This window comes from Mobula birostris, chromosome 15 (assembly GCF_030028105.1).
Source record: "Mobula birostris isolate sMobBir1 chromosome 15, sMobBir1.hap1, whole genome shotgun sequence".
Taxonomy (NCBI): Eukaryota; Metazoa; Chordata; class Chondrichthyes; order Myliobatiformes; family Myliobatidae; genus Mobula; species Mobula birostris.
The window spans coordinates 74,035,106-74,107,194 of NC_092384.1; positions in this window are offsets into that span (position 1 = coordinate 74,035,106).

Sequence of the window (72,089 nt, forward strand, 5' to 3'; positions counted from 1 at the left end):
TGTAATAATAAATACAGCAATAAATGCAACAATGAGCACAAAGCAACAGAGTTTTGTAAAGAACATGGCAACATCACTGTGAAGGGGATTTGGAAAAGGGAGATAGGTTCAGAAATCTGATAGCAATGGTGAAAAAGCTGTTCTTGAGTCCGGTTGGCTAGGCATTCAAGTTCCTGTATCTTCCCCTAGATGGAAGAAGAGATAAAAGTGAATGGCTCATTTGGTAGGATCCTTGATGATATTGCAAGCCTTCCCTATACAAGCCACTGTGAAGATAGACTGGATGAAACAAAGTGATGAGCTTGTTTTAGCATACTCTGTAGTTTCAGTGGGTCTAAAGCAGACCTGCTGCCTTACCAGGCTGAGATGCAACACGTCAGGATACCTTCCATAGTGCATCTCTAGAAGCTTGAGAAAATCCGCATGGATAAGCCAAATGTTTTCAGGTGCCTAAAAGTACATGTGCTGGACTGCTTTGATGACTTGCAGTTTGATGTTTTATAATCTGTGTTTTTAGCTCATCGTTTGTTACTGTTTGTGCGATTTGTTCTTTGCATGTTGGGAGTTTGATGTTTTCCTTTGAACAGGTTCCATGGTTTTCTTTGTTTTGTGACTGTCCGTGGGAAGACAAATCTCAGGGTTGTATACTGCATGCATACTTTGGTAATAAATATACTTTGAATCTCCTGAAAGTTCAGCTATAACACAACTTTCTATAATGCTTGGTTTATTTTATTTATGATACAAATAGAATCAGGCCCTTCTGGCTCAATGAGCCCTCACTGCCTGATTACGCCCATATGCCCAATTAACCTATTAACCCATACATCTTTGGAATGTGGGAGGAAACTGGAACACCTAGGGAAAAGGTACAAAGTCCTTACCAACAGCGGCAGGAATTGAACCCTGGTCACTGATGCTGTAATAGCATTACCTTAGCTGCTAGGCTACCATGCTGTCCATGCTTTCTTAGGAATATCCGGTAACTATTGGGCTATAGCTGATGACATTTATCTAACATCTAAAGATTCAATAAAGATAACGATAAAAGTTAGCCTTATTTGTCACATGTGAAGTAAGATGTTTACCTCTAGGATGTGCTGGATGCAGCCCATGAACTTTACCGTGCTTCTGGTGCCAACCCCAACCCGCACATCTTTAGAATGTGCAAGGAAGCTGAAACACTGAATGGAATCCCATGTGGGTTCCCTTTGTCTATTCCACTATCACTGCGAGAGAAGGCTGGGAAAATGTTACATTTTCACAAGGTGTCTCAAACTGTTTTTTGATTGGCTGACCTGAATACAGCAGCGTTCATTTTCCCCGCCTTCCTACCACTTTATGAGCAATTAACTCAAAACTTAGTACATTATAATCCTCGGACTTAACTTCAGATTCAACAAGTTCAACCACTTCTAATGAGACAAGAGATTCTGCAGATGCTGGAAATCCAAAGCAAAACACACAAAATACTGGAGGATCTTGGAAATGAAACAATAACGTGGTTCTTTGCTTCATATTTAATGACCCGCTGAGTAATTCTATGGTGCAGGCTTTTTAATCCGTAATTTGTGTCAATTGACTAGAAGATCAAATCTTCTGTCCCATTTTTCTTTCACCCTTGGGAAAAAACGACCTCCATTTTACTTTCATCCATGAGAAAAATGTCTAAGAGTCTCTTAATTATCCCTGATGTATCTGCCTCCAACACCAACTCTGATAGGACATTCAGGGGAGAACTTACAAACTCCTTACAGACAGTGGCAGGAAATACAACCAGATCTTAAAGCCTGACACTAATTGTGCCGCATTTACAGATCTTTCAGTATCTCCCAAAAAACTTTACAGCCAAAAATGCCAAGTGATGGACCAAGTGCCTTGTTCAGCTTTTCATAATGCTATTTCTGTAAAGGATCACTATTTCAGTTAAGTAGAGGCTCAATATGTTGATGAAATAGTCTGATATATCATTTTCATTCAAATGATGGCCAAATGCGTATGACCTGAAAGAAAATGTGATAGGAAACCTCTGGCAGAAGATATTTAGTTCACTGACTTCTGAAAATTAAAAAGGCAAAAATGGGTTTTAGTGTGGGCTGTAATTGAAAAAGGCTCCCAAAGAAATAAGACCCTTTTTGATTACAAGTGGGTGTCCTAATTGCACCTAGAACTTCTATCTGAATTAAGGTAATGGTATTCCTGATTGGCCAGCATTTAGCTGTGCTGTGAATTCAGAAATTACAGTTGGTAATGCATGAAGGCTAAGAGGAATAATTCTTTTCAAATTTTTTACTCATTTTAAATAAATAGTATAATGCAAAGCAGAGGAAAGACATTTCATGCAAAAGCATTTAACTTCAGTAATGTTTTTTGCAATAATTTCTGGCATACTGTTATTTGCAAAATCTCTATTCCACTATCAGTGCCAGAGAATACTGGGAAAATATTCAATTTTCAAAAAGCGTCTCAAACTACTTTTTGATTGGCTGACCTGAGAACAGTAGCGTTAATTTTTCCCGCCTTCCTGCTGCTTTGTGAGTAATTAACTCAAAAATTAGTACATTATGAGAATAGGATGAGCGTTCTTGGCCTTTTCTCCACAAAGGGTGAGAGGTGACCTGATATAGGTGTATAAGATGATGAGGGGCATTGATCGTGTGGATAGCCAGAGGCTTTTTCCCAGGGCTGAAATGCCTAACATGGGGGGTGGGGGGGGGGGGGGAGTAATTTTAAGGTACTTGGAAATAGGCACTGAGGGGATGTCGGGGGTAAATTTTTCACACAGAGAGTGGTGGGTGCATGGAATGCACTGCCAGAGGCGGTGGTGGATACAATAGGGTCTTTTAAGAGCCTTTTAGATAGATAGAAGGAGCTTAGGAAAATAGAGGGCTATGCACTAAGGAAATTCTAGGCAGCTTCTAGAGTAGGTTACATGGTCGGCACAACATTGTGGGCTGAAGGGCCTGTCATGTGCTGTAGATTTCTATGTTCTATTACAATTCCCAGACTTAACCCCAGATTCAACAAATTTGACTACTTTTAATCAAACATTATCTCAGTCCTTTGCTTCATAGTTGATGACCTTCTGAGAGCAGGCTTTTTGGCCCATGAATTTGTCTCAACTTTTTAAGCTATTCCTGGTTCAAATGATTCGCTCCTATATTGACCTTCATTTTTTTTTTCCACCCATGTATGTGCTTGTCTAAGGGTTTTTTTTTAAACGTCCCTAATGCATCTGCCTCTAACACCACCTCTAATGCAGACAAGCGTGCGGTGTTGCACTTCAGCAGGACTCACCAGTGTAGGCCTTACACAGCGAACGGTCGGGCACTGAGGAGTGCTTAGAACAAAGGCATCTGGGAATACAGGTCCGTAGTTCATTGAAGTGGTGTCACAGATAGATACATTCATCAAGAAAACTTTCCTAAATTGAAAGGAAATCAAAGATGGGATGTTATGTTGAAGTTGTATAAGATATTGGTGAGACTTAATTTGGTGTATTGTGTGCAGATTTGGTCACCTATCTATAGGAAAGATGTAATTAAGGTTGAAAGAGAAGAGAACATTTACAAGTATGTTGCCAGGACAGAACAACGAGGAAAAATTGAATAGGTTAGGACTTTGCTCTTTGGAAGTAGAAGAGGGGTAAGGTTGGATAAATACAAGCAGTCTTTTTTCACTGAGATTGGATGAGACTACAACTAGAAGCCATGGATTAATGGTGAAAGTTGGAAAGTTTAAGAGGAAAATGAGAGGAATTTCCATCACTCAGAGGGTCGAGCTGTCAGCACAAATGGTGCATGTGAGCTTGATTTCAACATTTAACAGAAGTATGGTAGGGGTACAGGGGGCTATGGTCCCAGAGCAGGTCGATGGAAGTAGGCAGTTTCAATGGTTTGTCACAGACTAGATGGACAAAGCAGCCTCTTCCTGTGCTGTATTTTTCTATGACTCTGATTCTAACCTCTCCTCCTCCTTCACTCCAGAGAGAAAATTCCTGCCACTCAACCTATCCACATCAGATGAGCTCCTGGTAAATTTCCTCTGCATCTTCTCTAAAGCTTCCACTTCCTTCCATAGTGGGGTGGCCTGAACAAAAGACAATACAGTATTCAAAGTGTGATTTAACACAGGTTTTATAGAGTTACAACATTACATCAAGGTACTGGCAGTTCACTCTATCCCTGTCTTTTACCATCTTGTACACCCTATCAAGACACATCTCATCCTCCTTCACTCCAAAGAGAAAAGCCCTTGATTGCTCAACCTATTCTCATGTCACAATTTCAGACTGTTTTCTTCTATTTCTTTCCATCTCTCTGTTCTTATTTATTTCCTATATGTATAAGATATCAAAGCAAGGATCTAATGCTGAGGCACTAATGAAGCCTCACTTTCCCGTTCCAACATTGGTCCACGGCCAAGATGAGGCCATGCTCAGGGTTGTGGAGCAACACCTTGCAGTATGTTCTCCTTGGGCAACCTCCAACCTCATGAGATGAATATTGATTTCTCCTTCCAGTAAATCTCACCCCCCTCCCCAATATTTCCTCTATTCCCTAGTCTGAACTTTTACCTTTTCTCGCCTGCCTATTACTTCCCACCTGGGTCAGCTCCTCCTCTTTCTACAATGTCAACTTTCTGCTTCTATCAGATTTCTTCTTCTCCAGCCCTTGACCTTTTCCACCCACCTGGCTTCACCTATCACCTTCCAGCTAGCCTCTTTCCTCCCCCCCCCCCCTCCTTTTTATTCTGCCATCTTTCCCCTTTCTTCTCAGTTCTGATGAAGGGTCTCAGACCAAAATGTTCACTATCTATTCACTTCCGTAGTTGCTGCCTGGCCTGCTGAGATCCTCCATCATTTTGTGTGTGCTGCTTTGAATTTTCAGCATCTGCAGACTTTGTCATGTTTGTGATTTGTTACTGCTCAGATCCCTTTGAAAATTCTTTCCACCCAGCTTACACCTATGACCTCCTGTATTTGATACCCTTACCAAGGAAAATACATGAAGTAAAAAGCTTGAGAATAGGAAGTAGAGTCATTGAGTCATAAGTTAATAAAGTCATAGAAAGTTAAAGCATAAAAACAGGCCCATCAAGTTCATGCCAAAGCATTTAAACCGCCTACTCCCATCAACCTGCATCTGAACCATAGCCAACCATGCCTCTGCCGTCCATATAACTATACTAACTTTTCATATTGAGCTTGCATGCACAACTTGTGCTGGCAGCTGGTTCCACACTCCTATGACCTTCTGAATGAAGAAGTTTCCCCTTCTTGCTGTGGACGGACAGTTCAGGCCAACCCCACTATGGAAGGAAGTGGAAGCTTTAGAGTGGATGCAGAGGAAATTTACCAGGAGGTTGTCTTATGTGGATAGGTTGAGTGATGCACCCCTTAAACTTTTCATCTTTCAAACTTAACCTATGACCTCCAGTTCTAGTCCTTCCCAACCTCAGTGGAGAAAGCCTGCTTTCATTTACCCTATCTATACCTCTCATAATTTAGGGTACCTTTATTAAATCTCCTCTCAATCTTCTATTTTCCAAGGAATAAAGTCCTAACCAATTCTTTCTTTCCTTGTAACTCAGGTTCTCCAGTCCCAGCAAGATCCTTGTAAAATTTCTCTGTACTCTTTCAAACTTATTTGCATCTTTTCTGTAGGTAAGTGACCAAAACTGCACTTAATACTCCAAATTAGGTCTCACCAACATGTTATGCAACTTCAACATATCACCCTATGTCCTGAACTCAGAACTTTGATTTCTGAAAACTAATGTGCCAAAAGCTTTCTTTACGACCCAATCTACTTGTGACACCATGTTTAATGAAAATAATGAACCTGTATTCCCTGAACACTTTGTTCTACCATTCCATCATTCACTGTGTAAGACCAACTCTGACTGGTCCTACCAAAGTGCAATGCTTTGCACTTGGCTGCATTAAATTCCATCTGCCATTTTTCAGCCCATTTTTCCATTTGGTCCAGTCCTGCTGCAAGCTCTGATGGTCTTTCTCACTGTCCACAACTCCCCCAGTCTTGGCATCATCTGCAAATTTGCTGATCCAGTTAACCGCATTATCATCCAGATCATCGATATAGATGACAAATAACAACAGACACAACACCAGTCCCTGCAGCACTCCACTCGTCACAGGCCTCAAGTCAGAGAGGCAACCATCTACTACCACTCTTCGGCTTCTCCTACAAAGCCAATGTTTAATCCAATTCACCACTTCATCTTGAATGACAAGTGACTGAAACTTCTTGACTAACCTCTCATGTGGGGCTTTGTCAAATGCCTGGCTAAAGTCCATTTAGACAACATCCACTGCCTTGCCTTCATGAACATCCTGGTAACTTCCTTGAAAAACTCTATAAGAGTGGTTAGACATGACCTACCATAGATAAAGTCACACTGACCACCCCTAATCAGATCATGTCCATCCAAATGCACATACATATGACCCCTTCAAATATCTTTCAAGTATAGATAGATATTTGACAGTGTTATAGATGCAGTAGATGACAGGCTAATTTCTGTACTTCAGGAAGGAGGTACAGGGTCTCAGAATCTATACAACTAGATTTAGGAACAGTTCTTACCCCTCAGCCATTAGGTTCTTGACCAGGGAGAATAACTTCACTCAACTTCACTCACCCCAACACTAAACTTTTTCCACAAACTGTGGACTAATTTCAAGGACTCTTCATCTCATATTCTTTATATTTATTGCTTAGCTTTGTCTATTTACACAGTTTTTCATTTGTCCAACTTTTGTGTGGCTTTTCAATGATTCCATTGCATTTCTTTGTATTTACTGTGAATTTCCACAAGAAAATTAACCTCAGGGTTGTATATGGTGATATATACATACTTCGATATTAAATTTATTTTGAACTTTGAAACACCCTACAGCTGCTTTTGTCTCCTTTCCAATTCTGATGAAGAGTCTTTGACCTGAAACATTGACTCTCTTGCTCTTTCCACAGATGCAGACTGCCCTGGTGAGTATTTCCAGCATTTATTTATCTTACTTAGAGATACAGTGTGGAACAGACTTTTCTGATCCAGTGAGCTCTGTCATCTAGTAACCCACTTATTTAACTCTAGCCATCACAGGACAATTAACAGCGACCAACTAACCTATCAATCTGTACTTCTTTGGACTCTGTGGGGAAAATAGAGCACCCAGAGGAAACCCATGCAGTCACAGAGAGAATATACAAACGCCTTACATACGGCGTCAGATTTGAACTCTGGACTCCGACTCCTGAGCTGTTACTCTAACTACTATGCTACCATAGCTTTTTACTTTAGAACATAGAATAGTACAATGCAGGTGCGGGCCCTTTGGCTCACAATGCCATGCCAAGCTAATTAAATGCCTAGCTAAACTAATTCCTTCTGCCTACACAATGGCCACATCCCTCCATTCTCTGCACACTCATAAGCCTGTCTAAGAGCCTCTTCAACACTTCTATCATTTTTTTCCTCAGTTCCCATCCTGGCACTTCTAGATTTGCAGCATCTGCAGTTTCCTTTAATGTTCTAAGCATGGATTCCATTTGTTTCCAAAGCCAAATAACAGATGCAGGGCAGACTTCTTTATACATGATATTGGAAAAAAAAGGTGGACGTTGAAAAGAAGATATTGAATATGGCCACATTGCCCACCTGCCTATAAAATTGGTAACAGATAGGAAAAGGGAGGAGGTACTGAAAACAGACTACCATAGGAAAGAAGTCGAGAAGCAGGACCTCAAAAGTAGTAATATCAGGATTACTGCCTGTGCCACATGACAGTGAGTACAGGAATAGAATGAGGTGGAGGATAAATGCGTGGCTGAGGGATTGGAGCAGGGGGCAAGGATTCAGATTTCTGGATCATTAGGACCTCTTCTGAGGCAGGTGTGACCTGTAGAAAAAAGATGGGTTGCACTTGAATCCGAGGGGGACCAATATCCTGGCGGGAAGGTTTGCTAAGTCTGTTAGGGAGAGTTTAAACTAGAATTGTTGAGGGGTGGGAAACGAACTGAAGTCACGGAGGAAAGGGAGGTTGGCTCACAAATAGAGAAAGCTTTGAGACAGTGCAAAAGGAAGGGTAGAGAGGTGATAGAGAAGGGACGTGCTTGGTCCAATGATTTGAGATATGCCTATTTTAATGCGAGGAGTATCATGAGTAAAGCGGATGAGCTTAGAGAGTGGATCAGCACTTGGAGCTTTGACGTTGTGGCCATTACAAAGACTTGGATGGTGCAGGGGCAGGAATGGAGACTTCAAGTGCCAGGCTTTAGATGTTTCAGAAAGGATAAGGAGGGAGGAAAAAGAGGTGGGGGCGTGGCATTTTTGATCAGAGATAGTGTCATGGCTGCAGAAAAGGAGGAAGTCATGGAGGGGTTGTCTACGGAGTCTCTGTGGGTGGAGGTTAGGAATAGGAAGGGTTCAATAACTCTACTGGGTGTCTTTATAGACCACCCAATAATAACAGGGACGTCGAGGAGCAGATAGGGAGACAGATTCTGGAAAGGTGTAATAGGTTGTTGTGGTGGGAGAATTTAATTTCCCAAATATTGATTGGCATCTCCCCAGACTGAGGAGTTTAGATGGGGTAGAGATTGTTATGTGTGTTTAGGAAGGTTTCTTGACAGAATATGTAGATAAACCTATAAGAGGAGAGGCTGTACTTGATCTGTTATTGGGAAATGAACCTGCTCAGCTGTCAGGTCTGTCAGTGGGAGAGCATTTTGGAGATAGTGATCACAATTCTATCTCCTTTATCATAACTTTGGAGAGGGATAGGAACTGACAAGTTAGGGAAACATTTAATTGGAGTACGGGGAAATATGAGGCTATCAGGCAGGAACTTGTAAGCATAAATTGGAAACAGATGTTTTCAAGGAAACATACGGAAGAAATGTGGCAAATGTTCAGGGGATATTTGCGTGGGGTTCTGAGTAAGTACGTTCCAATGAGACATGGAAAGGATGGTAGGGTACAAGATCCATTGTGTACAAAGGCTGTTGTAAGTCTAGTCAAGAAGAAAAGAAGAGCTTACGAAAGGTTCAATAATCTAGGTAATAATAGGAATATAGAGGATTATAAGGCTAGCAGGAAGGATTTTAAGAATGAAATTAGGAGAGCCAGAAGGGGCCATGAGAAGGCATTGTCGGACAGGATTAAGGAAAACCCCTCAAGGTACTTGACAAGTATGTGAAGAGCAAAAGGATAAACCGTGAGAGAATAGGACCAATCAAGTGTGGCAGTGGAAAACTGTATGGAACCGGAGGAAATAGCGGAAGTACTTAATGAATACTTTACTTCAGTATTCACTACGGAAAAGGATCTTAGCAATTGTAGGAATGACTTGCAGTGTACTGAAAAGCTTGAGAGTGTAGATATTAAGGAAGAGAAAATTATAGGCCAGTGAGTCTTACTTCAATGGTTGGTAAGTTGATGGAGAAGATCCTGAGAGGCAGGATTTATGAACATTTGGAGATGCATAATATGATTAGGAATAACCAACATGGCTTTGTCAAAGGCAGGTCGTGTCTTACGAACCTGATTAAAATTTTGAGGATGTGACTAAACACATTGATGAAGGTAGAGCAGTAGATGTAGTGTATATGAATTTTAGCAAGACATTTGATAAGGTACCCCATGCAAGGCTTTTATTGAGAAAGTAAGGAGGCATGGGATCCAAGGGGACATTGCTTTGTGAATCCAGAACTGGCTTGCCCACAGAAGGCAAAGAGTGGTTGTAGACGGGTCATATTCTACATGGAGACCGGTGACCAGTGGTGTGACTCGGGAATCTGTTCTGGGACCCCTACTCTTTGTGATTTTTATAAGTGACCTGGATGAGGAAGTGGAGGGATGGGTTAGTAAATTGGTTGATGACAGAAAAGTTGGGGGTGTTGTGGATAGTGTGGAGGCCTGTCAGAGTTTACAACAGGACGTTGATAGGATGCAAAACTGGGCTGAGAAGTGGCAGAGTTCAACCCAGATAAGTGTGAGGTGATTCATTTTGGTAGGTCAAATATGATGGCAGAATATAGCATTAATGGTAAGACTCTTGGCAGTGTGGAGGATCAGAGGGATCTTGGGGTCCGAGTCCATAGGACACTCAAAGCTGTTACGTAGGTTGACTCTATGGTTAAGAAGGCATACAGTGCACTGGCCTTCATCAGTCATGGGATTGAGTTTAAGAGCCTTGAGGAAATGTTGCAGCTATATAGGACACTGTTCAGACCTCACTTGGAGTACCGTGCTCAATTCTGGTTGCCTCACTACAGGAAGGACATGGAAACCTTAGAAAGGGTGCAGAGGGGACTTACAAGGATTTGCCTGGATTGGGGAGCATGCCTTATGAGAATAGGTTGAGTGAACTCAGCCTTTTCTCCTTGGAACGATGGAGGATGAGAGGTGACCTGATAGAGGTATACAAGATAATGAAAGGCATTGATCGTGTGGATTTTCAGAGGCTTTTCCCCATGGCTGAAATGGCTAGCACCAGAGGACATAGTTTTAAGGTGCTTGAAAATAGGTATAGAGGAGATGTCAGGGGTAAGTTTTGTTATGCAGAGATTGGTGAGTGCGCGGAAAGGGCTGCCGGCGGCGGTAGTGGAGGCAGAAACAATAGGGTCTTTTAAGAGACTCCTGGATGGCTACATGGAGCTTAGAAAAATAGAGGGCTATAGGTGAAGCCTAGGTAGTTCTAAGGTAGGGACATGTTCGGCACAGCTTTGTGGGCCGAAGGGCCTGTATTGTGCTGTGTGTTTCCTATGTTACTATGTTCCTACATCCAAAATGTGTTCTCTCCCCGACCTGCTGACGATTTACAGCATTTACTGCTTTTATTCAAGATTTCCAATAACTACAGGTTTTGATAGTTTAACAGTTCAGCTGTAGTAGATGGGTTGAAACAGATGGTACAACTTAGAAATCAACAAGTCCGTACTCCCAAAATGAGATCGCTAGAAGAGCATTTTGACGGGCTGATTCCTTGTGTAAGATTCTATCTATCTGCTGATATGCCTACGTCCTTAACAGTTGTGGAATGACACTGTAAGAATAAGATGTGCCATCTCCAAATCCTATTACTTGCAGCACATTAGACTCAAAATGTTGACTGTTTATTCCTCTACATCAGGGGTCCAAACCTTTTTTATGCCATAGACCAATACAATTAATCAAGGGGTCTGTGGGCCCCAGGTTGGGAAGCTCTGCATGCTGCCTGGACCTGCTACGTTCCTCCAGCATTTTGTGTGTGTGTTGCTCTGGATTTGCAGCATCTGCAGAATATGTCATATTTATGCTGTTGCTGTTCACAGGCTCTTCGTTACTCATATACTTGGAAATTAAACATCCCAATTTTTATGTGAAGGTATGCACACATTAGGCCATAACTCCAAGTGAAGTGAAGCTAACATTTTAAAATAATTTCATATCTATTGCTTCCAAATGATTGATGTTTATTTTATTTAGCTGTGTTTATTTACATGGCAATATAGCCACACCTTCGAGCCACAGCACCCCAGCAAACGCATAACCCTGATGAACTCTAAACTAATCATGGGACAATTTACAATGACCAATTAACCTACCCAGTATGTCTTTGGACTTCATGACGCTGACACTGCATCATTCTCCCGTATTGCGATTTTCTATGCCATTGCACCAATGACATACAAGGCCATCAAAGACAGTCTTTTGCAGAAAAAGTACAGTACATTCCGAAACAAACCAAACAGAAGTTAATATAAACTTAAATTAATATAAATTATATATGACTCACAGTACTGTGCAGAAGTCTTGGGTATATATATATATATATATAGAGAGAGAGAGAGAGAGAGAGAGCTAGGGTACCTAAGGCTTTTGCAGTATTGTAGCAATTTCATGTACAGTACCAGATTGTTGTCACATGACATACGTGAGTGATGATAAACCTGATTCTGATATGGGTGTCTATTGCAGACTGAGAGTGGGAAAGGGGCAGGGGGAGGGGAATCATAATTGGGAAAAGGGGGAAGGAGTGGGAAGCACCAGAGAGACATTCTGTAATGATCAATAAACTAGTTGCTTGGAACATAACATAAGAACATAAGAAATAGGAGTAGGAGTAGGCCATCCGGCCCATCGAGCCTGCCTTGCCATTCAATAAGATCATGGCTGATCTGTCCGTAAACTCAGCTCCATCTATCTGCCTTTTCCCCATAACCCTTAATTCCTTTATAATGTAAAAGTCTATCTAACTGTATCTTAAATATATTTAGTGAAGAAGCCTCAACTGCCTCCCTGGGCAAAGAATTCCACAGATTCACCACTCTCTGGGAAAAAAAATTCTCCTCATCTCTGTCCTAAATCTTATCCCCTGAATCTTGAGGCACTGTCCCCTAGTTCTAGTCTCACCTACCAGTGGAAACAACTTTCCTACTTCTATCTTATCTATCCCTTGTTGTTAAAATTTTTCTGACCAGTTCAGGAACTAGTGCAACACACAAAAAACAGTGGAGGAATTCAGCAAGTTAGGTAGCATCCAAGGAGAGGAGTAAACGCTCAAAGTTTGAGGCTCAGGCCCTTCATCAATCCTAATGGAGAGTCTCCGCCCATAACCTGGTACTCCAGCTGCAGTGTTGTGGACAAAAAAGCCTTGCAGAGGGTGGTTAGGGGAGCAGAGAAGGTTATTGGTGTATCCCAACCTTCTGTCCAAGACATCTTTCAGAGTCGATGCCTCCAGAAGACACGGTAGGTCATTAAAGACCCCTCACACCCTCTCCATGAACTGTTTGTTCTTCTGCTATCAGGCAATCGTTACAGGAGCATCAAAACTAAAACCACAAGGCTACTAAACAGCTTCCTCCCACAGGCAGTCAGACTGCTAAATAGCTGCTCCACCTGACTCTGCTTTGGACACTTTTAACTTGCACTGGACACTTATAACTGATTTTAACTGACATGTGGCTGTTGTGTTTTACTATTTATTGTTATATTTATTATTTAGTGTTGTGTTTGTTATGTTATGATTGCACTGCCCGTGAGAAATGCTGTCTCATTCTGCCCTGCAGGGCTGATGTATGGTTAGAATGACAATAAAGTTTTTTTGAATCTTTGAATCTTGAATAATGTCAGCTGCTTACTGTCCTCCACCACTGTTGACTGACTGCTTGAATTCTTCCTGCATTTTCTGTGTGTTGCTTGAGATTCCTAGCATCTGCAAAATCTCTTGAGTTCAAAAACTACTCCTATTTACTTGCACGAGACCCATTTTCTCTATGCCTTTCCTATCCAATTTAAAATGAGTTAATGCAAATAAATCTGGAATTATAAGAATTTTGTTAGCCAGAGAGTGGTGAATCTGTGGCATTCTTTGCCAGAGGCAGTTGTGAAGGTCAAATCATTGGGTATATTTAAGGCAGAAGTTGGTAGATTCTTGATTGGTGAGGGCATGAAGGGTTATGGGGAGACGGTTGGAAATTGCGGCTGAGAGTGAAAGTGGATCAGCCATGATGAAATGGTAGAGTAAACTCAATGGGCCAAAAGCCTAAATCTGCTCCTATATCTTACGGTCTAAAAGATGGTCTTGATAATGGTAAATATAAAACTAGTGTATTGTCATAAAAATCCATCTGTTTCACTCATGCCCACTTGTGAAGGAATTGTTTTCTACTCACCTAGTCCGGTCAATTGCAATTCTAAATTCAAAGTAATGTGAATATGGTGTGCTCTTAATTACCCTTTGTAAAGATTTAGCAAGCTATTTAGTAGTAATTAGGGTTAGATAATGAATGTCAGCCTTTCTAGCAACTTATTTTAATCTTGCACACCTGTAGGAGAGTTTTTTTAAAAAAGATGGTTGTTCAACAACTTGTTAAGATCAGAGGGCGGAGAAGGGGGAGGAGGAGGAGGAGGAGGAGGAGGAGGCCGGCTGAGTTGGCTTGACTGGAAGCTGGCTGTGTTTTGCTTGATGCGTGAATGTGGTTTGGAACCTGTTGAGGGAAAGAGAGTGGGGAAGGAATGGAAATTGCTGGGAGGGGGTCGTGTGGGTCCGGTAATGGCGGACAAGGTAAGAGGCGGGGTTGAGGGAAAGAAAGTGGAGAAGGAGAGGGATAGAGACTTGGGACCAGAGATAGGTAGCTGGGGAGAGGTGGATTATTGTGAAGGGAGAAATAAAGGGAATGAGGAGGTAGTGAGGGGTCGGATGAATAAAAACCAAGACAAAGGGAATAAAAGAATAAGAAATGATAGTGGAGAAAGCTCTGAAAGTGAGGAAGATGAACAAGCTCAGAGAGGAGGTGTTGTCATAATTAGGTTTAATGAGAAGGCTTAGGGACATATGAAGAAAATTAACCCGTTTATGCTAACAGCAACTCTGACAAATAAGGTAGGGGAAATAGTATTTGCAAAAGTCCTTAATGATGGCAATTTATTGGTAAGATGTGCGAATGAGGAAGAACTTGAGAAAGCACTCAAGCTAAAAGAGATAGGAAAATGCAAGGTGGAATACACTGGGAGGGTGGGAGCACAAAACAGTGGTTGTAAAGGAGTGATCACGGGGATACCAATGAGTATAAATATGGAGGAGATAAAGAGGAATATCAAAGGAGGGAAAATAATGAATGTTCAAAGACTGAAAACAACAAAGGAGTGAGTGAAAAAGGAAAGTGAATCAGTATTGATTGAATTTGAAGAAGAAAGAGTGCCAAGGAAGGTGTTCCTGGGTTTCATGAGTTACCCAGTAAGGGTGTATGTGCCAAAACCACTGAGGTGCTATAATTGTCAAAGGTTTGGACACGTGGCTAAAAACTGTAAAAGGCAGAGGAGATGTGCTAGATGTGGGGGTGATCATGAATATGGAAAGTGCAGAACAGGAGTTCAACCAAAATGCTGCAATTGTGGAGGAGCTCATAATGTTGCATATAGTGGGTGTGAGGTTGTGAGACGGGAGACTAAAATTCAAGAAATAAGAGTGAAAAGAAAGATCACTTATGCAGAAGCTGTAAGAATGTATAGAGAACAGAATAATGCTCCTAATGAACAGGGAGCAATAGGGATACGAGAGATGCAACAAAGAACAAATGACAGGTTTTATGTAGACAAAAAGGCTCTAGTAACATTCATTGCAGGAGTGATTAATAGTACGGCTGAGGTAAAGTCAAAAAGTGACAAAATTCAGCTGGTGGTAAAAGCAGCAGTAAACCATTTAGAGTTAGTAGGACTGACATGGGAGGAAGTGAGGGAGAACCTCAGTAATCAGTCAAGCCAGGAAGTGTCATGTGTTGGTTAATACTAATTATGGTGTTTCTTTTACAATGGAATGCAAGGAGCTTACTGGCCAATAGCCAGGAATTCAAGCACTTTATTAAAGAAATGGTTGTAAAACCGGATTAGTGTGTATTCAGGAAACTTGGTTAAAGCCAACTTTAGACTTTGTGGTATATGGGTATACAATGATAAGGAAAGATAGAAATCTAGGGGGAGGAAGGGGTTGTGCTATGTTAATCAAGCAAGGTATACCATATAGGGTACTGGAAAAGGGAGATGATCAGGAATACATAATGGTGGAAGTGTGGGAGAGAGGGGAGGGAGTGGTTATAATTAACTACTACAATCCATGTAAAAGGTTGGATTTGGACAGCCTATTAAAGATACAAGGACAAAACAGACATAAAGTAGTGTGGTGTGCAGATTTCAACGCCCATTGCACAATTTGGGGGGATCAGATTACAGATCCAAATGGAAAGGTAATTGAAGATTTGATGGAAGAAAGGGATTTGGTGTGTATGAATGATGGTAGCGGCACAAGGATAGACATAACAACAGGAACTGAGTCAGTGTTAGATATTACGTTAGTGTCTAATACCTTGGCTGGCATTAGTAACTGGGGAGTTTGGACTGCTTCAACAGTAGGCAGTGATCACTATCCAGTTTTGTGTTCAGTGGGTGAAAGAGTTGATGTAAGACCAGGTGGCGGAACCCCAAAGTGGGTGTTTGAAAAAGCTGATTGGGGTAAGTTCCAGAAGTTGAGTGAAGAAGGGTTGACAAAGATTGATATTTCTGGAAATGTAGATGAATTAAACAGTCAGGTGACTTCAGTAATTATCATGGCAGCAGAAGGATCTATACCTAGGAGTAAAAATAGGATGAATAGAAAACTGGTACCATGGTGGACAGAGGAATGTTGTCAGGCTGTAAAAAACAGAAATAGAGCATTCAGGCTAGTTAAAAGAACCCATAATATGCAGCATTTGGTTCAATATAAGAAAGCACAGGCAGTGGTGAGAAGAACTATACGTCAAGCTAAAAGGGCAAGTTGGAGGAGTTTTTGCGACAAGGTAGGAAGAACAACACCTGTGGGAGAGATATGGGGAATGATTAAGAGGATGGGAGGAGATAGAAGGGAATGGGAATATCCAGTAATGACATCTGAGGAGGAAACTGCAGTCTCCAGTAGGGATAAGGCTGAGGTCATGGCCAAGTCATTTGTACTGATACACAGTTCAGAAAATTTGTCTGACGAAGGGAGAAGAAGAAGGGAAAGAATAATGAGCCAACACCCAGGTGTGTTAAGCAGGAGGGAAGGAACAGATGATATAATTGATGATCCATTTACATTAGCAGAAATGGTGAGAGCAATAAAGAGATCGAGACCAACCTCCCCAGGGAAAGATCTGATATGCTCTGTGATGCTAAAAAATCTAGGAGAAAGAGCACTCTTGAAGTTGCTGCATTTTTATAAGAGAGTGTGGGAGGAGGGAAGATTACCAAGTGCATGGAAAGAAGCAGTAGTAATTCCAATAAGGAAGCCTGGCAAGGATCTGTCAAAACCCACTAGCTACAGACCAACTGCATTAACATCAAGTATATGTAAAATAATGGAAAGGATGATAACAGAAAGGTTATCATATGAGCTTGAGAAAAGGGGAATGCTGGCAAGTTATCAGAGTGGTTTTAGAAAGGGAAGGAATTCCATGGACTCAGTGATTATGTTAGAGACTGAAATAAGGAAGGCCCAGGCAAATAGAGAGTCAGTAGTGGCACTGTTCTTTGACATTGAAAAAGCCTATGATATGATGTGGAAGGAAGGATTATTAATTAAACTGCACAAGATGGGGGTTGGTGGGAGAGTTTTTAATTGGATTAAAGATTTTTTGTTTGGTAGAAAAATTCAAGTTCGGATTGGATCAGAATTATCAGAACAGTACATAGTGGAAAATGGCACACCTCAAGGTAGTGTGATTAGCCCGTTACTTTTCATCATTATGATCAATGATGTCTTCACAAAGGTACCAGTGGATATAGGTAGGTCACTGTTTGCAGATGATGGGGCCTTGTGGAAAAGAGGCAGGAACATGGACCATATAATCAGGAAACTACAAGAAGCAATTGATGAAGTGGTGGAGTGGGGTTGTGATTGGGGATGTAGATTTTCAGTAGACAAAACTCAAACTGTATTTTTTTACCAGGAAAAGGGTTGAGGTAGGGAAGAAGTTAAGGATGTATGGGGTTGAATTAGAAAGGGTTGTGTCATTTAAATTTCTGGGAGTTATATTTGATTCACGATTAACATGGGCAGACCATATCAGGAAAGTTGAGGAGAAATGTAAAAAAGTAATAAATGTGATGAGATGTTTGACTGGTAGGGAATGGGGAGCAAGTTGTTCAGCTTTGAAGAGAATGTATGTGGCTTTAGTAAGATCTGTATTGGATTATGGAAATATAGTATATGGATCAGCAGCTAGGTCTCTTATAAGGAAACTGGATGTGATTCAGGCTCAGGCCTTGAGAGTGTGCAGTGGGGCTTTTAAAACGTCACCAGTGTCAGCCCTACAGGTAGAAATGGGAATAATGCCTTTGGAACTAAGGATGCAACTGATGGCAAACTACTGGGCTAACTTAGGGGCACAATGATTCTCACCCTACTAAAGGAGTGTTGCAGGAGTGCTGAGAAAATGGGAGGTTTCAGAGGGATACCTTTTGTCGGGTAGGGAATGCTATCGCGAAAGAATGTGGGGTATTTGATCTGAGGATAAGTCCTTCAGTAGTTTATCCGGTTGTAGCTCCATGGAAGCTTGTATGGCCTGACATAGACTAGCATTTGTTAGAGGTAAAAAGGAAAGAAAGATATAAAACAGATTTGGTAAATGCATTTAACTGTCATGTGATGGAAAAGTATAGTGATTATACTCACATTTATACGGATGGTGCGAAGGAGCCTGAAATAGGAGTGACAGGGTTTGGGGTGGTAATACCAGCAAAAGAAATTGGAATCAGCAGAAGAACAACTAATAAGTTAGGGGTATTTACAGTGGAGATGCTGGCAGTGTTGGTTGCGTTGCAATGGGTGCAGAAAGCCAGACAAGCCAAAGCATTGCTATGTTCAGATTCATCCTCAGTTCTAGCAAGTTTAAGGTCTTTTCACACAAACAGTCGGCAAGATGTACTTAATGAAGTCCTTCAGTTAGTTACAAGAATTGCAAATCAGGGAGGTCAGGTAAAATTTCTATGGGTTCCAGCATATGTAGGGGTGAAGGGGAATGAGAGGGTGGATGAGTTGGCAAAGAGGGTGTTAAAGAAAGAAAATGTGGAAATGCACATTAGTATCAGTAAAGCAGAGGTTAAGTGTGTAATCTGGGAAAAAGTCAACCAAATGTGGCAAGAAAGATGGGACAGGGAGGGGAAAGGGAGGCATTTATATCAAATACAAAAGAGTGTTGCAGTTACTGGGGTAGGTAATGGAAACAGAAGAGAGGAAATTGTGTGGAGTAAGTTAAGGCTGGGGCATTGTACATTAAATAAAACATTGAAAATGATAGGGAAACACCAGACAGGATTGTGTGAGGAATGTCAGGAAGAGGAATCAGTAGAACATGTAGTTTTATGTTGCAGGAAGTATGGGATACAGAGAGAGATGATGAGAAATAAATTAAGGGAGTTGGGGATGCAGGAATTCACATTAAAAGGGTTGCTGGGCATGAGTGAGAGAGCACAAGTCCGGGTATTTTTAGCGTTTTTAAGGGGTACAGGGGTTTTTTATAGTATATGACGAATAAACAGGAATAGGATACTAGGATGGTCAAAGATGGGAGGATGAAGTGTAGGTTTGTGTGTGTGTGCACGCGCGCGATTGGGTGAAGGGATTTAGAATGTATGTCTAGTGCACATTCTGGAGCAGAGGGTGGCAGTAATGCACCATTAAGCTGGATGCCAACCGCCGTAAAACAAGATACAGACAGACAGACAACTTGTTAAACTGGAACAGCAATGCAGTGTGATAGAACGCTAATTGAATCTAGGCAGATTATTAAGTAGCCAACTTAATGTAGTAGCATCATTCAGATCAAACGTAAGGATGTAGAAGATTGAAGTCAATTACTGCAAACATCTTGGTAGAAATTTCACAGAACCTGCAGTCAGTGAGAGATCAAACTGGAGTGAAAATAGAGCAAGTGAAAGAGACCCAGAGAGAGGCAGAAAGTGGCCTTTCATTTTTTTTTTCGAGGCTATTAATAAATTGCAGTGAAACATCAAGGCAGCAGATGTGAATAAAAGAAGAATTAACTGTTACTGAATTACAATTTCATCCCACAAGGTGATTCAACTATTCCAACTGCAAAAGATGCAAGATTAAGATTTCTCCCACGCTGAAGAGATAAATTCGTAATGAAAGAGCCTTCATCAGAGAAAACAGATACAATTTTTTTCTGAAAGTGTCTGCCTTGTGGTGTTCCTCATGTCGTTTAATGATATGTCAATTCCCATGGGTAACAAATCCTGAATCTACAAGATAAAGGCTCACTGTTACAACCTTTGCTCTTCCTTCAGGTCGTATATAGCACTAATGTGCAGAATTGTGAGCATGAGAAAGCATGAAACAGCAACGCTCTGAATCATTGTATATTTTATTTATGTAAATAAACTCAGTGGCCACTTTATTATGTACAGAAGTGGAACCTGGTGTGATCTTTTGCTTCTGTTGTCCATCCACTTCAAGGTTCAACGTGTTGTGGATTCCAAATTGCTCTTCTGCATAGCTCTGTTGTAACACATGGTTATTTGAATTACTGTTGCCTTCCTGTCAGCTCAAAATAGTCTGGCTATTCTCCTCTGACCTCAGTCATTAACAAAGTGTTTTGCCCATAGCACTGCTACTCACTGGATGTTTATTTGTTTTTCGCACCATTCTCTGTAACTCTTGAGTAGGGGTTCTCAACTTTTTTTATGCTGTGGACGGATCCCTACCATTAACCAAGGGGTACATGGACTCTAGGTTGAGGAACCCTGCTCTAGAGATTGTTGTGCATGAAAATCCCTGGAGATCAGAGGTTTCTGAGATACTGAAACGATCCCATCTGGCACCAACTATTAATCCACAATCAAAGTCACTTGGATCAAATTCCTTCCCCATTCTGATGTTTGATCTGAACAACACCTGAACCTCTCGACCACGTCTACATTCTATTCTCATTGAGTTGCTGCTACATGATTGACTGATTAGATATTAACAAGCAGGTGTAGAGGTGTACCTAATAAAGAGCCCACTGCTTATAAATCTCCATCAATCTATATTAAGATTGATAAATAAAATGTAACTTTTACAATGATAAGATTTGTTTCATAGTTGCTCTTGTTTAAGTCTCTAAATATTTCATGTTTTTGATAGATGTTAATGCAACATTGACATTTCATTCATGCCCTCTTTGTATTGACCCTTGAAATGATTAGCTTGTAAGGCATTTCAGAGGGCAATTTTGAGTCAACTCCTTTAGTGTGCTGGGAGTAATAACCAAGTCAGATTGTTGCATAAATTTGTGAGCTTGATTGAATTTATACACAAGTCATAAGATCATAAGTTATAGGAGCAGAATTAGGCCATTTGGTCCATTAAGTCTGCTCCACCATTTCATCATAGCTGGTTTATTTTTCCCTCAACCCCAATCTCCTGCCTTCTTCCCATAACCCTTCATACCCAGACTAATCAAGAATCTATCAACCTCAGCTTTAAGTATACCCGATGACTTGGCCTCCACAGCTTCCTGTGGTGATGAATTCCACAGGTTCTCCATTCTCTGGCTAAAGAAATTTCTCCTCATCTCCATTCTAAAAGGATGGCCCTCTATTCTGAGGCTGTGTCCTCTGGTCTTAGACTCACCCACTATAGGAAACATCCTCTCCACTTCCACTCTATCAAGACTTTTCAACATTTGATAGGTTTCAAAATAGTTGCTCCTTCGTCTTCTGAATACCAATGAGTAGAGGCCCAGAGCCATCAAATGCTCCTCATATGAGAAAGTTATGTTGTTACATAAATGAGTGAGCATGATGGAATTTAAACATCAGTCCTGTTTTATAACAGAAAAAGAAAAGGTTGGAAATAATGAACATGAGAAAATCTGCAGATGCTGGAAGTCCAGAGCAACACACACAAAATGCTGGAGGAACTCAGCAGGTCAGGCAGCATCTATGGAAATGAATAAACAGTCAGTGTTTTGGGCTGAGATCCTTCTTCAGGTCTTATCAGGAAGGGGGAAGATGCCAGAATAAAAGGGAGTGGCAGAGAGGAAGGAGGATAGCTGGAAGGTGATAGATGAAGACAGGTTGGTAGGAAAGGTAAAGGGCTAGAGAGGAAGGAATCAGATAGGTGAAGAGAGTAGACAGTAGGAGGAAGTGAAGGAGAAGGGGACCAAGTGGAAATGAGAAGAGGTAAGAGGCCAGATTGGGGAGGAGGAGGGAGAAAATGTTTCACCAGAAAGAGAAATCAATATTCATGCCATCAGGTTGGAGTCAACCCAGATGGAATATAGGAATACAAGGTGTTGCTTCTTCACCTGAAATACTCAACAGGTCAAATAGTATCTGTGAAGAGAGAACTAATAGTTTTGTCTAATGACTTTCATCAGTACCAGTGCCAGTGATCACACTTCTGACTGTAAGGAGATTGTACCGTGCGATTTTCCTCCAGATGTTCCATTTTCCTCCCACTTTCCAAAGACATACAGGTTAGGGTTCGTAAGTTGTGGGTATGCTCAACACTGGGGGCTGCCCCAGTACAACCTCAGAATGTGCATGTCTGTGAAGGTTCTTAGTTATCCAGCTCATTGTATATCAAGCAGTAGTAAATCAAGACAACTAGACTTGCTGTGTTGTCCAGAAGATATTTCACCACTCATCCAAGAGGCTTCTTCAGTCAAATCCATAGTGGGTTTATAAACTCTGTGAGTCGCTTAAAGGTATAACATTCACATGAGAGTCATTAAGAGTCGTAGAAGTAATGAGAGGGTCAGACTGTTGAAGCAAACACATTTTATGGTATGTTTCAACAAAGATGTGACAAATAAGCATATTTTAATTTTTTTTTCCTTTTTTAAAGGAAGGACATGTCTAAGAAATCATTGACTTAAAGTAAGAGGGTAGAAGTTTAAAGAAAGTTTATGAGCTAAGATTTTTATACAGGGAATGGTTGGTGCCTGGAACGCACTGTCAGGGGAGATGGTGAAAGCAGATTCGATAATTACATTTAAGAGGCATCTGAGCAGATGCATGAACAGGCAAGGAATGGAGGTATGTGGATTGTGAGCAGGCAGATGCACTTAGTTTAAATTGGTATCACGATTAGCACAAATATTATAGGACAAGGGCCCTGTTCCTGTTCTGCATTGCTTTATGTACTATGTTCTAACAACATGTTTGAAAAGCATTTAATGAGAGTGTTGGGATTCACTAGTTCCAATCTCTGGATGGTAGCTCCAGTAATCAGGAAAATATGCAAAGTGGCAACAGAAGGTTTACGGATATAAAGGCATGAAACTGCCGGATTTCCAATGTTCTTTGCTCACGTTTGATGGAAGGATTTTGTATTTACAGAGACCCCTTATATTTGTTTTGTCCGAGCTGTTGCGTCACAACTCCAGTGAGCTGGGCTCTGACCTTATCCATAACTTCTCATAATTATATAAACTTCTGTCACGGCTCCTGCCAGCTACTGATAGAACATAGAACATAGAATAGTACAGCACAGTACAGGCCCTTCAGCCCACAATGTTGTGCCGACCCTCAAACCCTGCCTCCCATATAAGCCCCCACCTTAAATTCCTCCATATACCTGTCTAGTAGCCTCTTAAACTTCAATAATGTATCTGCCTCCACCACTGACTCAGGCAGTGCATTCCACGTACCAACCACTCTCTGAGTGAAAAAACCTTCCTCTAATATCCCTCTTGAACTTCCCACCCCTTACCTTAAAGCCATGTCCTCTTGTATTGAGCAGTGGTGCCCTGGGGAAGAGGCGCTGGCTATCCACTCTATTTCTCTTAATATCTTGTATACCTCTATCATGTCTCCTCTCATCCTCCTTCTCTCCAAAGAGTAAAGCCCTAGCTCCCTTAGTCTCCCTAATGCTCCAAAGTAAACAATCAAACTATGTCCTACCTCTCCTCTTAGCCAGGAATCTCTAACTCCATAAAGTGTGCATTTTCTCTCTGTAACCACGTGGACTTCCTTTGGGTGCTCCAGTTTCCTCTCATCACACAGAGGCACGCAGATTGGTAGAGTGGGTTTGCTGGGGCTTGCCGATTGAGTTTTACTTATCAGGACTCTGAAAGACGTACAATTTCAAAATTCAAAGCAAATTTATTGCAAAGTATATAAACATCACCTTAAACAACCCTGAGGTTCATTTTCTTGTGGGTGTGCTTAATAAATCTATAATAGAATAACAACTATAACGGAGTCAATGAAAGACCACACCAACTTGTGCATTTAAAAAGTATGCAAAAGATAACAATCAGTGCAAATATAAAGTAAATATATTATAATAATAAATAAATAAGTAATAAATGTCAAGAACATGATATGAAGAGTCCTTGAAAGTGAGTTCATAGGTTGTAGAAACATTTCAATGATGGTGTGAATGATACTGAGTGAAGTTATCCCCTTTGGTTTAAGAGCCTGATTGTTGAGGGGTAGGTAATAACTGCTCCTGAAGCTGGTGGTGTGAATCCTGAAGCTTCTGTATTTTCTTCCTGATGGCAGCAGTGAGAAGAGAATATTTCCTGGGTGCTGGATTTCCTGGCCCTGATGATAGATGTTGCTTTCCTGCGACAGCAGTCATGTAGATGTGCTCAGTGGTGCGAAGCATTTTACCTGTGATGGACTTGGCTGTAACCACTACTTTTTGTAGGATTTTCCGTTCAAGGGCATTGGTATTTCATTGTTAGTTAGTAATAATAAACAAATGAATAGCAGCCAATATAAAGAAGCTATGGTCAAGTAAACTGCTTTTTGTGACAGTGAGCCAGTGCAAAAGTGGAGAGATGAAGCGGTGGGTTTGAAGAGGTGGAGTAAGTGACCTAGGTAGAGGAAAGAGAGTATCTTTTTTAAAGAAAGGGCTTCAATGAGAGGGCGCAGGAGAAGTTCTATTTTGTTGTTCATATTTAATTCTTACTTTAGTGCAGGCAGGGTGGTAGTTAGCACAGGGGAACGTTCCTTCTGCAAGATGTGGAATGTGAGGAAACTTCACAGTCTCCCTCAATGCTCCATTTAATTTCTTTAGCAGCTGTGCAGACCAACCATGGCTCTGAGCAGGAAATTGTTACATGGCCTGAAATCTGTGCGGGAATTTATATCAATATTATATAAGAGAAAATTCCAGTGACATGGCAACTAATGCTATGTGCATGGGAGCATTTCAGTTACAGTGCTGCAGGCTCACACACATGCACATCTTAGAGGGATGAGCTGTCTCCCTGATGACTGTATCTGCAGGGAATTGCATCCAGGTGCAATTGGATATATTCAGGATCATCATGGAAACTGAGGCCTTCATGGATGAGACTTTCACTGAGGTAGTTGTAACCAAGGTGCAGGCTTCTGGTCAATGGATTTCCACCAGAAAAATGTAGGCAGTCAGTTTTGGGTTCTCCTTGACAATATGTATATCCCTTTAGATGCTGCTGAGTTTGGGAAATGTCCTGTCAGGACAGATCTGCAACAGCAAGATCAGTGTCACTGGCTCTGAGGCTCAGCACAGAAGGGTAAAGTCAGGAAGCAAAGAAGTGACAGCAGACTCGATAGTGAGGGTGTCGGACAGAAGATTCTGCGGTTGCGGAAGACATGATTGTGTGTTGTCTTCTGGGATGCTAGGGTTGAAGATGTCTCAGAAGAGCTGCAGAAAATCCTTGGGTGGTTTGTGAGGTGGATGTGGTGGTGGGGGGAGGGGAGCAGCCAAACATTGGAGTGCACATTGGCACCATTGCGATGGGGTGAAAGTGGGAAGACGACCTGCCCAATGAAGATAGAGAGTTAGAAAAGCAGAAACTCAAAGGTAGCAGAAACTCTGTGGGTCCTTTACCAGTAAAGACAGGAATGATCAGACTGTACCTCTTCCTAGAGATGCCGCCTGGCCTGCTGCATTCACCAGCGACTTTTATGTGTGTTGCTTGAAATTCCAGCATCTGCAGATTTCCTCGTGTTTGCGTTTTTAATTACACCACAACCATGAGAAGATGGGCAAAATGGCGGGCACCACTGACGCTGCAGGAATAAAAGAAAGACCAATAGTCCTCAGCTATTTACGCTACAAGATCCACCCTGAAGCTTCCCAGACACAATGGTAGCAGTCATCTGGAGCCTTACCTGGTGCAAGTCAAACTTGCCACATGGCACAATGGGAGCAGCCTCACTGAGACAGCAGTGCAACTTACCCTGTCCCTGGAAGGGGATGCCCTGCGGGCATTCCTCGACCTAACACCAGCTGAGCATCATGACTACAGGGTCTTCATAGCGGCACTGGGCCAGCGTTTTGAACAGAGGCCATTGGAGAAAGCAATGTGAGAAGAGCTGGGCAGCAGCTGGCGCTGTGTGAGACAAAGCTTGGGGCCGATTTCGGCAGATCTCCACTCCTGTACTCAGCATGGCTACCCCCAGTTCCCTCTTGTGGCCCAGGAAGCTCTTGCCCTCCACGCCTTTATAAAGATGCTGACACTGAAGCGCCTTTAATAGTGCGTTTACCTGACATCACCATCATCGCTGACCGAGGCAGAGGACAGAAGCAATTTTGGCATCCCAGTGTTGCCCCGCATGTCGTGATCCTGGGCTTGAATCAGGTACGACTTGCGCCGTACCCGGGTGTCACAGAGCGATCTCGGCCTCCAGTGTGGCAAGGCAAGCCATATGGCCTGGGACAAACCCACATCAGCACCATGCCACAGCCCAGCAAAGACATTGGGAAAGACCAAGCTGGAGGCGCTGCCCGAGACCTCTGGCAGAATCCTCCATTGTTGCCTCCCTGCATGGTTTGATTGGCTGAAGAGCAAGGCTTAAAGGTGGACAGCCTGGTGGAAGGCATCAGATGCTGTGTGTTGGTAGACATGGGGTCAACCATCACCACCATCCATACAGGTATACTCCCCAAAGTGGACCAGCCACCCCCGCCTGGGTGGACAATGATGGCAATCCAGGTGGTTATGGTCACCGGCAATGAAAAGGAAGAGCTGGCAGTGCATTGCAGTGGGGAAAATTACAGTGGAGCACAAGGTGTGACCAGCCGACATCCAAGAATCCTGCGTCATTGACCCGGACCTGCTGTCCCGCTGGGGGTCCCGTGTGGATGTGTAGGGGACAGCACTCTACCCCGGCGGGTGAAGCCGTGGCTCTCAAACAGAGTAGCTCAAGGAAGCAGTCCAGGCACGTGCAGCAACAACCGCCACTGGTCTCACAGCGGGTTGCCATGGTGGAGTGCATCATCCAGCAGCCCCACACAACCTAGCATAACCAGGGCAAGGGGTGGTGGAGCCACTTCACTGGCAGCTAGCAGTGCGCTAGGCCTCTCTCATCATTTACCAGCAACTACACAGCAGGCTGGTGAGTGTTCCCATGCTGGCCCGGGTGAGGGGATAGCTGAGTATGGGACAGTGGCTGGAGTAGCAGAAATCTCCACCCTGGATCCAAAGACGTAATGCTGGAAGTGTGTGATGGGTTGATGCTGTAGCGGTGGAAGTTGCCCGATGCTGACAGACATCTCCCGCAGCTGGTGCTCTCTGGAGGGCTCCGTGCCATGGTGCACAGGCTGCTTGGAGGCCAGCCAGTTCGGGGTCACGAGGACTTTGGGCAAGCTTCTACTGGCCTGGGTACAGGCAAGATGTGGATCTGTTCATGCACTGCTGCGGCACTTGCATGACACAGAAGGGGCTGGGCAAACAGTCTAGGGTGCCAATGCAGTAGTACATGGTGGGGGCCCCAGTGTGGGTCTACTGCCCCTCCCAGAAGACCGTGGATCAGTACTTGGAGCTATGATGTTGTGGCCATCACAGAAACTTGGATGGCTCAGGGGCAAGAATGGCTAATTTAGATGTTTCAGAAGGACAGGGAGGGAGGCAAAAGAGGTGGGAACATGGCAGTGCTGATCAGAGATAGTGTTACGGCTGCAGAAAAGGAGGAAATCATGGAGGGATTGTCTACTGAGTCTCTGTGGGTGGAAGTTAGGAACAGGAAGGGGTCAATAACTCTACTAGGTGTTTTTTATAGACCACCCAATAGTAACAGGGACATCGAGGAGCAGATAACGAGACAGATTCTGGAACAGTGTAGTAATAACAGGGTTGTCACGATGGGAGATTTTAATTTCCCAAATATTGATTGGCATGTCCCTAGAGCAAGGGGTTTAGATGGGGTGGAGTTTATTAGGTGTGTTCAGGAGGTTTTCTGACACAATATGTAGATAAGCCTACTAGAGGAGAGGCTGTACTTGATCTGGTATTGGGAAATGAACCTGGTCAAGTGTCAGGTCTCTCAGTGGGAGAGCATTTTGGAGATCTCCTTTAACATAGCATTAGAGAGGGATAAAAGCAGACAAGTTAGGAAAACATTTAATTGAAGTAAGGGGAAATATCAGGCGGGAACTTGGAAGCATAAATTGGGAGCAGATGTTCTCAGGGAAATGTACAGCAGAAATGTGGCAAATGTCCAAGGGATACTTCCGTGTCATTCAGCTTAGGTATGTTCCAATGAGACAGGGAAAGGATGGTAGGGTACAGGAACTGTGGTATACAAAAGCTGTAGAAAATCTAGTTAAGAAGAAATGAAAAGCTTATGAAAGGTTCAGAAAACTAAGTAATGATAGAGATTGAGAAAATTCTAATATTAGCAGGAAGGAGTTTAAGAATGAAATTAGGAGAGCCAGAAGGGGCCATGAGAAGGTCTTGGCGAGCAGGATTAAGGAAAATCTGAAGGCATTCTACAAGTACGTGAAGAGCAAGAGAATAAGATGTGAGAGAGGAGTAGGACCAATCAAGTGTGACAGTGGAAAAGTGTGTATGGAACCAAAGGAAATAGCTGAGGTATTTAATGAATACTTTGCTTCAGTATTCACTACAGAAAAGGACTGTAGGGATGACCTACAGTGGACTGAAAAGCTTGAGCATATAGACATCAAGAAAGAAGATGTGCAGGAGCTTTTGGAAAGCATCAAGTTGGATAAGTCACCGGTACTGGATGAGATATTCCCCAGGCTACTGTGGGAGGCAAGGGAGGAGATTGCTGAGACTCTGGCAATGATCTTTGCATCATCAATGGGGATGGGAGAGGTTCTGAAGGATTGGAGAGTTGCAGATTTTGTTCCCTTATTCAAGAAAGGGAATAGAAATAGCCCAGGAAATTATAAACCAGTGAGTCTTACTTTAGTGGTTGGTAAGTTGATGGAGAAAATCCTGAGAGGCAGGATTTATGAACATATGGGGAAGCTTAATATGATTAGGAATAGTTAGCATAGTTTTGTCAAAGACAGGTCATGCCTTACGAGCCTGATTGAATTTTTTGAGCTTGTGACTAAGCACATTGTTGAAGTTAGAGCAGTAGATATAGTGTATATATATTTCAGCAAGGCATTTGATAAGGTATCCCATGCAAGGCTTATTGAGAAAGTAAGGAGGCATGGGATCCAAGGGGATCTTGTTTTGTGGTTCCAGAATTGGCTTGCTTACAGAAGGCAAAGAGTGGTTGTAGATGGGTTATGTTCTGCATGGAGGTCGGTGACTAGTGATGTGCCTCAAGGATTTATTCTGGGACCCTTCTCTTCATGATTTTTATCAATGACCTGGATGAGAAAGTGGAGGGGTGGGATAGTAAATTTGCTGATGACACAAAGGTTGGGGGTGTTATGGATAGTGTGGAGGGCTGTCAGAGGTTACAGCGGGACATTGATAAGATGCAAAACTGGGCTGAGAAATGGCAGACGGAGTTCATCCTAGATAAGTGTGAGGTGGTTCATTTTGGTAGGTCAAATATGATGGCAGAATATAGAATTAATAGTAAGACTCCTGGCAGCGTGGAGGATCAGAGAGATCTTGGGGTCCAAGTCCATAGGACACTCAAAGCTACTACGCAGGTTGACTCTGTGATTATAGAAACATAGAAAATAGGTGCAGGAGTAGGCCATTCGGCCCTTCGAGCCTGCACCACCATTTATTATGATCATGGCTGATCATCCAACTCAGAACCCCGCCCCAGCCTTCCCTCCATACCCCCTGACCTCCGTAGCCACAAGGGTCATATCTAACTCCCTCTGAAATATAGCCAATGAACTGGCCTCAACTGTTTCCTGTGGCAGAGAATTCCACAGATTCACCACTCTCTGTGTGAAGAAGGTTTTCCTAATCTCGGTCCTAAAAGGCTTCCCCTCTATCCTCGAACTGTGGCTCCTCATACTGGACTTCCCCAACATCGGGAACAATCTTCCTGCATTTAGCCTGTCCAATCCCTTTAGGATCTTATACGTTTCAATCAGATCCCCCCTCAATCTTCTAAATTCCAACAACTACAAGCCCAGTTCATCCAGTCTTTCTTCACATGAAAGTCCTGCCATCCCAGGAATCAATCTGGTGAACCTTCTTTGTACTCCCTCTATGGCAAGGATGTCTTTCCTCAGATTAGGGGACCAAAACTGCACACAATACTCCAGGTGTGGTCTCACCAAGGCCTTGTACAACTGCAGTAGTACCTCCCTGCTCCTGTACTCGAATCCTCTCGCTATAAATGCCAGCATACCATTCGCCTTTTTCACCACCTGCTGTATCTGTATGCCCACTTTCAATGACTGGTGTATAATGACACCCAGGTCTCGTTGCACCTCCCCTTTTCCTAATCGGCCACCATTCAGATAATAATCTGTTTTCCTATTTTTGCCACCAAAGTGGATAACTTCACATTTATCCACATTAAATTGCATCTGCCATGAATTTGCCGACTCATCCAACCTATCCAAGTCACCCTGCATCCTCTTAGCATCCTCCTCACAGCTAACACTGCCACCCAGCTTCGTGTCATCCGCAAACTTGGAGATGCTGCATTTAATTCCCTCATCCAAGTCATTAATATATATTGTAAACAACTGGGGTCCCAGCTCTGAGCCTTGCGGTACCCCACTAGTCACCGCCTGCCATTCTGAAAAGGTCCCGTTTATTCCCACTCTTTGCTTCCTGTCTGCTAACCAATTCTCCACCCACACCAATATCTTACCCGCAATACCGTGTGCTTTAAGTTTGCACACTAATCTCCTGTGTGGGACCTTGTCAAAAGCCTTTTGAAAATCCAAATATACCACATCCACTGGTTCTCCCCTATCCACTCTACTACTTACATCCACAAAAAATTCTATGAGATTCGTCAGACATGATTTTCCTTTCACAAATCCATGCTGACTTTGTCCGATCATTTCACTGCTTTCCAAATGTGCTGTTATCACATCCTTGATAACTGACTCCAGCAGTTTCCCCACCACCGACGTTAGGCTAACCGGTCTATAATTCCCCGGTTTCTCTCTCCCTCCTTTTTTAAAAAGTGGAGTTACATTAATGTAGCATTCGGTGTATTGTCCTTCATCAACCATGGGATTGAGTTTAAGATCTGAGAAGTAAGGTTACAGTTATATTGGACCCTGGTCAGACCCAACTTGGAGTACTGTGCTCATTTCTGGTCATCTCATTGCAGGAAGGATGTGGAAAGTATAGAATTGGTGCAGGGGAGATTTATAACGATGCTGCCTGGATCGACGAGCATGCATTATGAGAATAGTTTGAGTGAACTTGTCCTTTTACACTTTGAGCAACGGGGATGAGAGGTGACCTGATAGAGGTGAATAAGATGATGAGAGGCATTGATTGTGTGGAGTCAGAGGCTTTTTCCCAGGGCTGAAATGGCTAACGTGAGAGGGCTCAGTTTTCAGGTGCCTGGAAGTTGATACAGAGGAGATGTCAGGGGTAAGATTTTTACACAAAGTGGTGAGTGTGTAGAATGGGCTGCCGGTGACAGTAGTGGAGGCGGATACGATAGGGTCGTTAAAGAGACTCTTGGATAGGTACATGGAGTTTAGAAAAATAGAGGGCTATGGGTAACCCTAAGTAATTTCTAAGGTAAGTCTATGTTCGGCACAGCATTGTGGACCAAAGGGCCTGTATTGTGCTGTAGGTTTTCTATGTTTCTTTCTATGTTTCTAAGGGACTATCTCCAGGCTGTGAAGTCACTGGAGAGGTGCTCAACCACATCTCTGACATGGTATGGTGGGTGCAGTTGCCTGCGTTATGCTGCATCGAGACTGGCTGGCACCGTGTTGGCCGTTAGCTACTACTGGCACATCGAGGCTGAAGGAAGGAAGTGATAATCCAGATGCACTGTCACTTGCCACACCAAATGGCACCTCCCTTGTGTGGGCTCAAGACAGCCGCCAATACCCAGGCTGCAGCGTCGACCACCACCAGAACTTTTGGACTTTGATAGGGACTCTGGGGCTGCCAGGACCGCTGACTCCTCAAGTAGGGGCAGTGTAGACTCGTTCGGGGAGGGTGGTCAACAGCCCAACTCAGCATTCCTAATGACTAGCGCTGTTTATTGTTCTTGTGTGAAAATGCTTTTATGAGTTTCTGGTAGAATGTTCAAGTTCATTTATTGTTACATTTTAGCTTGGGTTATACAGTTATTCACTTGTGCGTTTGTGGGTCACCCTGACTGTAACCGGGGTGTATAATAATCACCTCTCCTGTTTGTATGTGATTGGGTTAGGTTCTCTCCCTGGGTCATAACACCTGTTATGGTTTTGTGTTTATCACACTAGAAATGGTTGTTGAGTGAAACGAGCTTCCTCATCTGTCATTTTGGACCAAATGCTCTCCACAATAGCACTGGCATATGTTGTGAAGACAGCAGCAGTGCAAATACAAAAAAGGAAAGAAATAATAAATAAATAAATATCAAGAATTAAAGAAGAAGAGTCCTTCAAAATGAGTCCATAAGTTGTGGGAGTATTTTAATGACGGAGCAAGTGAAGTTGAGCGCAGTTATCCCTTTTGGTTCAAGAGCCTGATAGTTGAGGGACGATAATTAGTTCTGAACCTGGAAGTATGTGTCTTGAGACTCCTGTCCCTTCTTCCTGATATCAGCAGTGAGAAGAGAGCTGGTTCTGGGCTACTCGGAAGGATTTAAGCTGCTTTTGTGGGGGTATAGAAACCAGAGTACCAGGTCAGAAAGTGGGAGGATAGACAGAAAGATATCAATTCCAGTAAGAACAGGTATGAGCAAGGTAAAAGACAATGGAGCAAATGGATTGCAGTGTGTGTGTATTTTAATGTTGAATGTAAGAGCATGCATTAGTCCATGGGATTATAGTGGTGTGACAATGACAGAGACTTGGTTCTGAGAACTACAGGAATGGATGCTTAATGTTCCAGGGCTTTGACCATTCAAAAAAAAAAGATAGAGGTGGTTAAAGTGGATAAGGGTAATGAAGGAGGAAGTAGAGCTATTAATCAGGGATAATATCACAGCTACATTCAGAAGAGATATAATCGAGGGCTCATCCATTGAATCTGGACAGTGTTGTGGATAGTTGAGAAGATGGGCAAGTGATGTGAAGGACAGAATGGGATCTAGATCACTTGCAGGTATAGGTGGAGGAATGGTAGATGGAGTTTAAATGTGGCCAAATGTGAATTGTCGCATTTTGGGAAATCAAAGGTAAAGAGAATGTACATTGACAATGATTGCCCCTTAACAGTGTTGTGCAGAGGGATCTTGTGGTCCAAGTCATGAGCGCAATGTTAGTGTGGCGGTTAGAATGATGCTATTATGGTTTGGGGTGTTCCGGGAATTGGAGTTCAATTCCAGCACCATCTGTAAGGAGTTTGTATGTTTTCCTGGTGAACCATGTGGGTTTCCTCCAGATGCTCTGGTTTCCTCCCATTGTCCAAAGATGTACTAGTTAGTATGTTAATTGGTCATTGCAAATTGTCTTGGGATTAGGCTCGGGTTCAATAGGAGGGCTGCTCTGTGATGTGGTTCCTTAGGCAAGAAGAGCCTTTTCCCGACTGCATCTCTAAATAAATAAATACAGAAAGTACATCAATATATAAAAGCCTATAGTCTCTGAAAGTGGCTGCAAAGGTTGATAGGGTAGCAAAGAAGGTGTATGGCATGCTTGCCTTTTAGACAAGGAAATGAGTTCAAGAGTTGGGAAATTATGTTGCAGAACATAAGAACTTAAGAAATAGGAGCAGGAGTAGGCTATCTGGCCCTTCGAGCCTGCTCAACCATTCAATAAGATCATGGTTCATCTGGCCATGGACTCATCTCCATCTACCTACTTTTTCCCCCATAACCATTAATTCCCCTACTATGCAAAAGTCTATCCAACCTTGTCTTAAATCTATTTACTGAGGTAGCCTCCACTGCTTCATTGGGCAGAGAATTCCACATATTCACCACTCTCTGGGAACAACAGTCCCTCCTTATCTCCGTCCTAAATCTACTCCCCCAAGTCTTGAGGCTATGTCCTCTAGTTCTAGTCTCACCTATCAGTGGAAATAACATCCCTGCCTCTGTCTTATCTATTCCTTTCTTAATTGTATATGCTTCTATAAGATCTCCTCTCATTCTACTGAATAAGTATCTTTAATCTTATGGTCTGATTAGTCAGGGCATGAAGGGATACCGGAAGAAAGCAGGAAATTGGGACTGTTACAGAAATGGATCAGTCATAATGAAATGGCAGAATGGACTCAATGGGCCAAGTGGCCTAATTTTGCTCCTATAACTTGTGGTCTTATGGTCTTTACAGAAGTCTATTTAAGCTGCATCTCGACTATTGCATTCAAATCTAGTTGCCCTATGAAAAGAAGAATGGGAAGGTTTTGGAGAGGGTACTGAAGATATTTATCAGAATGTTGCCTAGAAAGGAGATCTTGGTTAAACTCCACTTTATTTCTCTAGAGTGGTGGAGGCTTTGAGGAGACATGAAAGGTTTATAGGTTGAAGATGCATAGACAGAGCAGACAACTAGTATCCTTTTTCTTGTGTTGAAAAGTCTAATACTAGACATTTAAGATAAAATGGATTAAGTTCAAGGGGGATGGGTCAGGCAAACTTTTAAAGTAGTGAATGCTTGAAATGCAGTACCTGGGGTGGTGGTGGAAGCAACTATGACACAGGCATTCAAGAGGCTCTTAAATAGTCACATGACTGTGCAGAGAATGGAGGGATATGGACATTGTGTAGGCAGAATGGATTTGTTTAGTTAGGTATTAAAACATCAGTGAAATGTAGCAGATAGGGGAGTCCAAGATGGCGGCGCGACGCAGCGCGCACGACTGCTCTGAATTAATATCGTATCTGTTAAATAGGGGCTGTGCACAATCCTGATTTGATGGAGACAGATGTGAGAAGCATGGAGGAACATCTGGAGAATCTTCTGAAATGCCTGCTTTGCTGCCGCTGCTACTGTGCGATCAAGAATCTCTGGGGGGAAGGCCCCAAATTCTCGGCTTTGCCTGTTGCCTGTTGCCGGGGCCGGGGTTGAAGCGCTGGGCAGAGATGGTGCTCGGTGTCGGAGAGCTGATCGGAGGCTTGAAGTTTTCGGATGGACTCGGAGTCAGATTGTGGTCGGGTGCTTTCAGGATGCTGCATTGGCAAGTTTCGAGAGACTTTGAGACTTTTTTTACTGTGCCCATGGTCTGTTCTTCTATCAAATTACAGTATTGCTTGCACTATTGTAACTATATGTTATAATTATGTGGCTTTTGTCAGTTTTTTTTAGTCTTGGTTTGTCTTGTGTTTCTGTGATATCATTCTGGAGGAACAAATTGTATCATTTCTTAATGCGTGCATTACTAAATGACAATAAAAGAGGACTGCGTGTCCTCATAATCTAAAAAAAAGATAGTTGGAAACCTTGAAGGAAATACAGAGGGGCACTGTAGCATAGTGGTTGGCGTAATATTACGACAGTGTCAGCAACCCAGGTTCAGTTCTTGCCGCTGATTCTAAGGAACATGTATGTTCTCTCTGTAACCATGTGGGTTCCATCGAGATGCCTCCGGTTCCTCCCACATTCCAAAGATGTACATGTTAGTAGGTTAATTGGTCACATGAGTGTAACAGGCTCATGGGACACTAGTTTCATCAGGTTGGTATAACATTGTGGGCTGAAGGGCCTCCTCCTGTACGCTACTGCATTCATATTAAACTGCATCTGAGCCAGTGAGTGACAGCGCCGTTTGGAGATGGTGTTGGAAGAGAAGGCGGGGAATAGTTGATGAAAATGCAAAGGAAATGAATTTAGATTCTGTAAATGAGAGTTTAATGATTGGTGTGAATATGGTGGGCTGAAGGGATTGTTTCCATGCGTTTGCATCTGTACCTATGAAATCAGGCCTGCAATTAAAGGACAAAAAACACAGCCTTAAAATACAAATTTTGTAGAATCAAAGACTTGCTCAGCACAGAAACATGTTCACCGCTTTTATGATAAAGATGAACTCTTGATCCCTCAATTGACCTCACTTTGGCCCTTGTACTTTATTTATCTATTTGCTCTACACTTTCTCTGTAACTGTGTGACATTATATCCTGCATTCTACTAGTGCTTTTTAAATTATACTACCTTAATGTGTATGTGTTTGGCATATATGATGATGTTTTTCATCATACATGACAATGATAAATCAGTTGCCAATCACCATGTCCATTTTTGGCATCAAATACCCACAGACATTGATCTTTTAGCAAGAACTTTGACTACAGAAGATAGCTTGGATGCCCACAAGCATGCTCTCTGCAGATCTGGTGTGTGAGAGAATACTGCCTCAGAAAAAACTCTGCTCATTACAAGTGTGTACAGCCATTGTGAACCTGTGTGGTTACCAAGCTTCCCAGCAGACATATCCATATGGTTATATATACAATGTACTGGAAGAGCTCAGCAGGTCACCCATGGATGGGAATACAGCTGAAGTTTCAATCCAAGACCCTTTAGCAGCTCTAGGTTTCCAGCATCTGCTGCATTTCTTGTGTCTATTACCCATACAATTACTTCCATGATTTCTGACGGAGATTTAAGTCCAGATGTTCAGGATGTCAGTGCTGTTGATGGCAAATCAGTGCTTTGCATTTATCACTATAGTCATGTGATCATCCAAGTCGAATATGATGTTCTCCTAATGGTTGTCTATTGGTAGGTCCTTAGGTGGCTGTAGAGGACGATCCAGTATCTACATCCCCTGGTGGATTCATTTAATGGGGAATTCCTGTGTGTGACTTTGTTTAATGTGGGAAGCCTGACACATGGGCTGCCATTACACAGTCCTTGACAGAACAGGGTCAGAGTCCAGTGGGATGGAATGCAAGACTGCTGGGGACACTTCACTGCTTCCTCTGCCTCCACTGCCGTCGTAATGTCTCATTGTCTTCAGTCAGATCCATGTTGAGGTCTTTGCAGGATCACTCTTTGTCTGGATCGTCCCCCTTGATGTTACCGCTGTGGCTGACCCTAACAGGAGCTAAGCAGCAGACAGCCAAGCCCCTGACAGCATCGCTCTCGGAATCTCAGGAACTCACAAGACTCTCCATCACTACAAGGTTATGATCCTTGGAAAAGATTTATCGCTATATAACATCTTCGGCATTGCAAGAGCATCCCACTGCAACTCATGCTTTGCTAATGACCTTGATCCACATGATACTTTATAGACAGATGACCAAAAGCTAAGAGACAGCTGTTAAGGAAGGTACTGAAACACGAGAGAGATGTAGTTGAGAACTGGAAACCTTGAAGGAACTACAGAGTGGTATGGTAGCACAGTGGTTAGCATAATGCTATTGCAGCATAAGCAACCCAGGTTCATCTCCTGCCACAGTCTGTAAGGAGCTTATACATTCTCTCTGTGACCACTTGTGTTTCTTTCAGGTGCTCCAGTTCTCTCTCACATTCTGAGAATGTTTGGGTTAGTTGGTTAATTGGTCACATCACTCTCTGAGGTCGTCCTTCCAATTATTTGCTAACTCATCTGATTCTGCTCACTTGTGAGACATCCGCATTTCTCCAATTCTGGCCCCCTTGTCCATTCTAGAATTGCAGTTGTGCAGCACAGGCTCATTTGGCCTGAAGGGCCTGTTACTATGCTGTATAACTAACGATAACAAATAAATACAGATCCTGATGGTCAGCCAGTTGAACACAGATCCACTCACAGTGCAGTGATTAAATTCTAGAATGGACAAGGGGGCCAGAATTGGAGAAACGCGGATGTCTCACAAGTGAGCAGAATCAGATGAGTTAGCAAATAAATGCAAGGACGAGGTCAGAGAGTGATGTAAAAATAATTACTGCTACAAGTTTGCTCTTGCTGACAATTGGTGTATTTGTTTTCTGCAGGGCCTATGTACTGAACAAAGGTTGTAGGCATGCTTTTATCCTGTCGATACAGGGCCAGTTAGCCACAAGTACTGGCACCTCATTACAGTGCGAAAGGAACCCAGAAGAGCAGGCTATCTCAAGAAATGCATTTGTTTTCTTCAATGAGGGGTTTCTCACAAGATTTGACTCACCTCCAGGACATCACATTTCACATCACTAATTGTCCCTTGGATTGAGTGACCAGCTTGGCCTATTCAGAGGATTAATCAGTCAACTGGGTTGTTGTGGGCAAAGGTATATTAAAAAAAAACATTGGACTGAGTTGATGTTTCCCCTTGTTGAGCTAAACCAAGCACCACAGTCTGGATGGGAATGGGATTTATTATGCTGCTGCTTCTGCTTCGATGCTGGCTGCGCGTTGCTCTGCTGAACATTATGACTCTACTATGTTGGTATGGTTATGCCTGCGGGTTGCCCCCAGCACATGCTCAGGTTGATGGTTGTTCAAAGTCCAAAAATTCAAAGCTCAAAGCTAATTTTCTATCAAAGTGCATATATGTCTCCATATACAGATTTCAGATTCACTTTTTGTGGGCATACTCAATAAATCCATAATAAACTAATAACCATAACAGGAACAATGGAGAAACTGGGTGTTCAACCAGTGTGCAAAGCACAACAAACAGTGGAAATACAAAAAGGAAGAAAGAGCAACAATAAACTCTTCAACTACTGCACAGAGTCTTGTCATCTTCAGAAATTTTCGGATGACTCTGCCATAGTTGGATATATCAGCGAGGGAGATGAGGCTGAGTACAGGGCTACGGTAGGAAACTTTGTCACATGGTGTGAGCAGAATTATCTGCAGCTGAATGTGAAAAAGACTAAGGAGCTGCAGGTAGACCTGAGGAGAGCTCAGGTACCGGTGACCCCTGTTTCCATCCAGGGGGTCAGTGTGGACATGGTGGAGGATTACAAATACCTGAGGATACGAATTGACAATAAACTGGACTGGTCAAAGAATACTGAGGCTGTCTACAAGAACGGTCAGAGCCGTCTCTATTTCCTGAAGAGACTGAGGTCCTTTAACATCTGCCGGACGATGCTGAGGATGTTCTATGAGTCTGTGGTGGCCAGTGCTATCATGTTTGCTGTTGTGTGCTGGGGCAGCAGGCTGAGGGTAGTAGACACCAACAGAATCAACAAACTCATTCGTAAGGCCAGTGCTGTTGTGGGGATGGAACTGGACTCTCTGACGGTGGTGTCTGAAAAGAGGATGCTGTCCAAGTTGCATGCCATCTTGGACAATGTCCCCCATCCACTACATAATGTACTGGGTGGGCACAGGAGTACATTCAGCCAGAGACTCCTTCCACCGAGACGCAACACAGAGCATCATAGGAAGTTATTCCTGCCTGTGGCCATCAAACTTTACAACTCCTCCCTTGGAGGGTCAGACACCCTGAGCCAATAGGCTGGTCCTGGACTTATTTCATAACTTACTGGCATAACTTACATATTACTATTTAACTATTTATGGTTTTATTACTATTTATTATTTATGGTGCAACTGTAATGAAAACCAATTTCCCAAGGGATCAATAAAGTATGACTATGACTATGACTAAATAAATAAGCAGTAAGTATTGAGAACATGTGATATGAAGAGTCCTTGAAATGGGTCCATAGGTTGCGGGAACATTTTAATGATGGGACAAGTGAAGCTGAGTGAAGTTATCCACATTGCTTAAACAACCTGGTGTCTGAAGGGTAGTAGCTGTTTCTGACCTTGGTAGTGAGAGTCCTGGGGCTCCAGTACCTTCTTCCTAATGGCAGCAATGAGAAGAGAGCATGTCCTGGGTGGTGTGGGACTCCGATGATGGATGCTGAGATATTCGTGTACATGTGCTCAGTGGTGGGGAAGGCTTTACCTGTAATGAACTGGGCCATATCCACTACTTCTTGTAAAATTTTCCATTCAAGGACATTGGTGTTTCAAGACCAGGCTACAATGCAACCAGGCAATATACAGTGCTATCCACTACACATCTACAAGACAACACAGAACATAGAATTTTACAGCACATTACAGTCCCTTTGGCCCACCGTGTTGTGCCGACAATGTAACCTACTCTAGAGACTGCCTAGAGTTTCCCTAGTGCATAGCCCTCTATTTTCCCAAGCTCTATGTACCTATCTAAGAGGCTCTTAAAAGAACCTATTGTATCTGCTTCCACCACCGCCGCCAGCAGTGCATTCCACACACCCACCACTCTCTGTGTGAAAAACTTTACCCTGACATCCCCTCAGTACCTATTTTCAAGCATCTTAAAACTAGGCCCCTCTATGTTAGCCATTTCAGCCCTGGGTAAAAGCCTCTGGATACCTCCACGATCAATACCTTTCATCATTTTTGTTCAATGTTTGTCAAAGTTTGAAACGTCATTCTGAATCTTTGCAAACTTCTAAGAAAGTAAAGACACTGTCATGCTTTCTTTCAAATTACACTTAAGACAGGTCTTCTGAAGTAATAATACAGAGGAATTTAGAATTGCAAACAAAATGTTTGATTCTTATCAAAATGAAGAATATTTCATTGTACATGCGATAATAAATATGTTGAATCTAAAAGAAATAGCTGACCATTCAAGCATTAGTTAAAAAGAACTTTCTTCAAGTGATTCTTTCGAAATCCCTACCAATGAGGCCTTGGAATACTCAATCACTCAGTATTTCAATGACAAGTTGATTTTGATATATAAATGGAATCAATGGATATTAGATTAGTGCAGGAATGTAGTAAATTAGTTGATTATTGTCATGCGCCAAGGTACAGTGAGAAACATTCATGCATTGTCATCTGTACAGATTATTTCATTGCAAGTATATTGAGGTCATTCAAAGTAAGACTATAACAGTGCAGGATAAAGTATTACAGATACAGAAGGTGCAATGTAGGCAAACAGTAAGGTGCACGAACATTACAAGGTAGATTGAGGTCAAAAGGGTATCTATGTTACTAGGGAAGCAGTCAATAATCCGATCACTGCAGTAAAGAAGCTATCGCTGAGCCTGGTGGTACACGTTTTCAGGCTTTTGAATCTTCTGCCTGATGGGAGGGAGGAGAAGAAAGAATGTCAAGGGCGAGTGGGATCTTTGATTATTCTGGCTGCTTTACTTAGGCAGCGAGAAGGATAGCCAGAGCCCATGGAGGAGAGGCTGTTTGCCCAGATATGCTGAGCTGTGTCCGCGACTCACAGCAGTTCCTTCCGGTCACCGGCAGAGCGGTTGCCTTATCGAGCTGTAATGCAACTGGTAAAATAATATTTAGATCTCACTGGATCCCAGAGAACCTCAGAGGAGCCGAACGTTCTACTACTCTATTTCATCAGTTTTCATTTAGTTTACTGCTAGAAGAATGGTGAATCAAAACGGCAAACGGTGCTTTAGATAATTTCAGCTGTATTGGAAGCAAAACAAGAAAGGCCATCCAAGAGTGAAACTGTCAATTCCAGCTGTAACAAAGACAATTAGGCACGCTATATGCAGTTTAATATTCACTTTTTATTCAGGAGGAGGTCAATACTATACTAGAGACTAAACATAGATTGGATAAACAGTCTATGGAACATTTCAAGGGTGACCAAGAGCTTCCAATTGCATGTCAATATAATTCTCCATCTCACTTAGAGTCATTCATGTAACATGAAAACAGGCTTGAGAAAATCTGCAGACGTTGCAAATCCAAAGCAATGCAGACATAATGCTGGGGGAACTCAACAGGTCAGGCAGCATCTATGAAAGTGAATAAACAGTTGATGTTTCAGGCCAAGAGCCTTCAGGACTGAGAAGGAAAGGGAAAGATGCCGGAATAAAAAAGGTGGGGGAAAGGAAAGAGGCTAGCTGGAAGACAACCTTTTATTTCTTCACACCCACCTATTACTTCCTCCTGGATCCCACCTCGCTTCCCTCTCTCCTATGGTCCACTCTCCTCCCCTATCAGATTTTTTCTTTTCTAGCCCTTGACCTTTCTCACCCACCTGGCTTCACTTCTCACCTTCCTTTCCTTTCCTTTCCCCCACTTTTTTATTCTGGTGCCTTTCCCCTTTGTTCCTAGTTCCAAAGAAGTGTCTTGGCCTAAAATGTCGACTATTTTTCCTCTCATAGATGTTGCCTGACCTGCTGAGTTCCTCCAGCATTTCATGTGTGTTGTTCTGGTCCATATTGTCCATGCTAACCAAGATGTCTACTTAAGCCAGTCCCACTTTCCTGCATTTGTCCCATACTCTGTGGAGACCAGCTTGGGAATCCCTGCTCTAAACCTTTCCTATCCATGTACCTGTCCAAATGCCTTATGACTGTACCCACCTCTACCACTTCCTCTGGCAGATTATTCCACATACCCACTGTCTGGGAAAATTTGACCTTCCAGTCACTTTTACATGTAGTCCTTCTCACCTTTAATATAGGTCTTCTAGTTTTAGACACTCCTACATTGGGGGAGAGAGGTGAAAATGACTGTGACCGTTTCTGCAGCCAGAGGGTGGCGAATCTGTGTAATTCATTGTGGAGACCAATTCACTGGGTGGATTTAAAATGGAGATTGATAGGTTATTATTTAGTAATGGTGCTCAAGGTTACAGAGATAAAGCAGGAGAATGGAATAATAAATCAGCTATGATCGAATGGTGGAGCAGACTCAATGGCTGAATGGCCTAATCCTGTTCCTATATCTTATGGTCTTATAGAAACATAGAAAATAGGTGCAGGAGTAGGCCATTCGGCCCTTCGAGCCTGCACCGCCATCTATTATGATCATGGCTGATCATCCAACCCAGAACCCCGCCCCAGCCTTCCCTCCATACCCCCTGACCCCCGTAGCCGCAAGGGCCATATCTAACTCCCTATTAAATATAGCCAATGAACTGGCCTCAACTGCTTCTTGTGGCAGAGAATTACACAGATTCACCACTCTCTGTGTGAAGAAGTTTTTCCTAATCTCGGTCCTAAAAGGCTTCCCCTCTATCCTCAAACTGTGGCCCCTCGTTCTGGACTTCCCCAACATCGGGAACAACCTTCCTGCATCTAGCCTGTCCAATCCCTTTAGGATCTTATACGTTTCAATCAGATCCCCCCTCAATCTTCTAAATTCCAACGAGTACAAGCCCAGTTCATCCAGTCTTTCTTCATATGAAAGTCCTGTCATCCCAGGAATCAATCTGGTGAACCTTCTTTGTACTCCCTCTATGGCAAGGATGTCTTTCCTCAGATTAGGGGACCAAAACTGCACACAATACTCCAGGTGTGGTCTCACCAAGGCCTTGTACAACTGCAGTAGTACCTCCCTGCTCCTGTACTCGAATCCTCTCGCTATAAATGCCAGCATACCATTCGCCTTTTTCACCGCCTGCTGTACTTGCATGCCCACTTTCAATGACTGGTGTATAATGACACCCAGGTCTCGTTGCACCTCCCCTTTTCCTAATCGACCACCATTCAGATAATAATCTGTTTTCCTATTTTTGCCACCAAAGTGGATAACCTCACATTTATCCACATTAAATTGCATCTGCCATGAATTTGCCGACTCACCCAACCTATCCAAGTCACCCTGCATCCTCTTAGCATCCTCCTCACAGCTAACACTGCCACCCAGCTTCGTGTCATCTGCAAACTTGGAGATGCTGCATTTAATTCCCTCATCCAAGTCATTAATATATATTGTAAACAACTGGGGTCCCATCACTGAGCCTTGCGGTACCCCACTAGTCACTGCCTGCCATTCTGAAAAGGTCCCGTTTATTCCCACTCTTTGCTTCCTGTCTGCTCATTATGGTCATTCACCTCATCTATAACACTGATGATTCTATAAACCTCAGCCTTCTTCCAAAAAAAAATCCCAGACTATCCAGTTTCTGCTTATAGTTCAACACTCCCCCCCCCCCCGAGTTCAGATTACTGTCTTAAGCTTCTTTGAAGTTCAATGTAAGATCAAAAATATCACCTCATCTTTTCACTGGATGGCCAGCCTATCACAGAACATTTTGTTACCTTCCCGACCTCTGTCTGTCTCTGGAACATAGAACAAGAATAGGCTTCTTGGCCCACAATATCTCTGCTGACCCTGATACCACATTAAATCTAGCTGCTTGTACATGACTCAGAACTCTCCATGTCCTTTATGTTCATGTGCCAGTCCGAATGCTTCTTAAGCACCACTATTATATCCATTTCCACCAGCAGTGTGTTCCAGGCACCTATCATTCTCTGTCCATATAAAAACTTCCCTTGAAGGTATTGGATTCCTGCAGATGCGTTGGGGACTGCCCACCAAGTGTCACCACACATTCCAGCGACAACATATCATGCCCACTACGTTCAACAGAATGACTGAAGCAGCACCAAAAATAACAACACTAAAGCAAAACAAACCCTTTACCCACCCTCCCACCCACTTATCTACTCTCTCTCACACACACACACACACACACACACACACTGAAAGCACCTCCTTTAGGGCTCCAGACCTTGGCACTAGGTACTAAGGCCCTTAGACATTGGGCCTCCAACTTTGGACTTTGACCTTTGAGTTTAAACCTTTGCGATTTGATCGTTACATGTTTGACTCTCAGGTCTCAACTGCCAGACATGCCAACTTTGTTCCTTGACCTTCGGCTTTGTACTCTGGACTTCATGAGCATCTAGGTGTCAACCCCATTACTCTCTGATCATAGGTCTGATCTTCGGACTTTGACCTCAGGTCTAACTGATCACAAGTTTGACCTTCAGGCCCAGTAGATCACATGTTTGAACCAGATCTTGACCCCAGGTCTAACCAATTATAGCTTAACATCTACTTTAACTCTTTCTCCCTTCCCCTTAAAACTTTGCCCTCTAGTATTTGAAGATATAGTATTACTTCCTCAAATACACCTTCAGATTCAATTTCCATGTATGGTTCCTTACTCTACCACCTGTTCACTCACTCTAGCACTTGTTCACTCTACATCTTCAATCCATCGTACCTCCAGCTCATTTACAAACAAAGCCATTGTTGATAGTAGAACACTTTATGTTTCATAAGTGGAAAGAAAAAGAAGGAGCATCAATTTCAGCAAACACAGCTGAATTGAAGGAGTTGTGCACTATCAATTCGGTAATGGGCTTAATAATGCACTGAGAGATCATTTAGTTTGTGGAATCTTACAAGATAGCATTCAAAAATGGCTCCTAACTGAAGAACAGCTTCCACTTAAAAGCAGTTGAAATTGCTGGATCAATGGAAACGGCAGACTGAGACATAATTGTGTTGCAGTCAGGAATGAAAGAGAGCCTGAACAAAGTTGCAGCACCAAAAAGAAACTGGCCTGGTCAAACAAATTGTGTCACCAATGTGGCAGGGACTCACATACACTAGACCAGTGCAGATTTAAAGGCAAAACCTGCAGAAAATGCAACAAAGTAGGATATATACAAAGAGCACGTCGGTAGACTGAAGTAAATGGAAAAAATGGATAAGAAAATTTTAAAAAAATCAAGTAGCAGTTTCAAAAAGAGAACTAAACTGCATGCTGTTGATGAAAAATCTTATAATGATGAGATTATTATCAACATTATAAGATTTGAAATTTAGAATGTGAAAGTTAACAATAGACAAGCAATAAAGCTTGCACCAGAAATGAATGACAAATTAATTAAAATGGAATTGGTCACTGGGTCAACTGATTCAGTCATTCTACAAAATAAGTTTGAATGGTATTTCAAAGATTCTAAACTGACGCCTGCAGATATCCATCTAAGAACTTGTACTGGGGAAAAGATAACTGTTGCGGCAATGACAATTGCACACTGAAATACAACAACCAACAAGGCGAATTGAGCTTCTGTGGTCTATACTTCTATAAGCAATTTGTAAAAGTAGAAGCAAACGCTAAAGCCCAGCTGGATGAATGGAAGACCAAAAAGAAAGAAGTCCATGAAGATCCAAAAACAGAGAATTCGTCAGATGATGATGTGGATGAAGAAGCCAACAGGAGAGATCAGATCATAAAGGCAACAAGATAATGATAAATAAGAAACTACTCCAGTGAACAAAATGCACCTTCCCAAGATCAAGATGCACAAAATAGGAGAAGAATAAGGAAGGGAGAAAATGCATCCAAAACTGTCAGAACTACTTTTTGCAGTCTCAGAATCAACTCTTACAACCACCACAGTGGGGGCTCCAGAGCCTGAGATTGTTCTCACATCCACAAGACTCATCTGCCAAGCAGAGTGATCCTCCTTGTCAGGAGAGACGTTATGCCACAAGAGTAAGATAACCTCCATAGCAATTCTATCTTTAGGTTTGAATCGAACGATTTAAAACTTACGATGCTGTGGATGTCTGTATATAGTTATTGCATTATATTGTATACTATCTATATAGTTGAGATGCATTCTCCATTGAGTTGGAGTTTATAGTTAAGCAGAGTGGAATGTGATGTATTTAATATTTAAATAATATTTGAGTAATCTTATATATATTGGTTGATCAAGCATTCTTATTTGTTCAAATAATTTATTACGAGTTATATGTATAAATACATGAATCACATACTTCCTGACACTACGGGATACGTGCGCAGCTTCCTTGACGTAAAGCATAAAGCTAGACTCACATATTTCGGACTCCCATGTCTTCCCTTGAACTTGTTTATAACACCAATGCTAATAAAATGATGTTTATCTTTAATCCAATCAATCCCTGTCAACTCCTAATCTCTCAATGAGATCACCTCCTCCCATTTTTTCAAACTTCTATGACATTAGGCCAATTTTACTTAATTTCTCCTCCGAGGGTACTTTACCAAGACAAGGAATCAATCTAGTGAATCCACATTGGACTGACTCCAAATCAAATATACCTTTCCTTTGCAGCAGAGTTGATAAGTGCACACAAAATTACCAAAGCCTTGAAACATTTCATTAATTTCCACTCAGGTTTGCACTTCAAAGGGTGGCATGGTAGATTTATTATCAAAGTATATATTTGTCACCATATACAATCCTGAGATTTGTTTTCTTCTTGGCATTCACAGTAGATATAAAGAAATTCCATGAATCAATGAAAAGCCACACACAAGGTGGACAAAGAACCCACGTGCAAAAGACAACAAACTGCAAATACAAAAAAAAAACAATAAATATCAAGATTATGAAATGAAGGATCCTTGAAAGTGAGTCCTTAGGCTGTGAGAACATTTCAGTGATGGGACAAGTGAAGTTGCCCCCAGTGGTTCAAGAACCTGAAGGTTGAGGGATAATAATTATTCCTGAACTTGGTGATGTGGGTCCTGAGGCTCCTATACCTCCTTCCTGACAGCAGCAGTGAGAAGAGAGCATGGCCAGGATGGTGGGGTCCTTGATAATGGATGTTGCTTTCCTGCAACATTGTTCGCTGTGCTCAATGGTGGGGACGGCTTTACCCATGATGGAGTGGTCTGCATCCACTACTTTTTGTAGTCATAGCTGTTAATGTAACACTTTACAGCACCAGTGATTGGGGTTCAATTCCTGGCACTGCCTTTAAGGATTTTGTACCTTCTCCCCATGGCTGATTAAGTTTCTTCTGGGTGCATATATATGATGGACACTGGCATGAGTCAAGGTCTTTTTGGCAGGAACTGGGAGAATATATATATACAGTCGATTGTTTTGACTTCAAACCTTTTATATGGAATTTTAGTCTGCATGCATATAATGTGTGCATGCATTTTTGTGTGACTTATTGTACTCTATGCCCTACCAATATCAATTCTGTGGCTGTATTATGTCATATTTGATCCAAAGAGGTCAAAATGCCAGGGTTCGAGTGAGAATGAATTCAATGTTCAATGTTTAGCCCAGGGTTAAGGAGTTGAGAATTTAAAAGCAAGGAAAACTAAACTGGGTCTCCTACAAAATGGACACAAATATTGATGTTGGAATGGTTCCATTGATTTAAAATGATCAAGAACTGTTGTCAAGGTGATTAAGACTGAAGTCACAGGTTGCAGATTGGGAAGGTTTAAATTGGAAACCAGGAACAGCAGCTATACTACCATTTTACTCAGGATGCTTCATGTGCCTTGCCATCTTCTTGCAGTCACCAGGCAGGAGCACAGAAGCCTGAAATCTCACACCACCAGGATCAGGAGCAGTTACTTCTAAAGTAAATTTATTATCAAAGCACATGCACAATACGTCACCATATAAAATCTCGAGATTCATTTCCCTGCATAATCAGCAAATCTATAGAATATTAATTATAGCCGGATCAGTGAAAGATGAACTAGAGTACAGAAGACAACAAACTGTGCAAATGGAAATATAAATTAAAAGCAATAAATAATGAGAACATAAGATAAACAGTCCTTAAAGTAAAGTCATTATGTAACGCCCTGGTTAAGATTTTTGCTGCTATGCTGTAGGTATTTCATTTTAGCATTTCTGTAAGAGCGGTCTGTTCTGCTTTTAGCAGGTTTGGGTTTGAGCTAAAGATAAGGAGCTATGCTGTTCAATTTAGAAATATTGTGTCAGCCAGTCAGAATAGTGGAATTAGGAGAAGGTTCTAGAGAACGCCGGGTGGAGAGGTTTTTGTGACAGGCACTGGTGTGGGTCAAGGTCTTTTAGGCAGGAGCTGGGAGAAGACAGGAGGGAAGATGGTTGAGGATGCTGTCCCTGTTGCACAAGGTGCTTGGTGCAGATGAATGGTTTCAAGGAAGAAGAATCAGTACTCCTCTTGGGGAGCCCGTTTGTTCAAGGTGGATTTTGAGCGACATTCGGAAGGTGCTGCGCGCTTTGAACAGACTGTGGGTACAGTGTGTGAGTTAAAAAAACAACTTGGAGACGAGCTCCAACTTATGTGCACATTTGGCTGTTTAATTATAATGGGCTTATTTTTGATTTTTTTCTTTCTTTGTTTTAATAACTCTTTGGTTAGGTTAACATTCATAAATGTACTTTATTTTATATTCATACGCAGTGTACTGTCTGCTATTTCTTGTCGATGGGCATTTGTATGGGGATAGTATTCACACAGATCATGGTTCAAGTGTTTGAGACATCCCATCCTCCTGGGTTTAGTGGGACCCAAGTCATATCGACCTTAGCCATGTGGAGTCCGAAAAAAGGAGTTTTCTCACTGCAGAGTCTGGTGGCTGATCGTGAGGGTCCAATGAGCCGCATCTCTAGAGACACCCAGTAAAAATGGGTTTCAATTGGTTGTGGGAACTTCTCAATAATGGGTAATGTGAATGTAGTTATCCCCTGTTATTCAGGATTCTGATGGTTGAAGGGTAGTAACTGTTCTTGAACCTGGTGGTGTGAGTCCTGAGGCTCTTGTACCTTCTTGATGGCAGCAGTGAGAGGAGAGCATAGCCTGAGTGGTGGGGATCTTTGATGATGGATGCTGCTTTCCTATGACAGCATTTTATGTAGATCTGCTCAATGGTTGCGGGTGGGGGGGGGGCTTTACCTGTGATGTGCTGAAATGAATTCTTTGTCCTTTGTAGGATTCTCCTTTCAAAGACATTGGTGCTTCTATATCAAGCCCTTAAACTATTAAATTCTTGAACCAAACTGCGCAACTCTAATCATTATCTCACTATCAATATGCCCACTTTGCACTTCAATAGACTTTGCATATTTCCTTCTAATTATGTATGCTCTTTCTTGTACAATTTTGTATAATTTATTTTTTCTTGTGAATGTTCTGTATCTGATACTCTGTGCCCGTGAGGCTGCTGCTACATGCAAGCTTTTTCATTCCGCCTGTGCAAACATATACTTATGCATTTGACAATAAACTCAGCTTTGCCTTCGTGTATTATGAGCAGCTGAATTTTTGGTCAAAAAGGCAAAGGGGGTAAAGATTCTCATTATTCATTCAGCCTTCTCGGCCTTAATTGCAAGGGCAGCATTAGTTGCCCAACATATCCCCACGTAGATGGTGGCAAGCCATTGTAATCCTTCAGGTGAATGACCTGTTTGGGTGAGGGAGGCACTGTGATGATTGGTGATATGATACAATAGCTGGTATCTTTTTTGCCCAGTGTTAAGTGCCTAATACTTGAGGGTGTGCATTGAAGATGAGAGGGGTAACTTCAAAGAAGATATGTAGGGTAGTTTTTTTTTTACACATTATGTGCATCTGGAATGAGATGGTAGCAGAGACAGGTACTACAGAGGAGTTTACGAGGCTCTTCAACAGACACATAAATATGCAGAGAATGGAGGAATATTGACTACGAACAAGAGAAAATCTGCAGATGCTGGAAATCCAAACAACACACTCAGCAGGCCAGGCAGCATCCATGGAAAAAAGTACAGTCGATGTTTTGGGCCAAGACCTTTCAGCAGGACTGGAGAAAAAAAGATGAGGAATAGATTTAAAAGTGGGTGGAGGGGAGAGAGAAACATAAGGTCACATGTGCAACCAGGAGGGGGAGGGATGAAGTGAAGAGCTGGGAAGTTGTTTGGTGAAAGAGGTACAAGGCTGGAGAAGGGGGTGGTCTGATAGGAGAGGACAGAAGGCCATGAAAGAAAGAAAAAAGGGAAGGAGCATCAGAGGAAGGCGATGGTCAGGCAATGAGATAAGGTGAGAGACGGAAGAGGGGATGAGGAATGTTGGGGGGGGGGGTGTCTCCATTACCAGAAGTTTGAGAAATCAATGTTTATGCCATCAGATTGGAGGCTACCAAGATGAAATGTAAGGTGTTGTTCCTCCGCCCTGAGTGTGGCCTCATCATGACAGTAGAGGAGGTCATGGATTGACATATCGGAATGGAAATAGGAAGTATAATTAAAATGGGGGACCACTGGGAGATCCCGCTCCTTCTGGTAGACAGAGCATAGGTGCTCGGCAAAGCGGTCTCCCAAACTACGTCGGGTCTCAGCGACATACAAGTGGACACACCAGGAACACCGGATACAGTGTACGACCCCAACAGACTCACAGGTGAAGTATCCCCTAACCTGGAAAGACTCTTTAGGGCCCTGAATGTTAGTGAAGGAGGAGTTGTAGGGGCAGGTGTAGCATCTGTCTTGTTTGCAAGGATAAGTGCCAGGAGGGAGATCAGTGGGGAGGGATGAATGGACAAGGGAGTCAGATAGGGAGCGATCCCTGCGGAAAGCAGAAAGTCGGGGGAAGGGAAAGATGTGCTTCGTAGTGGAATCCCCTTGGAAGTGGCTGAAATTTCGTTGAGTTATGTGCTGGACTCGAAGGCTGGTGAGGTGGTAGGTGTGGACAAGAGAAACCCTATCCCTGGTAGGGTGTGGGATGATGGGGTAAGAACAAATGTGCGTGAAATGGAGGAGATGCAGTTGAGGACAGTGTTCTCCAGCCCTGTGTCTCCCTCACCAATCAACTTCCCAGCTCTTTACTTCAACTCTCCCCCTCCTGGCTTCACCTGTCACCTTGTGTTTCTCTTACCTCTCCAGCCACTTAATAAATCTACTCCTCATCTTTTTTTTGTTTAGTCCTGCCAAAGGGTCTCGGCCTAAAACATCGACTGTACTTTTTCCCATAGACGCTGCCTGGCCTGCTGAGTTCTTCCAGCATTTTGTGCATATTGACTATGAGCACATAGATTGGAACAGGTATCAGAAGTTCAATTAGTTCATCGTGGGTGGAAGGGCCTTTTCCAGTGCTGTACAGTTCTGGTCTCTGGTTTTATGCTTTCACAGGCAATCTGAAGACAATCTTACTTCATCTGTCACAGTATACATTGTCTGGTTCTGTATCATACTTTGTCTGCTACCACTCCAATGTAACCTTTTAAGACAACTTAGCATGTTACAGTTTACGCATAATAGAGTTTGATGTGCAGTGTTTGCCGAGGTTAGCAGTTAGCTTACAGTCGTTTCATCACTACTTGAGGTGACATCCTCAGTGCGCAGTTGTTGGTGTTTTTCTCTGGGAGTGCTCGCATTATTATATGTATACACCCTGCTCGCTTGCCTCAGTTCTGACCGGCTACCCCCTCAGTTGACCTTTGAGTTCTATTGGCTCACGGTTCTTTGGTTCTTAGGGGTTCGTAAATGTTGTCTATTTCAATATGTTTGTTTAAGAAGTTATCAGAAAAAGCACTATGCTTCTAAAAATTCTCATGCCTGCTTCATGTTTGTCTGCGCTGAAACCTCTGCGGTGTCCCAGTTGAAATGGTGTCCTTTTCAGGATTCATATACTGAGATCAGCAACGTGGTTCTTTTCTGACAACCCCATAAACAAGCATATCGACATAAACACCATCTACAAACCCTTAAGAGCAAAAGAAATGTGAGTCAATAGAATTCAAAGACCAGCTGAAGGGGTAGCCAATCAGGAACAAAGCAAGTGAACAGGGGTGGGGGGTGCTGGGGAAGGCTATATAGATGGAAGCAATCCCTGAACAAGCTAATTGCCAAGCTTGGCTAAACACAGTAATATCAAACACCTCAACGCAAGCTACCAACATTCCCCACCATCCTAAACATAAGTAAGTATTGCTGATGTCCAGCTACATCAATGCATATTGGAAATTGATCCTTCGAACTTGTAGCCTGTACACTTCAGTCAACTGAACCACTGGGGAAGGTTAGAGTGATTTATTTTAATAAGGTCTTCATCTGTTCTACTTTATCAAAATGCATCCCATTAACAAAATATAACACATTCAATTAAAGAGGACACAGTTAACGAATACAACTCATTAACCTTTCTTGCATAAACGAGGTTGAAGCTAGACAAGAAATCCCATTGGAAATCTGGGACACTTTTGGGAACAAACGGATTCAGTTTTAATCATTTTTTAGAAAACTTAAACCATTCAATCTCTTCATGTATTATGCATTGGACTTAATGCAATGACTATTTATACCATAAATCACTGAAGGATGTCATTAAAATTAAAGTGTAACAGTGCTCCATGTAGAAGGTGGGCTTACTGCAGGCCGCAGCCATCATATCACCATCGATGAGGGTTAGAACGTAGAAGAGTACTGCACAGGAACAAGCCCTTCAGTTCACAGTGTTGTGCCAAACCAAAAAAATTAGTAATCAAATGGCCAACTAAACTACTCTCTCCTGTCTACACAATGTCCTTACTTTACATTTTCCTCACATTCATGTGCCTATCTAAACATCTCTTAAAAATTCCTAATATACCTGCTTCTATCACCACCATAGCAGCATATTCGAGTCATTCACCACTCTCTGTGAACATGCCCTCATGTTTCATTGGACTGACCCCCTCCCACCTTAAATGCACTCTGGTATTAGAAATTTTATCCCTGAAATTAGAAATTCCAACTCTGGTTGCTCTGTCTCTGCCTCTATAAACCTCTTTCAAATCTCCACACAGCCTCCGCCATTCCAGAGAAAACAACCCAAGTTTGTCCAGTCTTCTGCTATAGCCCTCTAATCCAGACAGCGTCCAGGTAAACTTCTTCTGAACTTCTTCTTCTTAAGCATATCACTCCTACTGGGGCATAAGCCACCGACAGCAGCTCACCAGAGTCCTCTGACCTGGACATGAGTGTAACCCATCTATTTGTCTTCCGGATAAATATTCCCCTCTCCCAGGGATGAGGTCTTCAGCACATGTGGTGGTGTTTCTATAGCACTGGATCTTCACAGGATGGGATTGCTAGCCCCATGCCCAACCCTCCTCTCCTCACAGCTGTGCTCAGGACCGTCTGTGGCGGAGTTCTTCTGGACTGATTTTTTTTAATGGTTTGGAAGAGCACAAGTTAAACTTTTCATTGCATGGCCTATCCCAACTATATGACGGCTTTATGCTGAAGTTTTATTGCCTTACTCTATATTTGAACTTCCTGGTCTCTACTTGACATTTGAAATGAATACAGATTCATGGAGAAGAGTTGATTTCTCCACGATTGCTGGGAGGAGATTTATTCTTCAACCAGACCTGCTCCATAAAAAATAGAGTAAGAGCGAGACCTAACATCATTGCATCATATACAAAATAGGCAAGCTTGTATATAAATGTCAGAGTACCCTTTGAACAGCATCACGATGCTTTTGCTTCCCTGTAATCCCAGGAGAAATAGGAAGATTTTATTTTATTTATTCATGGGATGCTAGCCAAGCATTTATTACTCAGGCTAAACTCTGGCTGTGGATTCTCGACTTTGATTGAAGTAGATGAAATTGAGTCAAATGAATAACTTTTTAATGTTTTTAATCAATAGGTGGTCTGTTTATGGGATGATCTGCCAGAGGAAGTGGTTGAGGCAATTAAGACCACATGGGAGCATTGATAATAACACCAGTATAAGAAAGTCTGTAGGTCCTGATGAAGGGTCCTGGCCTGAAATATCAACTGTTTACTCTACTCCATAGATGTTGCCTGGCTCATTGAGTTCCTCCAGAATTTTGTATGTGTAGCTTGATTCATTATTCTTCTCTGTGTCTTGCAGCACATCAGGTAGCACCCTTACCGTTTCTTTTAGTCTGTTTTTTTTATGAAACGAAGATGCTAACTCTATGTTCTACCCAGCCCAGACGGTGTGGTAAACCATATATATATGTTGTAACTGGGTTAACTGTCTCGACACACCCCTCTGCTGACTGCCCCTGTGGCTCCTCCCAGAGATCTCTGAATAAAGGAAATTTTGCCCTGCTCCTCCTCCTCAGACCAGGGGTAGACATTCAGCATGAAGGTCACATTTTACTGCAAATTAAAGCCTTTTGGTATTTACCCTACTTCAGTCTTTTGGAATTATTGAAGGTGCTTCCATTTTATTCACAGTAAATTTTAAAGCGTGGTACACGCTCATTGAATCGACAAGTTAGGCCTCGATCTGTAAACACCTGAAGCTGGAAACGCTTTTGACTTCTGGCTGGCCTGCTTCGAATCATACCTAGAGGAGATTAAAGCGACCGACCCCATAGCGAAGGGTGGAGTTCTACTCTCCAGGGTCAGTCCACGGGTCTACTCACTGATCAAAGACCAGCCAAGCTACAATGGCTACAATAATACCTGCGGCCAATAAACAGCGTCTACACGCGACATCGTTTAGCAACTCGGCACCAGCGGCCTGGGAATCAAGTGCTGATTTTGTCCGGGCCCTACTCGTGCGAGCCTGCAATTGCCAAAAACTGATGGCAGGACAACATGCAGAGCTCCTAGTGAGTGACGCCTTCGTCACAAGGACCAGGTCAGTGTATGTGCGCCAGCGGCTGTTGGAAAAAGCTGATCTTACCTTACGTTCAGCGATTGAGCTGGCCAATACGCTAGAGGCTGCTCTGCACAACTCTGAGGCTCTCCAGGCACGCGATCCCCCGATGGCCTCGTGGGAGCCGTAGACCCCGCAACCCACCAGCGAATCGACCTTGGCTGCTGCCAGTCATGAGTCTGCGAAGTGCTACTTCTGCAGACTTGAGAAGCACCCCCGGAAACGCTGCCCGGCCCGAGAAGCTACCTGCTCCAGCTGCGGAAAGAATGGCCACTTCGCCAAGGTCTGTAAGTCCAAACCGCGAGCGGGATTGAGCAGCGCCGCGTGTGAGACATGTGGGTCGCCATCTTGACTGCCGACATCTTCCCTGCATGCCGCCACCACGTGCGAGACATGGGGCGGCCATCTTGGTCAGCGCCACCTCCCACCGCCTACGACCAACGGGTGCTCACGGGGCACCCCACCATGCCGGACCAAGACAGCAACTCAACTCTGGCTTCCGTGACCCTCGACCAAAGCGCTCCCCACCAGCTCACAAGGTCAATGATGGACATCCTGGTGGAGGGGCACAAGACAAGCTGCCTGTTTGACAGAGGCAGCACGGAGAGTTTTATCCACCCGGACACGGTGCAGCGTTACGGACTCGTGATACAGCCAGTAAGTTAGAGGGTCACCATGGCTTCCGGGTCACATACAACAGACATCCAGGGGGGTTGCGTAGCAACACTAGTGGTGCAGGGCACAGAATATCGAGATTTTGCGTTACTGGTCATGCCCCAACTGTGTGCCCCTGTGCTATTGGGGGCTCGACTTCCAGAGCCACCTGAAAAGCATGACAATGGAGTATGATGGGCCCCTCCCACCAATTACTGTCATAAATCACCAGTATTGTAGGAATACATCACATACCCTGCTACTGACCACACACACACACACCGTCCCGCACATCCCACCCAACACCATGCCAAATGCCGCACTACCGACACCACTTGCGGCCTCTCCACCCTCAGGATCCCTCTCCCACCGCTGTTCGCCAACCTGACCCCCGACTGTAAACCTGTGGCAACTAAAAGCAGGAGGTACAGCGCGGGGGACAGAGCCTTCATTAAGTCAGAAGTGCAGCGGCTGCTCAGGGAGGGGATCATTGAGACAAACACAAGTCCTTGGAGGGCGCAGGTGGTCGTTGTGCGGAACAGGGAGAAGAATAGGATGGTCGTGGACTATAGCCAGACCATCAATAGGTTCACGCAGCTCGACGCGTACCCTCTACCCTGCATCACGGATATGGTCAATCAGATAGCACAGTACAAGGTGTACTCGACCATAAACCAAAAACCCACTTACCATCAGCTTCCCATCCGCTGGGAGGACTGCCCTTACACCGCCTTCGAGGCGGACGGCAGGCTCTATCACTTCCTGCGCGTCCCCTTTGGTGTCACGAATGGTGCATCTGTCTTCCAGAGGGAAATGGACCAGACGGTCAACCAATGCCAACTGAAGGCCATGTTCCCATATCTAGATAACATCACCATCTGCGGTCACGACCGGCAGGATCACAACCACAGCCTCCAAAATTTTCTCCAAGCGACCAAAGCTTTCAATCGAACTCTCCACCTTCAACTATGACATCATGTACAGGCCTGGGATGCTCAACGAGCCCTCCGATGCCCTATCCCGGGGAACATGCGCCAGCGCGCAGATCGATCAGCTATACGCCCTACATGTAGACCTTTGCCACCTGGGAGTCACCCGGCTTTTCCACTTCGTGAAAGCCCGGAACCTGCCTTACTCCCTTGAGGAGATTAGGACGATGACCAGGGACTGCCAAGTCTGCGCAGAGTGCAAACTGCACTTCTACCGACCCGAAAAGGCACAACTAATCAAGGCCACCGCCTCTTTGAGCGACTGAGTGTTGACTTTAAGGGCCCCCTTCCCTCCATTGACCGCAATGTGTACTTTCTTAACGTAATTGACGAGTACTCGCGGTTCCCCTTCGCCATCCCCTGCCCCGACACCACTACCACGTCAGTTATAAAAGCCCTGCACAAGCTCTTCACTCTGTTCGGATACCCATGCTATATCTACAGTGACAGAGGGTCCTCGTTTATGAGTGACGAGCTGCACCAATATCTACTGGCTAGGGGAATTGCAACCAGTAGGACCACGAGCTATAATCCCCGGGGGAATGGACAGGTGGAGAAGGAGAATGCCACGATGTGGAAGGCCACACTCTTAGCCCTCAGGTCAAAGGGACTGCCGGTCTCCCACTGGCAGGAGGTCCTTCCCGAGGCACTCCACTCCATCTGCTCCCTGTTATGCACAGCCACCAATGCCACCCCTCATGAGTGACTCTTTTCTTTTCCCAGAAAGTCGACCACTGGAATCACCCTACCAACTTGTCTGACGTCCCCGGGGCCAGTGCTGCTCCGGAAACATGTGAGGAGCAATAAATACTCCCCGATGGTCGAGAGAGTTCACTTACTTCATGCGAACCCCCAGTATGCCTATGTGGTTTTACCTGATGGGCGAGAGGACACGGTCTCCATCCGCGACCTGGCGCCCACAGGAGAACCGAGCCCCTACCCTGAGCACTCCATGGTGACTATTAACCCTGTATCCACCGATAAGTATACCCACCAGACACCGCGCAATCCAAGCCCTACACAGACACCATACGACACTCTCATACCGGGCGCGACGCACATGCATGAAGGATTACCGACGCCTAACGTGCTGGCACCTCAAGTCAGGCCGGAGCCAGCACAACCGCCATCGCCGATGCAATCACCGCCGGTGCTATGTAGATCACAGCGACGGACTCGACCGCCTGATAGACTTAACCTGTAAATATACTTGTTGTAAATATTGTCAGTCACTTCACTCCGCGGGACTCTTTTAAACAAAAAAGGAGGGGTGAATGTGGTAAACCATATATATATGTTGTAACTGGGTTAACTGTCTGGACACGCTCCTCTGCTGACTGCCCCTGTGTCTCCTCTCATAGACCCTGAATAAAGGCGATTTTGCCCTGCTCCTCCCCCTCAGACCAGGGGCAGACACTCAGCATGGAGGTCACATTTTACTGTGAATAAAAGCCGTTCAGTATTTACCCTACTTCAGTCTTTTGGAATTATTGAAGGTGCTTCAGGTGGGAAGCATGCAAAGAGAGAGCTGGATTCGAACCCAGGAACACTCATCTGTCATATATTAAATACACAATATCTACTACCACTCTTTGCACAGGAGAAGCCTGTGTATTTGTGTATTTAATATTTCAATAATATTGTAAATATAGCATTTAATTAAGCATTTGTTGTTGTTTACGTAATTCATTATGGGTTATACGTATAAGTACATGATTGGCATATGTCATGACACCACCATATCATACATGTGTGCCTTGCTTAAAGTAATAACAAAATGAAGATACACATTCGCAGCTCCATGTTTTTGTTTTCAATTAGTTTTATGTTTTGGAGTTACAAAACATAACAGTGGCGATGAGAAGTTTCAAATGAACCCAAGGTGCATACTTATCTTTTGATGTGCAGCAAAGGGAAAAGAGATGTTAGACTCTTTCAAAAAAAGTGCAGCAAAAGCACAAAATTCACGGGTATATTAACAGTGAATACCAGATGATGATAATAATCAATTATAAAAAAGAGAAATAGCTGGCTGATTTGGAAAGATAGACATTAGACCATAAGACCATAAGACATAGGAGCAGAATTAGGGCATTTGGCCGATTGAGTCTGCTCCACCATTTCATCATGGCAAATCCATAAGACCATAAGATATAGGAGCAGGAGTAGGCCATTCAGCCAATCGAGGCTGCTCTGACAATCAATCATGGACTGATCCAATTCTTCCAGTCATCCCCAGTCCCCTGCTTTCACCCCATACCCTTTGATGCCCTGGCTATTCAAGAACTTAGCTATCTCTGTCTTAAATGCACCTAATGATTTGGCCTCTACAGCCACTCGTGGCAACAAATTCCACAGATTTACCACCCTCTGACTAAAGTAATTTCACTGCATCTTTGTTCTAAATGGACGTCATTCAATTGGTTAATCCTCTCAGCCCCAGTCTCCTGCCTCCTCCCCATATCCTTTCATGCCCTGACCAATCAAAAATCTATCAAACTCTGCCTTAAGTATGCATAAAGACTTGGCCTCCACAACTGCCTGTGGTAAAGGATTCCACAAATTTACCACTCTCTGGCTAAAGAAATTCCTCCTCATCTCCATTCTAAAAGGACAGTCGTCTATTCTGAGACTGCGTCCTCTGGTCTCAAACTCACCCACCATAGGAAATATCCTCTCCACATTCAATCTATCAGGGCCTTTCACCTTTCACCATTCAATGAGGTCACTCCTCATTCTTATGAATTCTAAAGAATACAGGCCCAGTCCCATCAAACATTTTTCATATGACAAGCCATTCAAGCTTAAAATAATTTTTGTGATCCTCCTTTGAACCCTGGCCAGAAAAGCTTCACATCTTTTCTAAGGGGCCCAAAACTGCTCACAATACTCCAACTGATGATTCACCAATGCTTTATAAACATTACTTCCTTGCTTTTATATTCTAGTCCTCTTGAAATTAATGCTAACATTGCATTTGCTTTCCTCACCACAGACTCAACCTGCAAATTAACCTATAGTGAATCCTACACAAGGACTCCCAAGTTCCTTGGTGCCTCAGTTTTTTTTGCATTTTCTCTCCATTTAGAAAATATTCAACCATTTAACTTCTTCTATCAAAATGCATGGCCATACACTTCCCAACACTGTATACCATCACCATTTATTGGCCCATTCTCTTAATCTGTCCTTCTATAGCCTCTCTACTTCCTTGAAACTACCTGCACCTCCACCTAACTTCTTTTCATCTGCAAATTTTGCAACAAACCATCAATTCCATCATCCAAATCATTAACATATAACGTAAAAAGAATCTGTCCCAACACAGACCTGTATGGAACATCACCAGTCACAAGAGCCAACCAGAAAAGGTTCCTTTTATTCTCACTCTTTTCCCTCTGCCAGTCAGCCACTGCTTTATTTATTCTAGAATTTTCCCTGTAATACCATGGGCTTGTAGCTTGTTAAGCAGCCTCATGTGTGGCACCTTGTCGAAGTACTTCTGAAAACCCTAATACAGAACATCAACTGATCTTCATTGTCTATCCTTGTTATTTCTTCCAGGAATTCCATCAGATTTTCAGGCAAGATCTTCCTTTGAGGAAACCATGTTGATTATGGCTTATTTTATCATGTGCCTCTAAGTACCCTGAAACCACATCCTTAACAATTAACTCCAACATCTTCCCAACCACTGAGGTCATAATAACTGGCCTATAATGTCCTTTCTTCTGCCTCTCTCACTTCTTGATTGCATTAGAGATAATTGGATATCTTAAGCTGAGGGTTTTGAGCAATATTTTAAAGTAAATGAAATAGGCAATGAGAAACGAGTGCCAGTTTTGCTGAGTGCATTGGGTGGAAGTGCATACATTTTGCTTAGAAGATGAAATGGTCCAACCAACCCAGCTTAAGAAAAGCTTGCTGATATTGTGAAAGTCGTCCAGGAGCATTTGTAATTAAAATCATTTTTGATTTCATTAGAAGCCTGAGGAGATTTTGCATGTCCCCAAAGGTAATCGTGAGTTTCTACAGATGTAACATCGCTCTCAGGTATGGGGGTGGGAGGAGGGGGCTACCGCACAGATCAAACTAAGCTGCAGAGAGTTGTAAAGTTAGTCAGCTCTATCATGGTGTCTAGTCTCCATAGTATCCAGAACATCTTCAAGGAGCGATCCTCCAAAAAAGGTAGCATCCATCATTAATGACCCTCATTACCCAGGATATGCATAGATCTTATTTCTACCATTACGGAGGTGGTACACTCTCAATGATTCCGAATGTACCACCTCCATAATGGTAGAAATAAGATCTATGCATATCCTGCCCTCTGTCCCCACATTTCCGAAAGGATATTGAACCCATGAACAGTTCCTCAGTACTTTCTAATTTCTGTTTTTGCACAACTATTTTATATACATACACTTATTGAAATTCACTTTTTATTGCATTGTACTGCTGCCGCAAGGACAACAAATTTCACAACTGTTAGCGATATTAAACCAGATTGTGATTCATATTGCAGGTTTCGGTAACGGAATCAAAAGGAAGGGAAGTCCATTTCAGTATACATAGCTGAAATGAAGATGTCATCTCAGCATTGGCAATTTTGTGATAGGCTTAATGATGCACTAGTTATATATAGATTGTGGAATATTACAAGAAGACATTCAAAATGGTTCGTAACTCACATTTAAAAGGGGTCACTGTAACAATGGAAACGACAGAGAGAGTTGCAGTCAAGAACAAGAGTAGGAGCGAACGAAATTGCAACATCTAAACGTAAAACTACCTGGCTGACAAATTATATTACCATTGAGGCAGGAGCTCACATGCACCAGGCCAATGAAGATGTAAAGGTGAAACTTGCAGAAAATGCAACAAAGTAGGACACATACAAAGAGCATGATGGGCAGACTAAAATAAATGGATTGCACAGGGAATAGAAAAAGCTAAAAAGTCAAGCTGCAGTTTCAAAAAGAGCACTAATCTTCATGATATTGACACAGGACTAGGTAGCCTGGGAATTTACAAGCTGAAACCTAACAATAGATTAGCAATAAGGCTTACACCAGAATTGAATAGCAAATTAAGTAAAATGAAAATACTCACTGGCTTAGCTGTTTCAGTCATTCCACAAAACAAGTTTGAGCTGAACTGTACTGAAGCCTGCAGATATCGGACTAAGAACTTATACTGGAGAAAAGCTAACTCCTGTGGGAATAACATTTGTAACAGTGAAAAGCATATTAAGAAAGGTACTGGATGATGCCACAGCAGTGTTCAGGGATATCACTGAAAAACTCAAACATATCAAGGGTAAAATTGTGTTAAATGAAAATACCACATCCAAGTTTTACAAAATCCATCTGGTTCCTTCTAGCATCTGTGATAAAATAGCCAATGAGCTAGATCGTAAGGAGGCTGAAGGAATTTTTTCCATGGTTAAGTGAAATTCACTGGCAATGACAGTTGTCCCAGTTGCCAAAAAGAATGGGTCTTTCAGGATCTGTGATTTTAAGACCACCATAAAGCCAGTACTGGAAGTAGTTCAATACCCTCTGCCCAGGACAAAGGATATGTTTGCAAACCTTTCTGGAGGAGAACACTTTAGCAAAATGGTTTCACTGAGGTCTAGCTACAGATGGAGATAGAAGAAGTGTCCAAAGTGTTTCTCACCATAAACACTAACAAAGAGCTTTAACGCTTTCACAAGCTTATTTTTGGAGAAGTATTTGCACCTGCACTTTGGCAGAAAGCTATGGGCCAGGTGCTGCAAGGATGCCCAGTGTTACCTGAATGACGTCCTTGTTACTGAACAGAACAACAAGGGCATCTCCAAAACCTCAAGACAATGTTAAATAGATTAGAGGATTATGCATTCAGAGCGCAACACAGCAAGTGTGAATTCTTTAAACCAAGCATCACTTACTGTGGTCACACTATTGACACACAAGAATTACACCAGTGTGCAGAGAAAATTTGAGCAGTGGTGTATGCTCCAAGGCCAAATGGATGTGTTACAGTTGTCGTCCTTTTTAGGATTTGTCAATTACTATAACAGGTTCCTGCCAAACCAGGCTGTTCTGCTCCACCCTTCAACTTATTATACAGGTTGGGAAGGAATGGCAATGGACAAAGTAGTGTGTGGTGGTTTTCCAAAAGAGAAAAGAAATGGAGATATTAGACACTGTGAGATTTGCTAAGTATGCCCTCAGAAAAGGAATCTCAGGGTAGTATGTGGTGACATGTATGCACTCTGATGATAAATTTTACTTTGAACTTTGAACATAATGATTCACGACATCCAGTGAAGCTTGCCTGTGATGCCTCACCTGATAGTATAGGTGCAGTCATATCACATGAGTTAGAAGTGATGCTCTATTGCCTTAGCATCTCATTCCCTTACCACTGCAGAGAAAAGTCATGCACTGATTGACAGAGAGACCTTGAGTCTGGTTTGTGGTGTAAAACATTTCAACCATTACTTGTATGAGAGCGGGATTACCCTCATTACTGATCATCAGTCACTAGTGTCCATTATCACTCCACAGAAGCTGTTCCACTAACAACAGCAGCATGAATGTAGAGATAGGCTCTAGTTCTTAGAGGACACAATTACAACATTGAAGTCAATAGGACGACTAATCATGGAAATGCTGAAAAATTGTCCTCTTTGCTCTTGGAAAAGGAAATACCTGAAAAATTTACAAAAGACGATACTGCTCTTATTATTGCGGTATTCTTCCTAATGCAAATCAAATGTCTCCCTATTAGTGCAGAGATGATCCAAAGGGAAACCAGAGAAGACCTCACAATATCTCAGGTCTACTTGGGCACCCAAAATGGCTGGAATGTGCAGCAGAAATCCCAGATCCCCCTGCCCAAGGTTGCCTTGTGTGGGAATTGAGAGTTGTTGTATTATACAAACTGAGAGCGAAAGTCTTGGAGGAGGTATATGCCAGACATTTAGGTATGGTTAAGATTACAGCATTGGCTGAAGGCTTTGTCTGCTGGCCTGGGATAGGTCAGCAGATCGAGCAGCTTGCCATGCACTGTTCAGGATGCCAACATCTAGAGGAAAGGTATTCAGAGCTGTCAGAATGATTTCCTGCAGTTCCAGAGTCAACTCTTGCAACGACCAAGGAGGAGGCCCCAGAACCTGAGATTGTTTCACAGCCACAAGTCTCACCTGCCAACCAAAGTGATCCACCCTGTTAGGAAAGATGTTAGATTAGATTAGATTATGAGGCCACACAGCCCTCTTTTATTGTCATTTAGTAATGCACACATTAAGAAATGATACAATTTGTTCCTCCAGAATGATATCACAGAAACACAAGACAAACCAAGACTAAAAGAAACCTGACAAAAACCACATAATTACAACATATAGTTACAACAGTGCAAAGCAATACCGTAATTTGATGAAGAACAGACCATGGGCACAGTAAAAAAAAAGTCTCAAGGTCTCTCGAAGGTCCCATCACCTCACGCAAATGATAGAAGGAAGGAAACTCTCCCTGCCATGAACCTCCAGCGCCACAAACTTGCCGATGCAGCACCCTGGAAGCACCCGAACACAGCCGTCTCTTGAGTCCGTCCAAAAACTTCGAGCCTCCGATATCGAGCACCGAGCACCATCTCTGCCGAGCGCTTCGACCCCGGCCCCGGCAATAGGCAAAGCCAAGGATTTGGGGCCTTCCCCTCCGGAGATTCTCGATCACACAGTAGCAGCGACAGCAAAGCAGGCATTTCAGAAGTTTGTCCAGATGTTCCTCTGTGCTTCTCATGGCGGTTTCCATCAAATCAGGATTGTGCACGTTACCTACTTACAAACATGGTATCATTTCGGAGTGGCCACGTGCGCTGCGTTGCACCGCCATCTTCTCCTCCCCTCCTTATCCCACAAAAGTAAGAAATCCTCCACAGTGATTAAATCTATAGGCCTAAATGTTATAATTTAAGCTTTGCTATGTTGCGGATGTCCGTATAGTAGTTGTATAACATAGAATACTGTGTGTCTAGTTGAGATGTAACCTATGTTGCGTCCCAGGTAGTGAGATATAATGCAACACTTTGTTCTGCATGCTACACTACTTCAAGTGAATGTTTTTTTCTCCAGTCTAGAATAATGATGAAGGAAGAAAGAAGAGAATTTGGCTGATGGGTTGTCAGAGGTTAAACTGTATAGACTTTGAAAGTATTACTTTGACATGAATAATTCATAAATCCCTCATTTGTCTAATGAGGTTGAGAATAGTTGGGTTCAAATCCCTGTCTAAAATCATGTATGTTAAGTCTAGGTTTGATATTTCATCTTCCAGGTGAGATTCTGAACTAGATTTCAGCAGTCTTTCCAGAGTGATTAAAAGATTACTCCCATTGCTATTTCAGAAGTTATTACCAACATTGAGGCAGAAACATAATTAGCCCTGACAAAAACAGATTATTTGCTTGTTATAAGCAACAAACAAGATATTGAAGAAACTCAGTGTGTTAGAAAGCAACTGATGCTGTTTGACCTGCTGAGTTCCTCCACTGTTGCTCCAGATTCCTACCATCTACAGTCTCTTATCTCCTGTTTGATTGTAACTTCTGTGTAAATGAACTGTTGCATTTCATACATTAGATCAGAGACTATTCTTTACAAGTTCTTTGGCTATAATAAAGTTGTGAAAATAGCTGAAGAAATAAGTCACCACCCCTGATGCCTCATCTCCTTCCCTTTCTTACATGGTCCTCTCTCCACTCCTATCATATTCCTCCTTCTTCAGCCCTTTGTTGTTTCCACCTATCACCTCCCAGCTTCTTGCTTCACCCCCCCACCTTCATCCACCTACCTTCCCCCTCAGCTGATCTCCCCTATCACTTCTCCCTCACCCACCTTCTGATTCTGGCTTCATTCCCCCTTCCTGATGAAGAGTCTCAGCCCAAAGCATCGACTCTTTATTCCTTTCCATAGATGCTGTCTGACCTGGTGTGTTCCTCCAGCATTTTGTGTGTGAGAAATGCAGTCAGTGGCCACTTTATTAGGTACATCTGTACACTAATTGTTAATACAAATATCCTATCAGTCAATCATATGGCAGCAACTCAATGCATAAAAGGATGCTGACATGGTCAAGAGGTTCATTTGTTGTTCAGACCAAATATCAGAATGGGGAAAAATGTGATCAAAGTGATATTGACCGTGGAATGATTGTTGGTGCCAGACAAGGTGGTTTGAGTATTTCTGAAACTACTGATCTCCTAGATTTTCATTTACAGCAGTCTCTAAAGTTGACAAAGAATGGTACAAAAAAAAATTCTAGTAAGTGGCAGCTCCGTGAACAAAAATGCCTTGTTAATGAGAGAAGTCCGAGGAGAATGTCCAAACTGGTTCAAGCTGACAGGAAGTTGACAATAACTCAAATTACCATACGTTACAACAGTGGTGTGCAGAAGAGCATCTCTAAGTGCATAATACATCAAACCTTGAAGTGGGTTACTGCAGAAGAAGACCATCACAGACACTCAGTGGCCTCTTTATTGGGTACAGGAAGTACAGAATAAAGTGGCTGGTGAGTATAAGTCTTTTCCACTTAATCATTGAATAAAAAGGAAAAGGTTTTCTCAGGATATTTACGATACCACTTCTGCAAGTCCAGTAATGTGACAGTTTATGTGGTACATCTTGTTATATCTTCTAAATGCACACATTACCTATACCTGACAAGTTAATGAGTAAAATGTTTGTTTTGTAAGTATTATTTAATAGATCTGCTGTGCCATGAATAAGTAACTTGATTTAAGTGGTTTTATCGGTCACAGCCTACTGATATAAATCATAGGAAACCAATGTTTTGTCACGAAGTTCATCATATTTTAAATCATAATCACATCCTTAAAACTCTTAATGCAAATAGCGGAAATTAGTTACTGGTGCGTCTGCCAAACGAGAGAAGAAGAGTCATTAATGATTTATCATTCCTGCAAGCTCTCCTCATGTAATAGACACACCAAATCAGTAAATCATTTGTTTCACTTTCTCTCAATTTCCTCACATCTTTGTTCAGTTTTGCTATTCCCTGGCAACTGCTCTGCACGTGACCGCAAGAAACAACTGAGAGTTGTGGACGCAGGTCAACACATCACAAGGACCAGCCTCCCCTCTGTGGACTCTATACTTCCTGCTGCCCCAGTAAAGCAGCCAGTATAATCAGAGTCTCGACATATCCCAGACATTCTCTCTTCTCCCTTCTCGCATCGGGCAGAAGATATAAAAGTCCGATGGCTCAGGGACAGCTTCTATCCCACTCTCAACTGGACAATCTACCTCAGTATGATCTTGCACTTCATCATTTACCTGTGTGATGGTATTTGGTTCACTGTCTACAAAGCCCTCCATTCAAAAGGAAATTTTAAGCCTCATCTGATGCAGATACAGTACTGTGCCAAAGTCTTAGCCACTTATACATGGCGAGGGCACCTAATGTGAAGCATAGAGCAAGTCTGTAAATCTGACAGGAGCAAGGGATGCTTGAAGGGCGAGGATGAAGCACTGCGGGAGGGGTTTGGGACAGGTGGCAGAGAAGGAGTACCAGGAATGAGGGGTGGTGTGGATGCAGACACACCCAGCCCTGAGACACAAGGCAAAGTCATTTAATTCCAAACAATTGGTATACTGGTCATTACAGAAAATCTCTCTGGTGCTTCTCGCACCCTGCCCTCTTCCCAACCAATATCCCTCTCTACCTGCCCCTTCCCACTCTCAGTCCATGATAGGCGACCCATATCAGAATCAGGTTTAACATCACTCACATGTGTCCAGAATAATTTTTTTTGAGTGGCAGTAGTGCACTATAATGCATAAAATTACTAGAGCACTGTGAAAACGTTTTAGACACCCTAGCAGTATATACATGCCTACTACTTTTGCATAGTATTGTATCTACGAGTACCCTCACTATAGAGAGGCTACATGGTATCTACCTACTCTCCAATAACTAACTTACTTCTCTGTCTAACCACTTTGCTGAGGTCTAGCTGCCAATACCCACTGTTCGAGTGGAGGGTTCCTCCACCCTCCCAAGGAGGAGATATTTCCAGCTCATAGAAACATAGAAACATAGAAAATACGTGCAGGAATAGGCCATTTGGCCCTTCGAGCCTGCACCGCCATTTATTATGATCATGGCTGATCATCCAACTCAGAACCCTGCACCAGCCTTCCCTCCATACCCCCTGATCCCCGTAGCCACAAGGGCCATATCTAACTCCCTCTTAAATATAGCCAATGAACCAGCCTCAACTGTTTCTTGTGGCAGAGAATTCCACAGATTCACCACTCTCTGTGTGAAGAAGTTTTTCCTAATCTCAGTCCTAAAAGGCTTCCCCTTTATCCTCAAACTGTGACCCCTTGTTCTGGACTTCCCCAACATCGGGAACAATCTTCCTGCATCTAGCCTGTCCAATCCCTTTAGGATTTTATATGTTTCAATCAGATTCCCCCCTCAATCTTCTAAATTCCAACGAGTACAAGCCCAGTTCATCCAGTCTTTCTTCACATGAAAGTCCTGCCATCCCAGGAATCAATCTGGTGAACCTTCTTTGTACTCCCTCTATGGCAAGGATGTCTTTCCTCAGATTAGGGAACCAAAACTGCACACAATACTCCAGGTGTGGTCTCACCAAGGCCTTGTACAACTGCAGTAGTACCTCCCTGCTCCTGTACTCGAATCCTCTCGCTATAAATGCCAGCATACCATTCGCCTTTTACACCGCCTGCTGTACCTGCATGCCCACTTTCAGTGACTGGTGTATAATGACACCCAGGTCTCGTTGCACCTTCCCCTTTTCCTAATTGGCCACCATTCAGATAATAATTTGTTTTCCTATTTTTGCCACCAAAGTGGATAACTTCACATTTATCCACATTAAATTGCATCTGCCATGAATCTGCCCACTCACCCAACCTATCCAAGTCACCCTGCATCCTCTTAGCATCCTCCTCACAGCTAACACTGCCGCCCAGCTTCGTGTCATCCGCAAACTTGGAGATGCTGCGTTTAATTCCCTCATCCAAGTCATTAATATATATTGTAAACAACTGGGGTCTCAGCACTGAGCCTTGCGGTACCCCACTAGTCACTGCCTGCCATTCTGAAAAGGTCCCGTTTATTCCCACTCTTTGCTTCTTGTCTGCTAACCAACTCTCCAACCACACCAATACCTTACCCGCAATACCGTGTGCTTTAAGTTTGCACACTAATCTCCTGTGTGGGACCTTGTCAAAAGCCTTTTGAAAATCCAAATATACCACATCCACTGGTTCTCCCCTATCCACTCTACTAGTTACATCCTCAAAAAATTCTATGAGATTCATCAGACATGATTTTCCTTTCACAAATCCATGCTGACTTTGTCCGATGATTTCACCGCTCTCCAAATGTGCTGTTATCACATCCTTGATAACTGACTCCAGCAGTTTCCCCACCACCGACGTTAGGCTAACCGGTTTATAATTCCCCGGTTTCTCTCTCCCTCCTTTTTTAAAAAGTGGGGTTACATTAGCCACCCTCCAATCCTCAGGAACTAGTCCAGAATCTAACGAGTTTTGAAAAATTATCACTAATGCATCCAATATTTCTTGGGCTACTTCCTTAAGCACTCTGGGATGCAGACCATCTGGCCCTGGGAATTTATCTGCCTTTAATCCCTTCAATTTACCTAACACCACTTCCCTACTAACACATATTTCGCTTAGTTCCTCCATCTCACTGGACCCTCTTTCCCCTACTATTTCTGGAAGATTATTTATGTCCTCCTTAGTTTAGACAGAACCAAAGTAATTATTCAATTGGTCTGCCATGTCATTGCTCCCCATAATCAATTCACCTATTTCTGTCTGTAGGGGACCTACATTTGTCTTTACCAGTCTTTTCCTTTTTTCATATCTATAAAAGCTTTTACAGTCAGTTTTTATGTTTCCTGCCAGTTTTCTCTCATAATCTTTTTTCCCCTTCCTAATTAAGCCCTTTGTCCTCCTCTGCTGAACTCTGAATTTCTCCCAGTCCTCAGGTGAGCCACTTTTTCTGGCTAATTTGTATGCTTCTTCTTTGGAATTGATACTATCCATAATTTCTCTTGTCAGCCACGGGTGCACTACCTTCCTTGATTTATTCTTTTGCCAAACTGGGATGAACAATTGTTGTAGTTCATCCATGCAATCTTTAAATGCTTGCCACTGCATATCTACCGTCAATCCTTTCAGTGTCATTTGCCAGTCTATCTTAGCTAATTCACGACTCATACCTTCAAAGTTACCCCTCTTCAAGTTCAGAACCTTTGTTTCTGAATTAACTATGTCACTCTCCATCTTAATGAAGAATTCCACCATATTATGGTCACTCTTACCCAAGGGGCCTCTCACGACAAGATTGCTAATTAACCCTTCCTCATTGCTCAAAACCCAGTCTAGAATAGCCTGCTCTCTAGTTGGTTCCTCGACAAGTTGGTTCAAAAAACCATCCCGCATACATTCCAAGAAATCCTCTTCCTCAGCACCTTTACCAAGTTGGTTCACCCAATCTACATGTAGATTGAAGTCACCCATTATAACTGCTGTTCCTTTATTGCACACATTTCTAATTTCCTGTTTAATACCATCTCTGACCTCACTACTACTGTTAGGTGGCCTGTACACAACTCCCACCAGCGTTTTCTGCCCCTTAGTGTTATGCAGCTCTACCCATATCGATTCCACATCTTCCCGGCTTATGTCCTTCCTTTCTATTGCGTTAATCTCATCTTTAACCAGCAACGCCACCCCACCTCCTTTTCTTTCATGTCTATCCCTCCTGAATATTGAATATCCCTGAACGTTGAGCTCCCATCCTTGGTCACCCTGGAGCCATGTCTCTGTGTTCCCAACTATATCATAATCATTAATAACAATCTGCACTTTCAATTCATCCACCTTGTTACGAATGCTCCTTGCATTGACACACAAAGCCTTCAGGCGCTCTTTTACAACTCTGTTAGCCCTTATACAATTATGCTGAAAAGTGGCCCTTTTTGATGCTTGCCCTGGATTTGTCGGCCTGCCACTTTTACTTTTCTCCTTACTACTTTTTGCTTCTACCCTCACTTTACTCCCCTCTGTCTCCCTGCACTGGTTCCCATCCCCCTGTTGTGAACTAACCTCCTCTCGCCTCTCATGAAATAGTCTAAACACATATGATATTATTTTTAATCATATACCTTTAATTTGAAACAAATGGTTCTTAACACACATTTAAAACTCACAGAGGATTTCTGATTTATAAAATATGTCTGAATTACAAAAGATTTATAAAGTACAAAGGATTTCCAAACACAGATGCAATCTTTACAAACTAAAAGACATACCAATGATTAGTAGACAATAAAGTAATCTATCACAGAAACCAAAGGTTGAGGGATGAACTCTCGTTCATGTTTCTGTCACCCTGTCTGTCTGCCATTCTCCTTGTCATTCCTAACAATCCCCAATGCTTTCTAACATTTATACTGTTTTTCTACCATTTGACATTATTTGAATGTGATGTATTTAATATACTTGTTCTGGGACAAAGCAAAACAAAGATGGTCTAAAATTAGACACCCAAAATTAATGTTGTAAAGAGCAGCTCACTGAGTACACAAATATCCCATCTATTGATTGATTAACTCTGTCTGTGTTTGATGTCCTAGGTCACAAAATCAGTCTGGTCTTCAAGCTTCCTTGAACTCAGTCACAATGTTACAAATAATCCATCCAGTTATGTCTGGTTTGATACAGGTCAATTAACATAACCCTTACATTCCTTACATTCTTCCAAGAGGACCCCAACCGTGTTGTGGGTTAGAGGCTTGAGTTCCTCAATGACCCAGAGAGCTATGCTGACTGAAGTCAGGGTTTTATGCTTAGGCTCTTGGTAGGATCACCTATGGCAAGAAGGTCAAAGAGTAGAGGCAGACTGAGTAGTCCACCGATCTTCCAGTTCGGGGGTTCAGCTCAGGGTAACCAACCCTGACTAGGTATGCAAAACTATCGCCGAAACAGCAACAAAGAATTTTTCTACAGCTGTGTGCGACGCTGTTCCCGAGTCTCCAGCCGAGACTTGCATGATTGACAGTATTCCAATAGCAAGCTACAGGCGTGTTGAAAGAAGCTATGAAAGCCGCCAGAGATGAAGGACCTTCATTGCTGCTCTAAACACGAGCGGTGTAACAGGCAAACAAATTGTCTTATGTCGATTAAAGGACAATAAGACCTCAGTATTTAATTCTGCATAACCAGAAGCTGAGGAAGGAATAATTGTTAGAAGTTTAAACGTATCACCTATGACTCTAACCCATTGGAAAGGTCATGCTGCTGTGTTAGAAAGCTGAAGAGTTAGGAATAAGCTTCTCAGGCCCTGCAGTATACTTGTACTACACTTTTTCTGCAGCTTTTACGCTTTATTCTGCATTGTTATTGTTTTGCTTTATTCTAGCTCAATGCACTATGTAATGTTCTGATCTGTATAAGCAGAATGCAAGACACGCTTTTCACTGTATCACTG